The sequence below is a fragment of the Phyllobates terribilis genome, unplaced genomic scaffold (assembly GCF_046119375.1).
Source record: "Phyllobates terribilis strain yellow unplaced genomic scaffold, ASM4611937v1 Scaffold_3__8_contigs__length_932513732, whole genome shotgun sequence".
Classification (NCBI taxonomy): Eukaryota; Metazoa; Chordata; class Amphibia; order Anura; family Dendrobatidae; genus Phyllobates; species Phyllobates terribilis.
In genome coordinates, this window is record NW_027362763.1 from 447,455,373 (window position 1) to 447,527,461 (window position 72,089).

Here is a 72,089-nt window from a genome sequence, read left to right on the forward strand (position 1 = left end):
GAAGGCACCATATAGGACAGCGGAGGACGGGGCCCACGTTTAACCGCACGAGTCCGCGGCAGCTGGACAAAAGTGGGTCACTGGTGAGGCAGGCCAGAGAAAGGATTAAAGGGGGTCCTGTGCCATGCTCCTGAACTGCCTGGGAGTTGACCGAGCCCCTCACCTGGTGGACGCAGCACGGCTCGGGCGGTCACTGCCGACGGAAGTGACCCGGAACAAACGAACTGTGAGTAAAGACCCTGGACTGTAACTTGTTGTCCGTGTGCTCCTTCGCTCCTCCGGCACTACCGGTACTGGGACCTTCACCACCATCACTCCCACCATCCACTACACTGCCCTGGGGCCGCATTCTTCCCGTGGGGAGTCACACTACCCTAGCTGCACACTTCATCAGCCCCAGCGGTCTGCATGCAGCGGCGGTTCCTAATAACCACAATCCACGGGTGGCATAGTCAGACATTATCTGAAGCACGTAGCAGACTACCATTGGCCTGACCACCCTGAGCCGCGGGACCGGGCCGCCACTACTACTACCCCCATCGTTCCCCTATCGTCCGGATCCGCGTGCCCCACGGCCCAGGGGGCGAGTCACTTGCTTGCTTGCACTTTAAATTGGGCCTTTTAGGCATGTGGAGGCGGAATCTGGCCACCACGCCATGGCTGTGTCGGCGGCCTGGTATCCATACTCAGTCCCCAGCCGCCTGGTGGCCGGGTGTCCCCGCTTGCTCCCCAGCCTCCAGGGGGTGGCCGGGTGTCCATACTCGGTCCCCAGCCACCCTTATTTGTCCCGGTAACCTTTCCCACACTTTTCTTAGCCTGGCCTGCTTTAGGGCAGCATTGGCCGAGCCCATCGGACTATCAGACTCCTCCTGTGGGCCCTGGCTTCTCCATCAGGGGAGTTGAGAGTGCCAAGGTGAGGAGCATGATGAGGATGATAGAAGTTAGCATCTGCTTTGTTTTGTTGTAATGCAAGCACATGTATGTAGTAGCGGCTAGGCCTGAGGTGGTCAGCGTTTTGGCGCATATCCTACCTCCTCCGAGGATTGCTGGATGTTTTCCTGCTACTATCCAAGTTCTATGACTCCCGTTAAAACAAAGCTTCAGGTCATAAATGATGGATGAGGTAGTGGCAAAGGAGAAAGAGCAGGAGGAACAGGGACCATTCACATCAATATCAGGCCAGTCAACCAGATATGTCTTGTAGGATATGTTTCTGTAACAAAAGGAGCGGTTCGGCTACACAGTTATAGGGCATACAGTGAGTGCAATGCCTACCAAAAATTTCGAGCCACTCCAATGCCCCTTGGAAATGACATGGAGGTCAGAGGGCGTTAACTAAACCTTTTTCTCTATTTATAGCAGCTGGGTCTCCCGTGCACTGTTGGCCTAAGCAGTGAATGGAAGGCTTTCCAAAAATGATGAAGAACTGCAATGCCCCTTACAAGAGCCATGTGTGGCACCCCAGGGGTCTGGTCACCACAGTAATAGAGATATTACGTCGGAGAGCAAGTGGGAGGTTTCCTGGTCAGGATCCCTTAAACATGCAACATCCTCCTGCCCCAATCCTGGGAGGGGAGAATTCTGCCCTTATAAACTGGATCTGGGGCGGGGTTTAGTGAGTCAGAGAACAGTCAGAGTCAGAGTGAGAGCAAGGGAAAGTAACAGCAAGGAGCTCTGTAGGAGCTAGGAGCTAAAGACCAGGGGCTGGAATCTGAGCAGAGCTCGCCCTGGCAGAAAACAATAGGAACCGGACACAGGAGTCCGAAGCTGTGAGGACTTATATATCCAGCAGCAGAAACCAGCCGGCAGGGGATTTCAGGTCCTCTGGCCACAGAAGCCCGGAGGCTCAGTCACAAGCAAGGGACCAGCACCGCCGTCGTGAAGCGGAGGCTAACAGAAGGCCCCAAGTCACCAGCCATATGGGTGAGCACTACACGGTACACTCAGGGACGTGGGCTACTTCTACCCGCTTACAGCAAGGTAGCCAGGAAGAGTGCAGACAGGCGGGGAGGCCTACAACTCCACCTGGCCAGGGGAACTCCTGCTTGCTCACAGACTGACCAGGCCTCTTATGCTAGCCAGTACTCCCGGGAGGGTCTACCTTATAATCATCAGTAAAGACCCTGAACTGCACTGCAAAGACTCTGAGTCATTCCTGCTGCGCTCGTGCACCATCACCCCCATCATCTACACTGAGTGCCCTGAGGCTATACTCCTCCCGAGGGGAGTTATCCCATTCTATGCTGCGCACACAACACCAGCCTCAGCGGTCTGCCTCGCAGCAGTGGTACTCCCTGACCGCAATCCACGGGTGGCGCAGTCGGACAATTAACCTCAAAACCTAAGAAAAGACTGCCACTGGTTTGACCAGCCTGAGCCACGGGACCGGGTCACGCCACGGAGACTACAGACCCCAGAGACCCGGCACTGGGCGCGTCACATGCAGTACAGCATATTACAAACATAAGTCCCATTATTGGGGAGTGGGTGTCCCATGGTATTTGCTTATGCTTTCCAAGCAAAAGCTGCCAAAAATTAGGACGGAGCAACTTGCAATGCCCCTTACAAGAGCCATGCAGTACAGCATATTACAAACATAAGTCCCATTATTGGGGAGAGGGTGTCCCATAGTATTTCCTTATGCTTTCCCAGCAAAAGCTGCCAAAAATTAGGACGGAGCAACTTGCAATGCCCCTTACAAGAGCCATGCAGTACAGCATATTACAAACATAAGTCCCATTATTGGGGAGAGGGTGTCCCATAGTATTTGCTTATGCTTTCCCAGCAAAAGCTGCCAAAAATTAGGACGCAGCAACTTGCAATGCCCCTTACAAGAGCCATGCAGTACAGCATATTACAAACATAAGTCCCATTATTGGGGAGTGGGTGTCCCATAGTATTTGCTTATGCTTTCCCAGCAAAAGCTGCCAAAAATTAGGACGGAGCAACTTGCAATGCCCCTTACAAGAGCCATGCAGTACAGCATATTACAAACATAAGTTCCATTATTGGGGAGTGGGTGTCCCATAGTATTTGCTTATGCTTTCCCAGCAAAAGCTGCCAAAAATTAGGACGGAGCAACTTGCAATGCCCCTTACAAGAGCCATGCAGTACAGCATATTACAAACATAAGTTCCATTATTGGGGAGTGGGTGTCCCATAGTATTTGCTTATGCTTTCCCAGCAAAAGCTGCCAAAAATTAGGACGGAGCAACTTGCGATGCCCCTTACAAGAGCCATGCAGTACAGCATATTACAAACATAAGTCCCATTATTGGGGAGTGGGTGTCCCATGGTATTTGCTTATGCTTTCCCAGCAAAAGCTGCCAAAAATTAGGACGGAGCAACTTGCAATGCCCCTTACAAGAGCCATGCAGTACAGCATATTACAAACATAAGTCCCATTATTGGGGAGTGGGTGTCCCATAGTATTTGCTTATGCTTTCCCAGCAAAAGCTGCCAAAAATTCAAAAATTAGGACGGAACAACTTGCAATGCCCCTTACAAGAGCCATGCAGTACAGCATATTACAAACATAAGTCCCATTATTGGGGAGTGGGTGTCCCATAGTATTTGCTTATGCTTTCCAAGCAAAAGCTGCCAAAAATTAGGACGGAGCAACTTGCAATGCCCCTTACAAGAGCCATGCAGTGCAGCATATTACAAACATAAGTCCCATTATTGGGGAGTGGGTGTCCCATAGCATTTGCTTATGCTTTCCCAGCAAAAGCTGCCAAAAATTAGGACGGAGCAACTTGCAATGCCCCTTACAAGAGCCATGCAGTACAGCATATTACAAACATAAGTCCCATTATTGGGGAGTGGGTGTCCCATAGTATTTGCTTATACTTTCCCAGCAAAAGCTGCCAAAAATTAGGACAGAGCAACTTGCAATGCCCCTTACAAGAGCCATGCAGTACAGCATGTTACAAACATAAGTCCCATTATTGGGGAGTGGGTGTCCCATAGTATTTGCTTATGCTTTCCAAGCAAAAGCTGCCAAAAATTAGGACGGAGCAACTTGCAATGCCCCTTACAAGAGCCATGCAGTACAGCATATTACAAACATAAGTCCCATTATTGGGGAGTGGGTGTCCCATAGTATTTGCTTATGCTTTCCCAGCAAAAGCTGCCAAAAATTAGGACGGAGCAACTTGCAATACCCCTTACAAGAGCCATGCAGTACAGCATATTACAAACATAAGTCCCATTATTGGGGAGTGGGTGTCCCATAGTATTTGCTTATGCTTTCCCAGCAAAAGCTGCCAAAAATTAGGACGGAGCAACTTGCAATGCCCCTTACAAGAGCCATGCAGTACAGCATATTACAAACATAAGTCCCATTATTGGGTAGTGGGTGTCCCATAGTATTTGCTTATGCCTTGCAAGCAAAAGCTGCCAAAAATAAGGACGGAGGAACTTGCAATGCTGGCACCGTGGTTGTATAGTGGTGGTGGAGGCTGAGGATAAGGAGAAGAAGATTAAACAGCCGAAATGAGGAAGCGTATACCCATGTGTGGGTGTGAAGTGGTGCATGTGAATACACCTCCCGAAATAACACAGTGGATTTGACTTTATGTTACTCTGCTGTCATTTGGTGGTGATGAGAAGTCTGGCCCAATCCAGCCCTTGTTCATTTTGATAAGGGTCAGCTTGTCAGCATTGTCAGTTGACAGGCGAGTGCGCTTATCAGTTATAATTCCCCCAGCGGCACTAAAAACACGCTCCGATAACACGCTAGCGGCAGGGCAGGCCAGGACCTCCAAGGCGTACAGAGCGAGTTCATTCCAAGTGTCCAGCTTGGATACCCAATAATTAAAAGGCACAGAGGAATCACGGAGGACGCTGGTATGATCGGCAAGGTACTCCCTCACCATCTTTTGAAACTTTCCACTCCTTGTGAGAGTACCCCGCGCCTCAGGGCCTGTAAGCTGGGCGGGTGTCAGAAAACTGTCCCAGAACATTGACAGTGTTCCCCTGCCTCTGCTGGATTGGAGTTGCATCTCTCTCGCCTGTACGCCTTGGTTGGGCAACGAACTGTGACCTCTGCCGCTAGCGTGTTCAGATGGGAATTTTTTTAAGAGTTCTGCAGCAAGGGCCTTCTGGTATTGCCCCATTTTTGTAGACCTCTCCACCTCAGGAATAAGAGAGTGAAAGTTCTCCTTGTAGCGGGGGTCTACAAGTGTCACCAACCAGTAATGACTGTCACCCAACATTTTGACAACGCGAGGGTCACGGTTAAGGCAGCGTAACATAAAGTCAGCCATGCGTGCCAGACTGGTAACGGGCGAGATTTCCGTGTCCTCACCAAGATGACGACTGACCATGCTCTCCTCCTCCTCCTCCTCTTCCTCCTCCCCCCTGTCCTCAGGCCACCCACGCTGAACCGACTGTATGACACTTGTACAGGTACTACCGTCTACAACGCATGATAGCAACTCCTGTTCTTCCTCCTCCTCCTCCTCCTCCTCCTCTCCCTCATTGTCCCTCAATGCACGTTGGGATGAGATGAGGCTGGGCTGTGTGTAATCGCCCGCTACGGCTTCTTGATCCATCTCATCATACTCTGGCTGCAATGCCTCCTCTTTAATTCTCTGCAGAGAGCATTGCAAAAGACAGACAAGTGGGATGTTGACACTAAGACACTAATGATGGCGTCATCGCCACTCACCATCTTGGTGGCCTCCTCAAAGTTTGTCAGGATGGTACATATGTCAGACATCCTGGTCCACTCCTGAGGTCTTATGTGTGGAGTCTGACCTGAATATCGACGGCCTTGTTGCAGCTGGTACTCCACAACTGCTCTCTTCTGCTCACAAATCCTTTGCAACATGTGGAGGGTAGAGTTCCAATGTGTGGGGACATCACACACCAGTCGGTGTGCCGGAAGCTGCAAACGCTGCTGCAACACAGCAAGGGCGGCGGAAGCTGTAGCCGACTTGCGAAAATGAGCTGACAGGCGGCGTACTTTCACGAGCAGATCTGGCAACTCGGGGTACGATTTACGAAACCGCTGAACCGCGAGGTTAAGCACATGAGCCAGGCATGGTACGTGTGTGATCTCACCTTGCCTCAGAGCCGCCACCAGGTTACGGCCATTGTCACACACGACCATGCCGGGATGTAGGTTCAACAGTCTCAGCCACAGATCTGCCTGCTCTTTCACAGCTGTCCACAACTCACAAGCAGTGATAGGTTTATCACCTAAGCTTATGAGTTTCAGCGCAGCCTGTTGCCACTTGGCGGAGGCAGTACTGCAATACTTACAGCTTGTAACTGATGTGGTGATATCTGAGATGGAGGCTGAACATGAGGAGGAGGATGCGCAGGAGCTGTACACTGTGGGGGCAACTCTGACTGACATAGGGCCCGCAATCCTCGGTGTGGGGAGGATGTGTTCCGTCCCAAGGTCCGACTGGGTCCCCGCTTCCACTATGTTTACCCAGTGTGCCGTCAGAGAGATGTACCGTCCCTGGCCACAAGCACTTGTCCACGTGTCAGTTGTCAGGTGGACTCTCCCAGTAACTGCGTTGTTGAGGGCACGGCAGATGCTTTGGGACACGTGCTTGTGTAGTGCGGGGATGGCACACCGGGCAAAATAGTGTCGGCTGGGGACCGAGTACCGAGGGACGGCCACCGCCATAAGATTGCGGAAGGATTCCGTCTCCACCAGCCTAAAAGGCAGCATTTCCAATGCAAGCAGTCGTGAAATGTGCGAATTTAGGACTGTGGCCTGTGGGGCGTTAGCTGCGAATTTCTGCTTTCGTTCAAAGGTCTGGGATATGGACAATTGAACGCTGCGGTGGGACGTGGACGTGGACGTTGATGCTGTTTCTTGAGAAACTGCCATAACAAGTGAAGACTGAGAGGAGGGGGCATCTTTACATGCAGTATGGACAGGGGATTGCCTTGCACACACAACAGGGGGTTCTATTGCACGCACAACAGTGGAAGAAGCAGTGGTGACACCCGCTGACACTGGTCGTGGACCCTGGGTTTCGCCCCACAAAGTCGGGTGCTTTGCTACCATGTGCCTGATCATGCTGGTGGTGGTCAGGCTGGTAGTTTTGTCACCCCTGCTGATGCTGGCATGGCAGGTGGAACATATGGCCTTTTTGGGGTTATCAGCAGAGTCTTTAAAAAAATTCCAGACTCTGGAAGACCTACCGCTTGTACTGGCAACGTCCCTCATGTTGGTGTTACGGGGAACGGTTGCCTGCCTTCGGTCTGCGGCCACCACATTGCTTCTTCCTGCCTGTTGGGGTACTCTGCCTCCCTTCCCCTGTGTGCTGCTGGCCTCACTCTGCATGCCCTCCTTCTACGTTGGGTCAGTTACTAGATCATCCACCACCTCCTCCTCTTCCACTTGCGCACCACGATCCTCCTCCTCACTTCCTGGCAATTGTGTCTCGTCATCGTCCACCTCTTGTGACAGATTGCCAACGTCGACTTCCTGATCTCCTCTTCCACCACTTCAAGCGTATCAGGCGAGGGGCCAAAATATGGAAATGGACCAGTGAACAGCTCTTCAGAGTGTCCAAGTGTGGGATCACTTGCTGTCTGACGACACTCGGCATGGTGGGAGGAAGGAGCATCAGGGTGAGGAGGAGTATGCGGTCGAGACTCATGGCTACTAAGAGTTGACCGTGTGGAAGACAGACCGGAGGTGGTGGTGCCCAGGTAACTGGAAGTATTATCTGCTATCCAATTAATAACCTGTTCACACTGATCAGTTCTCAATACTGGTGTTGTTCTGTGCTTCCCTAGTAATTCGGTCAAGAAGTGGGAGCGAGAAGATGTGGCTGTTGGTTGTGGCACATTTTCACCTTGGCCACGGCCCCGTCCTCTGCACGAACCATCACCAGAACGTCCACTTCCACGTCCCTGGCCACGCGCCTTGCCCATTGTAAATGAAGTAAAATAGCTTACACTTGCACTATCAATGGAAAAAGGGTAATAAAGAGTAGATTAGAACCGTGGAAGAGGAAAACCACAGCTATTGTTTACTGGGGTATACCACACTTTTTTAAATAGAGATATTTGCGGCTGAACAGTGAGCGACACACCCAAACTGCTTTTTTTTTAGATACCAAAGGCCCAAAACTGGATAGTACAGCGATTTGACCCGTGGAACTGCGAAACCACACTGGAATGTCGGGCCTACACAAGACTATTTTCAACAGATATATTTTTGTGTCACAACAGTCAGGAGACACTACTGTTTTTCTTTACGGAAAAAAACTACCAAAAGCTGAATAATAGAGATTTTTTACCGTGGGATGGCAAAACCACAGTTATTGTTTACTGGGGTATACCACACTTTTTTAAATAGAGATATTTGTGGCTGAACAGTGAGCGACACACTCAAACTGCTTTTTTTTTAGATACCAAAGGCCCAAAACTGGATAGTACAGCGATTTAACCCGTGGAACTGCGAAACCACACTGGAATGTCGGGCCTACACAAGACTATTTTCAACAGATATATTTTTGTGTCACAACAGTCAGGAGACACTACTGTTTTTCTTTACGGAAAAAAACTACCAAAAGCTGAATAATAGAGATTTTTTACCGTGGGATGGCAAAACCACAGTTATTGTTTACTGGGGTATACCACACTTTTTTAAATAGAGATATTTGCGGCTGAACAGTGAGCGACACACTCAAACTGCTTTTTTTTTAGATACGAAAGGCCCAAAACTGGATAGTACAGCGATTTGACCCGTGGAACTGCGAAACCACACTGGGATGTCGGGCCTACACAAGACTATTTTCAACAGATATATTTTTGTGTCACAATAGTCAGGAGACACTACTGTTTTTCTTTACGGAAAAAACTACCAAAACCTGAATAATAGAGATTTTTTACCGTGGGATGGCAAAACCACAGTTATTGTTTACTGGGGTATACCACACTTTTTTAAATAGAGATATTTGTGGCTGAACAGTGAGCGACACACTAAAACAGTTTTTTTTTTAGATACAAATGGCCCAAAATGGATAATACAGAGGTTTGAACCGTGGAAGTGCAAAACAACACTTCTGTTTCTGTAGCCTACACCAGACTATTTTCAACAGTTATATTTGTGTCTGAAAAATCAGAGACACGCTTTTTTTTTGGGGGGGGGGGGCACCAAAAGGTTAATAAGACGGGTATTTGTACAGTGTGAAGGAGGAAAAAAAAGGAGGATTTAGATGAAAAAAAAAGGATTTTTCCTGGCCCCCGACACCTGGTGCTAAGTCCAGCAATTTCAGCAATAGGAGCACACAGGACTGTAATGCAGCGTTTGCTGGTATAACCACTGTGTCTCCTATACAGCCTGCCTGCCTGGTATCTGGGATGGATATTAGTCCTGAAAAGGACTGTTTGTTTGTTCTGGCAGCCTTTACAGACCCTACACTAACTATTTCGCAGTTTATATCTCTCCCTAAATCAGCAGCGCTGTCCCTACACTGTCTAATCCAGAGCAACTGTGTCCAAGATGGCGGCGCCCCGTTTTAAATACTCAAGGTGACACTGTGCGGCCAGCCAATCACTGTAATGCCCACAACCAACATGGCTGCAGCATTACAGTGACTGGCTGGCAATCCCTGCATGTTTATTGGCTCTGTAAAGAGCGCCAAACATGCAGGGCGGAGACCCGAGCTCCCGCCCGAGTATCCCGGAAATGCTCGGTGCTCGCCGAACATCCCGAGTAGCGTGATGCTCGGGCAAGTACCGAGCAGCGTCGAGCATGTTCGCTCAACACTAGTCTGTAGCCTATCTACTTTCTTAATTCTGGTATTTATTCTCTACTATAGTATGTATGACTGATACTCTGCAAGTCTATTTGAGACCTATGTAAATATGCACTGATCACTTTATTTTAATGAGATCATTCCACTTGGTACAAAATATGGACTCAGTAATCAGCACTGTTCACTTACTCCTATGACATCATACTATTTGGTATAGCCTATGAATAAGCAACTATGTATTGAGTTTTATTATTTAGTTTTTTATTTACTTATCGTTACTACTCAGTCCAGTTTAAAAACAGTCTAAAAAAACTTTAGAGACCAACTATTCATTAATCATGGTATTATTGTATTGATTAAGTGGATTCATACATACATATATCCCTCCTTTCTATATAGGTTGCACTCCCATAGCTATCACCACCTTGATTGAGGATTTTTTTTGCCATGTTTTCAGTTATTGTCTATATGTAAATTTTAATATAAATAATAAAATATTTTTATACAAGTTAATATGTTGTATGTGCTTCACATCTATAGGTTTAATATAATGTAGCGGGCATACATTCTATGAAATATTTGTCTATCTTGTTACTAAAGCATGTATTTCTATGAAACTGTCACTCTCATGACAGGAGAACAGACGGCCAGTCCAAGGATTGCGATGCGATCCTCAGGCATACCGCAGTCTGACTGAATCAGTGACACAAGTGCAGAGGGGAGGATGGGATTATGGGCAGGGAAATATGAGGGTGAATATTCATTTTTCATTTACATATGCTTGACTTGCCAGCGCACGACAATAAATTTGTCTGGGGCTTACAGGAACACAACGGGCCCACGCAGAGAAATAAAAGTTGCATATCCTGAAAGGGCTGCCCAAGCCCTATTTCAGGATACTATTAGTATACTACACAAAAATCACCTGACAGATTCCCTTTAACACATGCCGGCCAGAAGCGTGTCATTCATGTCGCCTATTGGCGCCCCTATGACGTGATCGCAGGGCGCCAATGGGTTGGTATAACAGCTGGGGGTCTGCAGATGACCCCTGTGCCTGTCATTGTGATCCTATTATTAAACAGCGTAAAAAATGAGAAAAAAATGTTTTTAAAAATATGAAAAAAAAATTTAAAAAAACACTAAAGTTTTGCCCCATTAAAAATAAAACGATTAAGAAAAAATATAGTTGCTTTCGCAGAAGTCTGATTGATCAAAATAAAAATGAATGAATCCAATCGGTAAGCAGAGTAACGAGAAAAAGAATCAAAAAGCCAGAATTACGTTTTTTTGGCCACCGCATTATTGCAATAAAATACAATAAGAGCCAATCAAAACAGTGAATCTACCCCAAAATGATATAAATTAAAACATCAGCTCAGGGTGCATAAAATAAGACCCCACAGGGCCCCATATCCCAAAAAATGAAACCGCTACAGGTCTCGTATAATAGCAACATAAGCAAAAAAAAATTCTTACAAACTTCTGAATTTTTTTCACCACTTGAATAAAAAAACCTATACATGTTTGTTATCTGTGTAATTTTACTGACCTGAAGAAATATATTACCAGGTCAGTTTTACCATATAGTGAATATGAAAAAACACAAAAATTGAGCTGGAGTTTGAATTGGTATACATGCAACACATAAACGCATGTTCACATTGGTTATTGAATAGATAAACCCTACAATAAACAAAATGAGCATATACCCTGCTGTAACTAAATAAGTAAAAGGCAAAAGTGCATTTAAATAGCATAGGGTTTTAAGTAAACACTGTTTTGATGAAAAAAAGCATAAAAGCCATCTCACCAGCGGCAAGGTGACCCTATTCAGGATGGTCCTACAATGTCTAATATTGAAACCTTAACATGTGTCAGATGTCACCTCCATGTGAATAAGGGCAGACAATGGACTGAGTCCTGAATTCTGGGCACCTCAGCCTTGGGAAGCTTTTTTAAATAAAATATTCAGCTAAAGGAATGGAGGCCATGCCCTAACTCAGTTCAGGACCCAATCCATTGTCTGCCCTTATTCACACTGAGGTCACATCTGACACATGGTAAGGTTTTACAACATAAAAAGATAATAAGGCCTCAGTCAGACATCCGATATTCTCGTACAAGTGCGATCCATGGTTTTCAAGGATCGCACTCATACTGTGAATGTCTATGAAATCATTCATGTTTGTGATCTTGATGCACGGAGACATATCTGTTTTTGATCTGAGGATCGGATCAAAATCAGCAATGCAAGTCTATGGGTCCGTGAACAAAAATCGGACCGCTCTCAGATAATCCGATTTTCATGGACTATCAGAGAGGAGAAGTTGGGGAAAAATTTTTTTTCTCAACGGATGAGAAAAACTGATGACAGTCGGACCACACTCTGATCAAACTGTGATCAAAATAATCAGTCCATTTTTCATAACGTACGTGAGAAAAACAGGCGTCTGAATGAAGCCCAAGGAAGATACACTGCTCAAAAAAATAAAGGGAACACTCAAATAACACATCCTAGATCTGAATGAATGAAATATTCTCATTGAATACTTTGTTCTGTACAAAGTTGAATGTACTGACAACAAAATCACTCAAAAATAATCAATAGAAATCAAATTTATTAACCAATGGAGGCCTGGATTTGGAGTCACCCCCAAAATTAAAGTGGAAAAACACACTACAGGCTGATCTAACTTTGATGTAATGTCCTTAAAACAAGTCAAAATGAGGCTCAGTATTGTGTGTGGCCTCCACGTGCATGTATGACATCCCTACAACGCCTGGGCATGCTCCTGATGTGGTTGCGGATGGTCTCCTGTGGGATCTCCTCCCAGACCTGGACTAAAGCATCCGCCAACTCCTGAACAGTCTGTGGTGCAACGTGACGTTGGTGGATGGAGCGAGACATGATGTCCCAGATGTGCTCAATCGGATTCAGGTCTGGGGAACGGGTGGGCCAGTCCATAGCTTCAATGCCTTCATCTTGCAGGAACTGCTGACACACTCCAGTCATATGAGGTCTGGCATTGTTCTGCATTAGGAGGAACCCAGGGCCAACCGCACCAGCATAAGGTCTAACAAGGGGTCTGAGGATCTCATCTCGGTACCTAATGGCAGTAAGGCTACCTCTGGTGAGCACATGGAGGGCTGTGTGGCCCTCCAAAGAAATGCCACCCCACACCATTACTGACCTACTGCCAAACCGGTCATGCTGAAAGATGTTGCAGGCAGCAGATCGCTCTCCACGGTGTTTCCAGACTCTGTCACGTCTGTCACATGTGCTCAATGTGGACCTGCTTTCATTTGTGAAGAGCACAGGGTGCCAGTGGCGACTTTGCCAATCCTAGTGTTCTGTAGCAAATGCCAAGCATCCTGCACAGTGTTGGGCTGTGAGCACTACCTCCATCTGTGGACGTTGGGCCCTCATACCACCCTCATGGAGTCGGTTTCTAACCGTTTGTGCAGACACATGCACATTTGTGGCCTGCTGGAGGTCATTTTGCAGGGCTCTGGCAGAGCTCCTCCTGTTCCTCCTTGAACAAAGGCGGAGGTAGCAGTCCTGCTGCTGGGTTGTTGCCCTCCTACGGCCCCCTCCACATCTCCTGGTGTACTGGCCTGTCTCATGGTAGCGCCTCCAGCCTCTGGACACTACGCTGACAGACACAGCAAACCTTCTTGCCACAGCTTGCATTGATGTGCCATCCTGGATGAGCTGCACTACCTGAGCAAATTCTGTGGGTTGTAGAGTCCGTCTCATGCTACCACGAGTGTGAAAGCACAACCAACATTCAAAAGTGACCAAAACATCAGCCAGAAAGCATTGGTACTGAGATGTGGTCTGTGGTCCCCAACTGCAGAACTGCTCCTTTATTGAGTGTGTCTTGATAATTGCCAATAATTTCCATCTATTGTCTATTCCATTTGCACAACAGCATGTGAAATTGTCAATCAGTGTTGCTTCCTAAGTGGACAATTTGATTTCACAGAAGTTTGATTTACTTGGAGTTATATTCTGTTGTTTAAGTGTTCCCTTTATTTTTTTGAGCAGTGTATATGCACTAGTTCTCATAAAGCTACATAAATAGAAGTCTATATATATAAAAGATTCCCAAAAACATGTTATGCTTGGGCGCATCAACACACATAAGCGAGAGTGTGCCCATACAACTCTAAGAACCATATGAAAGACTGGAGAAACTGTCCCACACCCCCCCAGACCGGTGAATATTGCACAAAACATCCCTATTCACCGGTCTGGGAAGGTGCGGTACACCTACTTGAGGGTAAGTGGATCTGGATTTTCAGCTTGCTATTATGATATGGATTGGCCCTTGGTTGTTTGCCCTACTGTCTTGCACTATGCTTGCACTTTTTGTGCCTACACTATAATCACAGGGCTCACATAACATTTCAAGTCCAACCACCTGTTACTAGCTGAATGTACCCTGACGTTCCAGTCCACATAACGCACAGGCTACTCCATTACCTCCGGCTATGGCACTTACCTTCTGGCACTTACTTCTGCTTCTTTTCTCCATATATGTATATGTATCAATAAAGATTTTGTTGTATTTTTGCATAAAAACTCCTAGTTTCTCCAGTCTTTCATAAATAGAAATATAATATGGCTTTCTAAATGGAACAGACAAATGAAATTTCCAAACAAACACATGACCAAAACCTTAAATTTATCCCAGTGGCTCACTCTTTGTGATAAATTACCGCATTTTTCAGACTATAAGACGCACAGAACCATAAGATGCACCTAGGTTTTAGAGGAGGAAAATAGCAAAAAATGTAAGCAAAAAATCTGGTCATGATGCCCTGTTAAGGGGGAGGGGGTCTGCTGCTGACACTGTTATAGGGGTAATGTCCCCCAATTCTGTTAATATCCCCCATCCTGGTGTATATGGCCCCCTCCTTCCTGTTATACATGGCCCTCATCCCCATCCTGATATGCATGGCACCCCAATCGCCCATCGTGGTATGCAGGGCCCCCTCATCTCTCTTCCTGGTATGTATGGCACCCTTCATCCTGTTATGTATGGCCCCCCTCATACCCATCCTGGTATGTATGGCACCTTCATCCCTCTTCCTGGTATGTATGGCACTCTTCATCCCTGTATGTATGGCCCCCTCATCCTGGTATCTTTGGCCCCCTTCATCCCTATATGTATGGCCCCCTTCATCCCTGTATCTATGGCCCCCCACTTTAGCTGCAGCACGGCTCCTGCTGGGAGTGGTGAATATTCATGGCCTTTAATAGTGGGCACGCTGACAGCCGAGCACAGCAGGAGTCGCGCTGCGGCTACAGCATGCACGCTATTGGGGAGAATGAATGGTCACTGCTCCCCACGCATGCAGTCCCAGCATGGGGGGCAGTGACTATTTTGATAGAACCTGTACTTGGCCTCTGTATTTGATGGGCTTACATGATGCTAATACTGGACTATTAGAACAAGAAAGGTTTTTTTATAACACACACACTTTGCGAGGTAAACAATTGTTTGTACATATATGGAATGTGGAGATTTTCCTTTTGTCTTGAAAAAAAATTTTCAAAAGGCAAAAGAAATATAAAAAAAGTATAGATTACGTCTTGTTCATCTCACAAGCTAGGAAGCATACTTTCTCGTACACATAAGCCTTGGTTTCAGAATTTTTCTTCAGTGGTAAAATTAGGACAGAGGATTATCAAACAGCCCTACTTGTTTGCAGTGTGTTTTGAATAAAAAAAGTGCTACAAAACATGTTACTGCAGTATATTACAGATCAATCAACTCAAAGACACTCTGCATGTGCACCTATCATTTAAATCCTTGTGTTATTATCCACAGACTGCAAATACCACTCCCATTTTTACTGTGTTTTAGCACTGCAGCATTACATGACAGTCTGATTTGGGCCTTTATATGCTCTATCTGCAATGATGAGCAGTGCGCACTGTCTTTCTACCACTAGACTGAAAAATCCTCAAATGTCCTTTGCTTTCTCTAGCCTCACTCATCTTGTATAGTCCCTGTGATAGTCTCCCCTGACTGGCTGCACTTGACCATGTGATGTGACGTGATAGCTGCAAGGCATTATGTGGAAGTCCCCAAGGCTTGATGTCATTAGCCCACTCTCACATGCAATTTTTGGCAATGTGTAAAATGACGTTGGCCTTTTTTTCAATCCTCACAAATTGAATTTCAAATTGTTTGAATTCACAGGGACCATAGAATTTCAGAAAATTCAACTGATTTGTAGAAAATTGATCTGCTCATCTCAAATATACGGCTGCTCCACATGTGACAATTTTTAAATTGTCATTTCTTACTTCAGAGAAAATATATTTAAGTCTGGCCTATAAATCCAGTTTTAATAAATCTCCACCTTTGTGTGCTTTGACATTTCATTGACAGTTGTGACCTAGTGTGAGTTCTATTGTGGATCCCAATGATTTTTTTTGTGTATCAGAATGTGTGCAATTACCTAAAATTTGACCTAAGTTCTATTGACTACAATTTAACATTTTGCAAAAAAAAGTTAGGATAGTACACTAAGTTACAAGGTGATGATCCTTTGCCACTAACAGATTGTTGTGCAACACAACATGATAAATTTAAAAGTACATATCACATATACATAATCTGTGAACATATTGTATAAAGAAATCAAGATCAGAGGTTAAAATGTAGAACACTGTTTTTTGCACAGACAAATAATCTCTGTAGGTCTGAAAAATGTTTAAAAGTTAGTCCTAATAAAAGTGATGGTATATTTTGCTGATGTGTTTCAGTACAGAACTACCTTAGAGATTCTAGATTTTATGACTGTACTGAATTAGCTTGTCAAGTTGTTGACATGGAATAGAAACTGATGAGTGATGTTAACTTGCAGCAACAGAAAAGCAGATTGTTGCCTTCCAGTACAAGGATATGAAAGTCAGATGCTTCTGGTAACAATTTTGACAACAGCTTCTGACGCGCCCCTGGGCCTGTGTCGCGCTGCGTTGCGCACGCGGGAGCTTACCCGGAGCCGGATCTCTTGAGGGTTGTAGTCTCGTGGCGGTGATCCGGTCCGTGCCCAGGGAGTCAGACTAAGTGGCGCTGTATTAGCGGTAGATGTTGGACGACTACGCCACCCGTTGAGTACAGCTAAGGAGCTGCCGCTGCAGGGCAGACCGCTGAGGCCGGTGGTAGGATTGTGCAGCGTGATAGTATAACCCCCAACGGGAGGGGTATGGCCTCAGGGCAGCCGACGTGGATGATGGGGGTAGCAGGAACCACTCGGAGACGGTACAGTGTAGTTCAGGGTCTTTACTGGTGACAAAGATAGACCCTCCCGGAGTACTGGCTAGCGATTGGGGCCTGGTCAGTCCTTGAGCAGATGGGATCTCCCCTGGCCAGGCGGAGTTGTAGGCCTCCCAAACTAACGATACTCTTCCGGCTACCTTGCTAGAGGCGGGTATAAGTAGCCCACGTCCCTGAGTGTACCGTGTGGTGCTCACCCGTATGGCCGGTGACTCGGGGCCTTCTAGTAGCTTCCGCTCCACGACGGCGGTGCTGGTCCCACGCGTGTGACCGTGCCTTTGGGTTTCTGGGCCAGAGGACCAGCAATCCCCTGCCGGTCGGTTTCTGCTGCTGGATAGGAGTTAGTCCCCACAGCCTCGGACTCCGGGTCCGGTGATAACTTTCCAGTCAGGGCGAGCTCTGCAGCTGCCAGCCCCTGACTCCTTGTAGTACTGCTCCCACAGAGCTCCTGATGTTCTTTTCCTATATCTGCTTCTCTGTCTCTACTTCTTCTCTACTCACTAACCCTGCCTCAGCCCTTGGTTTATATAGGGGAAGTTCTTCCCCTCCCAGGACTGGGCAGGAGGTGTGGCATGCACAGGATCCCTGACCAAGAGACCTCCCACCTGCTCTCAGACATAACATTGCTTGTTACTGTGGAAACCAGACCCCTGGGGTGCCACATTCCCCCCTAGTGAAATTTAGTACTCCAGGACTAAACATATTTTTAGAAAAACATAACAAGGTATAAACAATAATAATACAATAAGAAAAACACATAAAGATGGTTACGGCGTGTCCACAACCGGGTGCAGTCTTTGAAGAAAACAAAGGTGTCCATTTCACCAAAACAGGGAGACGTAACCAGGTAGGGGTCTGTCCTGCCCCGAGTCCTTAACAGTCTTTTAGTCCATTCCTGGGTTACGCTCCAACCAATTGTACAAGGATTCCCGGTAAATCCACCAAGGACTCCTAAAAATAACTAGAAACACATAATTATTTACAAGTAACAGACAGGTGACCACAAATAAAACAATTTAAACACTTCAAATCCTCCAACGTGCGGGTAACTGGCCTCTAGTGGCCCTAGTGGACCTACGGAGCTGACTGTCTGGCCCTGAACTACAGGGTGTAGGAGCTATCAAGGATAAACTGGGCAGCTGTCTACGGGCTCTTTGGCTCACTAGGGGTATGGCAGGCTCACTATGAGCAGAGGGTTGATCCTCCTGTTCTGCTTGTGTGGAGTCTGCTGCCTCCTGGACCGGCTGCTCTTCCAGCTCTACCTGTTGCTCCGTAGGCACTTGGGATGCTGGTTGGAGGAACGTGAGGACGGGTACCACAACTGCACCATTGACTTGAGTCCAGGATCGAGGGAAGTCTCCGAGCACAGTACTAACCATATCTTCCCTTTCCTCTACGGGTCGAGGGTCTTCTTGCTCTCCTTCTGGGTTCCGTAGCTGTTCGAGACACTTCTTCAGGTTATCCCGGGAGACAATGGCTGTGGTTTCCCCTCCGTCTTTACTGATGGTACAAACCTTTGGGTTGTCGTGGCTTGAGGGCAGTACGGTGTACGGGTCCTTCTCCCACTGGTCGTCCAACTTGTGGAGCCGTCTCTTCCTCTTCAAGACCTGCTCTCCGGGTACCAGGGGAACAGCAAGAGCATACTGGTTGTAATTTTTCTCTTGTCTTTCCCTAGCGAGACAGAGACTTCGCTCCACGCTCTCTTGTACTTTCCGGTACTGCTGCTGCCTCTCTGTGTCCCAGTCTGTTTCCGGTGAAGTGTCCTCGGGTGTCAGGACTCCCATTTCCAGGTCAACAGGTAACTTACCAGGTCTCGCCCTCATTAGGTAAGCCGGGGTACAGTTGGTGGAACCTACCGGGATGTGGTTGTATAGGTCCACCAGATCGGGCAGCTTCTCAGGCCACAGACTGCGTTCTTCCAGGGGCAACGTTTTCAGGAGATCCATTACCACCTGGTTCATTTTCTCACAAAGTCCATTAGTTTGCGGATGATAGGGTGTCGTCCTTATCTTCCGGCAGCCATACAGATTGCAGAATTCTTGGAAGATCTCCGCTTCAAAGGCAGGTCCCTGGTCCGTCAGCACTTGGTCCGGGTATCCGTGTGGACGGCAGAAGTGCTGCTGGAAGGCTCTAGCTGCTGTTTGAGCCGTTAAGTCCTTAACGGGGGCGACAACCAAGAACCGGGAGTAATGATCCACAATGGTTAACGCGTAGACGTAGCCACTTCTGCTTGGGGTCAGTTTTACATGATCCAAGGCTACCAGTTCCAACGGCTGCCGGGTGACGATGGACTGCAGGGGAGTCTTCTGGCTGGCACGGTCCTTCCTTCTTAGGTTGCACGGGCCACAGTCTCTGCACCACCTCTCGATGGTTCCCCTCATGCCTACCCAGTGGAACCGCCCACGCAGCAGGAACTCCAGCTTCTTCCATCCGAAGTGTCCAGCCCCGTCGTGGTATGCTTCCATCACCATGGCTGCGTCTCTCCGTGGCACCACTACTTGCCAGATTAGTTCATGCGTCCGGGAGTTAACCATTCTGCGGCACAACTTCCCCTTGTAAAGGAACAGTCGACTCTTCTCAGCCCACAGTTGCTTGGCTTCCTCCGGAGCGTCTGGGTCAAGGCGAGCCTCTGGCCGAGTCAGCATCTCCTTCACCAGCCGGACGGCAGGGTCACTGTCATGCGTTTCCTCCCAGTTGTAGTGAGGCAAGGGGTTAAACGTAGCGGCTTGCTTACTACTTACCCGATGGGAATACGGGATAGTCCCATGACGGTGGAACGCGGGGAGTTCGACTTCTTCCAGTCCCTCTGGATCTTCTCCTTCGTCCGGTAGGTTTGGCATCCTGGACAGGGCGTCCGCGTTGGTATTGGAGCGTCCTGCCCGGTATTTGATTGTGAACTCGTAGTTGGACAGACGGGCCATCCATCTCTGCTCTAGGGCACCGAGTCTTGCCGTGTCCAGGTGTGTCAACGGGTTGTTATCCGTGTACACGGTGAACCGGGAAGAAGCGAGGTAGTGCTTAAAGCGTTCGGTGACTGCCCACACCACTGCCAGGAACTCTAGCTTAAATGAGCTGTAATTCTCAGGGTTTCTTTCGGTGGGTCGCAGTTTTCGGCTAGCGTAAGCGATTACTCGTTCTTTCCCCTGCTGGATCTGGGACAGTACGGCTCCTAGCCCGATGTTACTTGCGTCGGTGTAGAGGATAAAGGGCTGGCTGTAATCAGGGTACGCCAGGATTTCATCCCCCGTGAGGGCCATCTTCAGCTGGCGGAAGGACTCTTCTTCTAACTTCTCCCATTTGAAGTGCGGCTTCTGGTTCTTGGCCTTCCGGGACTGGCCTATCAGGAGGTCCTGCATAGGAGCTGCCTTTTTGGTGAAACCGGGGATGAATCTGCGGTAATAGCCTACCAACCCGAGGAACTGCCGCACTTCCTTTACACTGGAGGGACTTGGCCATTCCTTAATTGCGGTGATCTTATCAGGGTCGGGAGCCACTCCATCAGCGCTCACCACGTGTCCCAGGTACTGCACCTTTGGTTTCAGGAGGTGACACTTGGAGGGTTTCACCTTTAGGCCGTAGCTTGCCAGAGCTTCGAACACTTCCGCCAGGTGTTTCAGGTGGTCCTCATATGTCTTGGAATATACGATGACATCGTCCAGGTACAGCAGGACCGTCTCGAAGTTTCTGTGGCCCAGACAGCACTCCATTAATCGTTGGAAGGTTCCTGGTGCGTTGCAGAGTCCGAACGGCATGCAGGTAAACTCGCTAAGTCCCATCGGGGTGGTGAATGCGGTCTTCTCCCGGTCCGCCTCTGCTACAGGAACCTGCCAGTACCCACTAGTGAGATCCAAGGTAGAGAAGAAGTTAGCAGATCTTAAAGCAGCCAAAGACTCCTCTATCCTTGGTAAGGGGTACGCATCCTTGTGTGTGATACGGTTGATTCTCCGGTAATCTACACACATCCTCATGGTGTTGTCTTTCTTTTTGACTAAGACTAGTGGAGCTGCCCAGGGGCTACAGCTATCCCTGATCACCCCAGCCTCCTTCATGTCTCTAAGCATCCCCTTGGCGTGTTGGTAGTGTGCAGGGGGTACGGGTCGATACCTCTCTTTTATGGGAGGATGGTCTCCCGTGGGGATGTGGTGTTCTACCCCCTTGACTCGCCCGAAGTCTAACGGGTGTTTACTAAACACTCTCTCGTACTCTTGAACCACCCGATAGACTCCCTGTTTCTGGTGTGAGGGAGTGGAGTCAGTACCCAAATGTAGTTGCTGACACCAGTCCTCCATTGTTTTCTGAGGCAAGGGTTCTACGGACTGTATGGAATCTTGATTGATGGTATACAATTTGGCTAGCGTGGCATACCGGGGCAGGTACACTTCCCTCTTCCCGATATTTATTATGCGAACGGGCACCCTCCCATGGCGTACATTGACCACCCCCCGTGCTGTCAAAATGGTGGGCCTACTGTCTGAGTAAACTGGTTCTACCATTGCCTGGTAATCTCTACCTCTCAGACCAATAGCTGCCCGGCACCAAATCATCATTTCACTTTTCGGGGGCATGGCAATAGGGAAAGGGTCACACATTCGCACGCTACCAATCTCACCACCGGAGAGTTCTAGCTGTTGCCGTCGCATCAGTGCCCGGATCTCTTTCTGGAGCACTCGCTGCTGGCCGGAGCTGGCGTTCTTGGCAACCTGCTGTAAAAGGAAAATCACCTCTGCAAGACAATTTTCAATTACATTAGTTCCTAGAGTTATCTTTGGGTGACTCTCGTGTTTGTCAATGTCTACAATGATCAGTCCCTGTGCTGCCAGTTCGACTCTACCGATTTTAATGGTCACCTCTTTAAATCCAATCTGTGGCACGGGCTGACCATTGCTGGCGATGATACTCAAGTCGTCATCAGGGTAGCGGGTGATATCCGAGTCATTCCAGTACTGCTTGAAGAGCACGTACGGGATGGTGGTGACCTGTGACCCGGTGTCCAGTAGGGCACTCATAGGAATGCCATCCAGTACCACGGGTAAGACTGGACGTCCTCCCACATATTTGTCGCGCCAGTTCGATGGGCCTGGTGATCTTTTTCCTGGGGGTTGGCCCTCTACCCCAGGTTGTGCCAGTTTAAAGGACAGTACCTTGCCATATGTCCGGGTTGATTGCAGCGGCGGCAGATGGGTCGTCCGTCCTCGTTGTATCGGTCGCTGGGTCTTCCTCTGGCCGGTGGGGTCCTCCTTGGTCGACGCCACGGGATGTCCTCCGGTCCGGATGCCAGCTGGATCTTCCCTGGAGTGGAAACCTGTAAAGACTGCACAGTTCGGGTTAGCGCAGCAACGCTTTTAGCTAGCTCTTGGACCTGATGGTGCAGGTCTGGAGCCGGGTCATTGTTCAAAGCCTGCGCATCAGCCCCCACAGGCCCTGCCGACAAGGGCGCCACCTCCTGGTGGTAAGTGGCAGTGGGGCGTCTGGGGGTCACAACGCCACCTGGTGCCGGTTCTCGAAGCACCCGGATGGCTCTGTCCTTGAACTGTGCAAATCCCAGATGAGGGTCCTGTAAGGCCATTGCCCGCAACTGGGTTCGGTGGGCATTGCAATATAAACCCTCTATAAATTGTTCAGTCAACAGCCTGTCCTCGTCTCCCACGCCGTCAGGGTCGGTCTGCTTAATGGCTCTCAGGGCCTCTTGTAGGTTCAGGGCATAGTCCCTTATACTCTCATGTGCCCGCTGTTTGCACTCGTAGAATCTAAGCTTGATCTCGGCTGAGGTGCGGGTATCAAAGGTGTCCCTCAGCCGGGTTAGTATCCCTGCGACAGTCCTCCCCCCAGGTGGCCAGGACTTTACCTCCCTTTGGGCTGCCCCGGTTAATTGGGCCACCAGGATGCTCACTTTTTGCTCCTCTGTGAGGGGGTACACCTGGAAGAGGCTATCCAGCTTTTCTCTAAAGTCATGCAGGGTATGTGACTCCCCTGAGTACTGGGGTAGCCAGGCTGCCCCCGGGATATAGGGCATGGTGAAAGGCATGACCGCAACAGCGGTGGCGCTGGCGGGGGTTGAAGCGGTGAAGCTCTCCTCCGTATCCGACATCCTTCTCCCCCCTAGTGGACCGTGGCCTACTTTGCGATGATCCTCTTCCGTAGGCCGCGGCTCCGCAGTGGATCGTCAGGGTTGAGGACCTTCCGTCGCGCTCCTGTGACGTCGGCGTCTGCTGGGCTTCTTCCAGGACCTTACGCAACGTCCGGACGTGAGGCGGGGCTTCAGTTCTCGCGCGCTTTCGGAGTCCACGCCCCTCTTCTTCCCGCGCGGCGTCTTCAAGATGGCGTCCAACGGCGGGAAAACTCCACGGAAGGCGGGAAGAAGGCTGAAAATGGCGCCGGATGGCGGGAATCTTTACCGATGGCGGGAAGAAGGCTGAAGATGGCGCCGGATGGCGGGAATCTTCACCGATGGTAAGTTTAAAAGTCTCTTCTTTTTTTTTTCCAGGCACGCAGTACCCGGTGGTTGCGGGCACGGAATCCTGCCGACTACGCCAAAAGTTGACGCGCCCCTGGGCCTGTGTCGCGCTGCATTGCGCACGCGGGAGCTTACCCGGAGCCGGATCTCTTGAGGGTTGTAGTCTCGTGGCGGTGATCCGGTCCGTGCCCAGGGAGTCAGACTAAGTGGCGCTGTATTAGCGGTAGATGTTTGACGACTACGCCACCCGTTGAGTACAGCTAAGGAGCTGCCGCTGCAGGGCAGACCGCTGAGGCCGGTGGTAGGATTGTGCAGCGTGATAGTATAACCCCCAACGGGAGGGGTATGGCCTCAGGGCAGCCGACGTGGATGATGGGGGTAGCAGGAACCACTCGGAGATGGTACGGTGTAGTTCAGGGTCTTTACTGGTGACAAAAATAGACCCTCCCAGAGTACTGGCTAGCGATTGGGGCCTGGTCAGTCCTTGAGCAGATGGGATCTCCCCTGGCCAGGCGGAGTTGTAGGCCTCCCAAACTAACGATACTCTTCCGGCTACCTTGCTAGAGGCGGGTATAAGTAGCCCACGTCCCTGAGTGTACCGTGTGGTGCTCACCCGTATGGCCGGTGACTCGGGGCCTTCTAGTAGCTTCCGCTCCACGACGGCGGTGCTGGTCCCACGCGTGTGACCGTGCCTTCGGGTTTCTGGGCCAGAGGACCTGCAATCCCCTGCCGGTCGGTTTCTGCTGCTGGATAGGAGTTAGTCCCCACAGCCTCGGACTCCGGGTCCGGTGATAACTTTCCAGTCAGGGCGAGCTCTGCAGCTGCCAGCCCCTGACTCCTTGTAGTACTGCTCCCACAGAGCTCCTGATGTTCTTTTCCTATATCTGCTTCTCTGTCTCTACTTCTTCTCTACTCACTAACCCTGCCTCAGCCCTAGGTTTATATAGGGGAAGTTCTTCCCCTCCCAGGACTGGGCAGGAGGTGTGGCATGCACAGGATCCCTGACCAAGAGACCTCCCACCTGCTCTCAGACATAACATTGCTTGTTACTGTGGAAACCAGACCCCTGGGGTGCCACACTTCAATCTAGTTCGGGAAAGATTTTTTTTTTATAGCAATTATACTGAACCAGGTCCATTGAAGCATCAAGAAACCAATGTATCATATCACTGAGGCTTCAACAAACACTATACACTTTACTCACTGTTTCCTCACATCTGCACGGTCTGCACAATGGAAGTAATGTCACATGCTGATTACACCTGTATAATAAATAGTTGAATGTTTTACAGCCGATCACAGTATTTACTTGAAATCCGAAACATGAATGTTTGGGACACAAGAGACAAGATGATACAAAATTTGAGAACGTGGGGAACAATGATCCAACTTTTTTCTGCCAAGACAAGATTTCAATTGAGATCAAACTCCCTCATGTCTGCTAAGCTCCCCCACACTTAAAGGGAATCTGTCAACAGTTTTTTTCTACCTCATCTGAGAGCAGTCTGATGTACGCAAAGAGAAGCTGAAACTAACGATGTATCACTTAGATTACTGGGTCTAGCCGTTCTGACACAATCAGAGTTTTTAGATTTAGCACTGAAGCAGAGCAGAGAAAGCTAATGATGCCCACACCCACTAGGCTCTGTATGTACAATGGCTAGAGACCCTGAGCTGTTTATCACATAAGGTGGCGGACCTGTGTGGGAACTTTTTTTCTAATAAAGTGGTGAACGAGGGACAGTGTCTTATTTTTATTTTTCTCTGTATATATTTTTCATGTTTCTATTTGTGTACTACGTCCGATTCCCTGGACTATGACAGACCTGTATGGGAACTTTTTTTTTTTTTAATTAAATGGAGAACCAGGTAAAATGTGGGGAGTGTTTATTTAAATAAAGATTTTTTGTGTGTGCGTTTTCTTTTTACTTAATGGGTTACTAATAGGGGTGTCTGATAGAAAGTTCTCCATTACTAGCATTAGGGTTTGAAGTTTGCTGTGTTTTTGGACAGTTCACAGCTGACATCAACCCCAAGCACCATTACCTCGATTGTCAACACACCAGGGTAATTGGGAAGAGCCAAGGCGAAGCGCCAGAATTGGTGCATCTAATGTGATGCGGCACTTCTGGGGTGTCTGCGGACTAGTATTTTTAGGCTGGTGTGACGACATAGCTTTTCTTCTTAATTATGCCAGACAAATTCAGTAAGCCAGGAGCTTTATGCTTTTTTCTTCATGTTGACTTTTGCATTGGTGTTCTACTTTGGTTGATTAACACAGACTATTGTTTGAATAATCCTGAATGTTGACACTTGAGTTGAGATGTACTGTGACATATTGTCTGCAAATCTTGTAAGATAGAGACATGGAGCAATACTGTGATAATATGCTGATTACTTATTATTCCAAACCATGCAAGTTGATTAAATGCTCAAACAATGAGTAATGAGCCCTTTCCACCTTGATCCCTGACCCTTGACCTGTGAATGATGGCTGCAAGGACAACTGTGATCTATAAAAAAGGGGTCTCTGCATCTATTCTGTGTCATTCTACAGCATATCAGCTTAGGGGACTTCGGCCCCAACTGGAGAAATACAGATCGGCTCCATTGACCATTGCTGAACCCTCAGAGACATCTTGAAGAATCCAGGTTAGGACAATCAGGTCACCTGGCCCCAGACTTCACTGCTTTCAGCTAGTTTCCTAAGCTTGTCGTTACTTTGTCTCTTTGGGGTCCTGCCAAAAGCTGTCTGCCGCTTGTGGGGGTAGTCAGCCCTGGAAACCCCAAAATCGCAGCTACTCTATTCTCGGCGGGCTAGCGGAAGGGTAAGGACTGTGTAATGTTGCATCATCTTGGGTACTTGCTGGGACTGTTATATGTGTTTATTATCCGCTTTGTGGTTCAATAAAGTATTGCCACACTGTTTTACCTACACCCTGTGTTGTATGAGTAGTGTTACACCCACGGAAGACCCCGTGTCTTCACAGCTGGGAAGGGCCCAATAACCATGGACCTTCCTAGCTTGATAATATCAGCTCACAGCTTTCTGCTTTCCCTTTGCTGGTTAAAAAAATGGAGGGGACCCCACATTGTTTTTATCATTTATTTATTTAATCATAAAAAGCGGTCCAATAAGCTCCACATTGTGCAGTTTTATAATATGTCGAGGTGTTGTGCAATTACAGGTGCATCTCACTAAATTAGAATATCATCAAAAAGTTAATTTATTTCAGTTGATCAATACAAAAAGTGAAACGCATATATTATGTAGAGTCATTACAAACAGAGTGCTCTATTTCAAGTGTTTATTTCTGTTAATGTTGATGATTATGGCTTACAGTCAATGAAAACACAGAAGTCATTATCTCAGTAAATTACAATATTTAACAAAAAGCACCTGCAAAGGCTTCCTACGCATTTAAAAAGGTCGCAAAGTCTGTTTTAGTAGGCTCCACAATCATGGGGAAGACTGCTGACTTGACAGATGTCCAGAAGGCAGTCATTGACACATACAGTCATTCCAATTTTCATTTGGAAATCAAGGTCCCAGAGTCCGGAGGAAGAGTGGAGAGGCACACAATCCAAGCTGCTTGAGGTCTAGTGTGAAGTTTCCACAATCAGTGATGGTTTGGGGAGCCATGTCATCTACTGGTGTAAGTCCACTGTGTTTTATGAAGACCAAAGTCAGCGCAGCCGTCTACCAGGAAATTTTAGAGCACTTCATGCTTCCCTCTGCCGATAAGCTTTTTGGAGATGGAAATGTCATTCTCCAGCAGGACTTGGCATCTGTCCACACTGCCAAAAGTACCAATACCTGGTATACAAACAACAGTATCACTGTGCTTGATTGGCCAGCAAACTCACCTGACCTTAACCCCATAGAGAATCTATGGGTATTGTCAAGAGGAAGATGAGAGACACCAGACCCAACAATGCAGACGAGCTGAAGGCTGCTATCAAAGCAACCTGGACTTCCATAACACCTCAGCAGTGCCACCGGCTGATTGCCTCCATGCATAGGCGGATTATAATGAGGACGATCTGGGCTACCGCACGGGGCCCGAAGCTCTGGCAGGGCCCATGGCCAGATCGCCCTCATTATAATGTTTTCTGGAGAGGCAGGGGCAGGGGGACCGCACATTACCATTAGACGCCGGCCGCATCAGGGAGACAGACACGCCCCCTGCACGCTGTGGCTGTGTCTCCAGGACTGACGTCACACAGCAGCGCCTGGAGCTTCTTCACTTCATCCTGCCGGAGAGGAGCTCGTGCATCAGTGGATGGCGGTAAATACGAGGTCAAGGTCGGGCCCTGGGCAGGATGTCTGGAGTGAGGAGGGGGCTGCAGGACGCTGCTCCCCTTCTCATGAGTTCACACGGATCCCTTAGTGTTAGGTCGGAGGCCGCTCTGCTGGGGCCCTGTATGACTTAAGGCCGGAGTCTGACCTTTGCTGCAGATCAGGTCACTCTGGGTCATCGGCTCCAGAGTCACCAGATCTGCAGGAAATTTCAGAGTCCTGCAATAAATCACACTGAGCCCCTGCAGAGCAACCACAGACATCAGCAGAGCGGATCTTGCACTGACTGATCAATCCTGAACCTACAGGACGTCACATACTATACTGTTCCATATATAATATGTGAGGTCCTGTAGGCAGGTCCAAGTGTGATCAGTACAGTGTATACCCATGTACAAAAAATGTCATCCAGTATATCAATTACTGTATGGTATACTGTGGTACAGACATCAGATGGGATATAACAATGTGTATAGCATATAACATCTAATGTCTGTATCACAGTATATCATACTAGCTATTGAACTTGTTCTACGCCCGGGTGGTGAGCTTTTTTATTGGTATATGCTCTCCCATCCTGGCCCCGTATCCTGGTATATGCTCCCCCATCCTGGTATATGCTCCCCGATCCTGGTCCCCCATCCTGGTATATGCTTCGCCATCCTGCTCCCCCATCCTGGTATATGCTCCCCCATCCTGGTATATGCTTACCCATCCTGGTCCCCCATCCTGGTATATGCTCCCCCATCCTGGTATATGCTCCCCCATCCTGGTATATGCTTCCCCATCCTGGTCCCCCATCTTGGTATATTCTCCCCCATCCTGGTATATGCTCCCCCATCCTGGTCTGCCATCCTGGTGTATGCTTCCCCATCCTGGTCTCCCATCCTGGTATATGCTCCCCCATCCTGGTATATGCTCCCCCATCCTGGTATATGCTCCCCCATCCTGGTGTATGCTTCCCCATCCTGGTATATGCTCCCCCATCCTGGTCCCCCATCCTGGTGTATGCTTCCCCATCCTGGTCCCCCATCCTTGTATTTGCTCCCCCATCCTGGTGTATGCTCCCCCATCCTGGTGTATGCTTCCCCATCCTGGTGTATGCTCCTTCATCCTGGTCCATGCTTCCCCCCCATTATGGTATATGCTCCCCCATCCTGGTCCCCCATCCTGGTATATGCTCCCCCATCCTGGTGTATGCTTCCCCATCCTGGTATATGCTCCCCCATCCTGGTCCCCCATCCTGGTGTATGCTTCCCCATCCTGGTCCCCCATCCTGGTATATGCTCCCCCATCCTGGTGTATGCTTCCCCATCCTGGTGTATGCTCCTTCATCCTGGTCCATGCTTCCCCCCCCATTATGGTATATGCTCCCCCATCCTGGTCCATGCTTCTCCCCATCTTGGTATATGCTCCCCCATCCTGGTATATGCTCCCCCACCCTGACCTCAACCCCATTGAGAACCTCTGGAGCATCATCAAAAGGAGTGTCTATGATGGCGGGAGGCAGTTCACATCTAAGCAACAGCTCTGGGAGGGTATTCTGTCCTCATGCAAAACAATTGAAGCAGAAACCATCCAAAACCTGACAAATTCAATGGACGAGAGAGTTCAGAAGCGCCTTTCGAACAAACGGTCCTATGTGCAAATGTAACATCACCTAGAATAAAGTTTTGAGTTGAAAACTGTTTGATTTCAGTTTGTAATAACCTGCTAATGCTTATAATTTCAAAAATGACCATTTTTTTGTTATTTATTAAAATGAAAAGGTTGAAAACTCTGCTGTGCATAATAATTTGGAACATGCATTTTGAGTGCAGTTTGAGTTTTTTATTTTTTTTAAAATATACTTTTATCATAGGCAGTTTGTACAAAAACCTTTAAATTGTACTCTAATAGTTATTTGACTGGAAAATTACAATGACTGCAATTCATATAGGTAATTTGGGAAAATCTGAGAAAATATTATTTGCATAATAATTTGGAACACAGTGTATAGATACCAGTCATGTATTGTCATATAAACTATACAGGGCCATACCTAGGGGAATCAGGGGGGGCATGTGACCTCGGTACAGCCGTCAGGGGGGTGCTTTCGGGTCACCTCATGCGGTGGTCAAAGGTGTCTTCCAGGTAGCTGCATTTTGCATTCGACCATTCTCTGAGCTGGCTGTGGAACCGACAATCGATCAGAGAAGGGAGCTATGTACGGGCTCATATTGTATGTAGGGAGCTATGTGGGTGCTCATACTGTATATAGGGAGCTATTTGGGGCTCATACTGTATATAGGGAGCTATGTACAGGCTCATACTGTATATAGGGAGCTATGTGGGGACTCATACTATATATAGGAGGCTATGTGCGGGCTCATATTGTATATAGGGGCTATGCGGGATCTCATACTGTATCTAGGGAGCTATGTGGGGGTTCATACTGTATCTAGGGAGCTATGTTCGGGCTCATACTGTATCTAGGGAGCTATGTTCTGGCTCATACTGTATCTAGGGAGCTATGTACGGGCTCATACTGTATCTAGGGAGCTATGTGGGGGCTCATACTGTATCTAGGGAGCTATGTGGGGGCTCATACTGTATCTAGGGAGCTATGTGAGGGCTCATATTGTATCTAGAGAGCTATGTGCGGACTCATACTGTATCTAGGGAGTTATGTGGGGGCTCAAACTGTATATAGGGGGATGTCAGCATACTTAATTCTGCTCAATATTAAGGCTGTGTACCCATGATGCGTTTAAGCGTTTCTGCAGCGGCAAAAATGCTGCAGAAACGCTTAAAAAAACGCTTGGTAGAAGGTCAGCCATGTTCCCCAATGATAATCCGCATGTGCTGTGCACATGCTGCGGAAATTTCAGCTGCAGATTATCATTGCGGAAAAAAACGCAGCACTACCAATTATTTTGCAGAAGTGCTGTGTTTTCGCCGCCATTGACTTGCATTGGAACGCATGGAATCCGCATCACTGCATATGTAGATGCGGAATCCATGCGTTTCAATGTGCGGATGGTACCCATGTCTAGAGGACAGGAGACTCTCCTCCGGACCAGGGTACCATAGAAACTGTGAAAAAAAGAATAAAATAAAAAATAAATGTTATATTTACCTTCTGGCGGCCCCCGGTGCGCTTTTCCTCTCATGCCGGCAAATCGCGATGGACTGAAGGACCTGCGCTGACGTCATAGTCATGTGACGGGTCACGCAACTCTGACGTCGGCAGGTCCTTCAGTGTACCACGATCTCCCGACAAGGGAGAATGGAGAGAAACAAGACTCCAGGGGCCATCAGAAGGTAAGTATAGATTTATTTTTTATTTTTAAACATTCTTTTTGTCGCAGTATATAAATCCATGCCGTTTGCATGGATTTATGTAGTGTGACCTAGTTGATAAGCACTTTCCAAGTGATGCTAATCACTTGGAAAGCGCTTGTCAACCCGCATGCGGAAATGCATGTGAAGAACGCTTCACTTTCACTTGTCCCTGGCAGGAAAAACGCATGTACAATCCGCATGTACAATCCGCATGTACAATCCGCCTGCACAATCCGCATGTACAATCCGCATGTACAATCCGCATGTACAATCCGCATGCGTTTTTTCTGCCAGGGAGATGCAGAAATGCTCAGAAAAGAATCCGGAGCATTTGTGCATCGTGGGCACATAGTCTGAGTCATACAATTAATATATTTTTTTTATTATTTTGTTAATATTATTAATATTGAGCAGAATTAATTTCAGCCTATTGATTCACCTTCCACAACAGTCATGGTCTCTCATGTGGCCCCTCAAGGAAATTAATCTCCCACTGCTGCTCTACTATATATAGCGCTATGTTATGTATAGGGCTGTGTACATAATGGAAAAAAATTCCATAATTTTCCGTCTACAGATGTCACCAAAGCATCTGTGTTAGTCACATGACCTATCACATGATCTATCAAAGGGGATCATGTGACATGTCACGTGATACATCGGGTACCTGTGGGGGGGGCCCACACCTTCTAAACTGCCCGGGGCTCTGGCTACTCTTAATCCACCCCTGCCTCCATGCCATGCTGCATTGATGCAGTAATTGATGCAAAAGGAGCCCCGACCAAGTATTGATTGCATTTACTGAACATACATTTCAGTAGGCCAACATTTCGGATTTTAAAATCATTTTTCAAGCTGTTGTTATACAATATTCTAATTTACTGAATTAATGACTTTTGTGTTTTCATTGGCTGTAAGCCATAATCATCAACATTAACAGAAATAAACACTTGGAATAGATCGCTCTGTTTGTAATGACTCTATATAATATGAGTTTCACTTTTTGTATTGAAGAACTGAAATAAATTAACTTTTTGATGATATTCTAATTTAGTGAGATGCACCTGTGTATGTCTTTATTAGTGATGATCTAACATGCTCGTCACTACTCATTACTCAGTGCTCGAGATGCTCAGTACTCAGCGAGTGTTTTTTTTAATGTTCGGGCGGGGGCTCGAGTCCACGCCCCGCCTGTTTGACACTTTTTAGACAGCCAATTAACATGCTGGGATTGCCTGGCAGTCACTGTAATGCTGTAGTCATGTTGGTAGTGGCATTACAGTGATTGGCTGGCCGCTTAGTATTATTGGGTCTAAATGAGACCCGGTACCCTATGCTCGTCACAGTCTAAAACGGAAATAGGCAGAGTAGGGAGAGCTGCAGCTGAACGAGGGAGGTAATTTGTGCTTATTTTAGGCAAGGATTCCACACCAGTTGTATTTACTTCATCTGCACCAACAGCCCTTGTAAGGGCTCGTTCTGATGAATGTTAATACTGCTGTTGGCAGTAATTAGGCAGAGTTTGTGGAGAGATAGTGTAGCACAGGATAGGGTTCATTGCACATTCTTTCTACAGCAAGAAATTAGATCAATAGCCCTAGATATCAGGGATAATAATATTCTTTCTGCTCTGAATCCTGATAATTTTCTTGAAAAGCAATATAATACACCATTTATAATGGTCCATTTGTTTGTTAACAGCATACAGCCAGACTTGATTGATTTGAATAGCATTGCTATATAGTGCAAGCAGAGAAACATGTCCATCTAAGGTGGTCAAATATTATTGCAGCAATTTTTTGGAAGCTGCGAAATATTATTCTCTATTTACAGTGTGCCAGTTGTGTGTTCAAAACATATATCCAGACTTGGCTGCTAACGAATAGCATCGCTACACTGCTATTGCAGAAACACTTGTCCATCTGAGGTGGTCATATATTACTGAGGTAATAATCGTAATATTTTGTGAAGCTGCAAAATACTCCACTTAAAGTGAACCAGTTGTGCCTTCAAAATATATATCCAGACTTGGCCGCTAACCAATAGCATTGCCATACTGCTATTGCAAAGAAACTTGTCTATTTGAGGTGGTCAAATATTACTGCGGTAATATTCGTGAAATTTTGTTGAAGTTGTAAAATATTATTCTCCATTTAAAGTGTGTCAGTTGAGCGTTCAAAACTTATATCCAGACATGGCCGCTAACCAATAACATCACTATACTGCTATTGCATAGAAACTTGTCTACCTGAGGTGGTCAAATATTACTTTGGTAATAATTGGGAAATTTTGTTGAAGCTGCAAAATATTAAACTCCATTTAAAATTAGCAAGGCGCGTGGCAAGGGATGGGGCAGTGGACATGATGCTGATGGTGCACACAAAGGCCGAGGCCGTGGGCAAGGTGAAACTGTGCCTGCTGCAGAAGCACAACAAACACCCACATCATGTCGACCAAGCTTTCTGTCCCACTTTCTAGGGAGGTGCGGAACACCACTCTTGAAACCAGAGCAGTGTGAAAAGGTTGTTGGTTGAATAGCAGATAATGCTTCCAGGCAGTTTGCCACCACCACCCTTTCTTCCACACGGTCTAGTCTTAGTAGCCATGAGTCTGGACCACATAATCCTCACCCTGATCCTCCTTCCTCCTACCATGCCAAGTGCACAGAGACAAATGATCACATACTTGGGCACTCCGAAGAGCTGTCGACATTTCCATTTATAGATTCTAGCCTCTCGCCCTGCCCACTTCAAGTGAGACATGAGGTGATCGCATGTAGCAATGCCCAAATATTTGAGCTGTCACAGTCACAAGATGGCGACGGTGGGAAAGTGCAATTACTGTCGCAAGAGATGGATGATGATGAGACACAGATGCCAGAAAGTCAGGAGGAGGACCAGGGTGCAGACGTGGAAGATGAAGTGGTAGACGATGAAGTTACTGACCCAACCTGGGAAGGTGAAATGCAGAGCAAGGTCAACAGCCCAGAGGGGCAGGGATCCGTAGCACCATAACAGGCAGGAAGAGGCAGTGGGGTGGCCACAGACACAAGGCTGGCAACTGTTCCCCAGTACACCAACACAAGGAAAGTTGCTAGTCCAACTGTTAGGTCTTCCCGAGTCTGGCACTTTTTTAAAGATTGTCCAATTAACCCAAAAAAGGCCATTTGCAACAGTTGCCATGCCAGCATCAGCAGGGGCAGCAAAACTACCAGCCTAACCACCAAAAGCATGCTCAGGCATATGACAGCAAAGCACCCGATTAGTTGGGTCAAACGGCAGGGTTCAGAAACAGTGTCTGTGGGTGACACCACTGCCTCATCCACTGTTGTGTTATGTTGTTATATGCATGCCAATCCTCTGTCCATGACGCAGGTGAAGATGCCTCCCACCCTGCACCTGCCATTGCACACTTGCAACCACCATCAGCAACCACGTCCACGTCCTTGTACCAGCACAACATTCAGTTGTCCCTACCCTAGTCCTTAGAATGCAAGCGCAAATATGCAGCCTCCCACCAACAGACCACAATACCAAACTGCCACATTTCCAGACTGCTTGCACTGGAAATGTTGCCTTTTAGGCTTGTGGAGACGGAAGCTTTCCGCAACCTCATGGCGGTGGTCGTCCCTTGATACTTGGTCCCAAGCCACTAGTATCTCTCCTGGTGTAGCTTTCCTGCCTTACACAACCACTTGTCCCATAACATTACACATGCCCTCACCAATGCAGTTACTTCGAAGGTCCACCTAACCACAAACACGTGGACAAGTGCTTGTGGCCAGGTCAGAGATGCTACATTTCCCCGACGACGTGCTGGGTGAATGTTGTGGATGCCGGAACCCAGTTGGACCCAATCATCGAGGATTGCAGTCTCTGGTTTAATCAGGGTTGCCCCACCTTCCACGGCAGTTCCTGCACCTTCTCCTCCTCCTCACCCTCTATCTCTGGAACGTCAATATCAGTCGCAAGCTGGAAGAATTGCAGCACTGCCTCGGCCAAGCGGCAACAGGCTCTGCTGAAGCTAATCTGCTTAGGTGACAAACCGCACACCACTGCAGAGTTGTTGAAAGCTGTGGTTCTCACCCCTGAACCTATAACCAGGCATGGTCGTGTGTGACAATGACCGTAACCTGGTGGCGACTCTGAAGCTTGGCAACCTCACACACGTACCATGCCTGGCCCATGTGCTCAACTTAGTGGTTCAGCGTGAAAGTACGCCACGTGTGTGCCTATTTCTGCAAGTCAGCTACTGCTTCCGACGAACTGGCAGTGCTTCAGCAGCATTTGCAGCTTCTAGCTCATCGACTGGTTGTGATGTCACCACGCATTGGAACTCAATGTTGCAGATGTTGGCAAGGCTTTGTGAGCAGCAGAGGGCAGTTGTTGAGTACCAGCTCCAACATGCCGGTCTGTATTCCAGTCAGCCTCCGCACATAAGAGTTGATGAGTGGGCATGGGTGTCTGACATCTGTGTGGTTCTCCAAAACTTTGAGGACTCCACTGATCGGCGATGACACCATAATCAGCTTCACCATCCCACTTCTCCCTCTACTGAAATGCTCACTGCTCACAATCAAAGAGGAGGCTTTGCAGGCGGAATGCCCATGCACAAAGTGGATGGCCTGAAAAACATTTACCCCAGAGGGTATACATATATATTCTATAGAATATTAGAGGTAGGCCTCTAAAAACTGTTCATACAGGCATCATAAAAACCCTTAAAAAAATTAATGGGGGGTTGCATAATGATCACCCTGTTGATATGGTGGTGAAGGATGAGGAGAAGGACAAAGAGGAGGACGACATAAAAAAGACAAAATCCTAAAGCATATACCCATGTCTGGGTGTGAAGGGATGTATGGCAATAGACCAGAAAAAAAAAAGCACTGGATTTGAGTTTATGTTCCGCTGTTGTCATCTGGTGATGTTGAGAAGTCTAGGCCAATCCAGCCCTTGTTCATTTTGATAAGAGTCGGCCTGTCAGCATTTTCAGTTGATAGGCAGATGCACCTATCAGTTATAATACCCCCGGCGGCACTAAAAACCCGCTCTGACAAAACGCTAGCGGCAGGGCAGGCCAGGACCTCCAAGGCATAGAGAGACAGTTCATGCCATGTGTCCAGCTTGGATACCTGATAGTTGTAAGGCACAGAGGAATCATGGAGGACGCTGGCACGATCACCAAGGTACTCCTTCAGCAGCTTCCATAACTTTTCCCTCCTTGTCAGAGTACCCCATGCATCAGGGTCTGGGCACTAGGAAGGTCTGAGAAAACTGTCCCAGGCCTTTGACAGTGTTCCCCTGACTCTGCTGCATCTGGTTTGTGTCTCCCCCTCCTGTACGCCTTGATTGTCCAAGAAACTGTGACCTCTGCCGCCAGTGTTGTCATACGGGAATTTTTTAAAAAATTCTTCAACAAGGGCCTTCTGATACTGCAAAATTTTATTAGACCTCTGGAAAAGAGAGATAGAAAGTTCTCTTTGTAGAGTGGGTCTAAAAGGGTAAACAACCAATAATTACTGTTGCCCAAGATGTGTACAAAGCGAGGGTCACGGGAAAGGCAGTGGAACATAAACTCAGCCATGTGTGCCAGACTGTACACATTCCAACAGTCAATCTCTGCATGTGTCACAGCTGTCTAACAGCCGTGACACTTGCAGCCGCGGGAACAGTAAAAGAAATGCCGAGCACGCCAAATACTCGGTGAGCACCCGAGCGTGCTCGCCAAAAGGGTTAATGAAACCTACTCGCTCAACACTAATAAATAATATTGCAGTAGCAATATACAGCTATGCATAGTCGACTGCTGACCTCTAACAATAGTAAGGGCTGCCTGATGGCCCTCTACAAATAGTGAGGGCCACCTGATGGCCTAGTAAAAATAGGTTTTGTGACTTTCAAAGTCCCTGCTTCATAAATTAAACAGGATGTGTCTGATCATGTCTCACATCACATGGCCAGATGAGGTAGTAAAATGTTAAAATTACATTTACTGGTGAATGCATTTTTCACCTTTGAAAGCAATGCAAATGTGCAAAAACGCAGCAAAACACTACATGTGAACATAGCCCAAGGTGTGAAGGAGCATTTTTTTTCTGTTATTTATTTTGCCTTATATACAAGTCATTATCCTGAAAAGAATGTTTCTTAACATTTTTTCCAGGAAAATCCATTTTGTCTTCATTGCTGTATGTTTTATTGTCAGTTCATAAAAGTTGCGTAATACTCTGACAACATTGTTCACAGCAGCAAACTGGGATTCAGAGATGCTTTCAGGGGTCTTCCTCATGCTGTTCCCATGCCATTTCAGCACTGTTTCCATTGTTTTGACCAATTTTTAGACCTCCTCCACACCTCCGGGGGGGCCATCGGAAAAATGCTCGACTTTCCCATTGACTTTCATTATACTCGTCACTCGGGTCAAGCACCCGAGCATTACGATTTGCTCGACCCGAGCATTTTAGTGCTCGCTCATCATTAGTCTTTATGTCTGTTGCTCTGTCTATATGTCTGTCTATCTTTCTGTCTATATCTATATCTATTATCTACCTCTATTATCTATCTCTGTAGATCTGACAGAAAAAAAGAAACTCTCTTCGCCAATGATTAATGTAAAAATCCTTTATTGGTACATCAATTCAAGGGGATATACATATTAAAACCATTTGAACACAGAAAATACAGGAATGTGAAGGATGCAAAAAACAGACCAAGGGTACAATATAAAAACATTGGCGTCAATGGTAACTAAAATTTACAGCAAAATACCATCCATATATACAGGTGTTTCTCACAATATTAGAATATCATAAAAAAAAGTAAATTTATCTCAGTTCTTCAATACAAAAAAAGTGAAACTCATATTATATAGAGTCATTACAGAGTGATCTATTCCAAGTGTTTATTTCTGTTACTGTTGATGATTATGGCTTACAACCAATGAAAACACAAAAGTCATTATCTCAGTAAATTAGAATACTTTATAACAACAGCTTGAAAAATGATTTTAAAATCCGAAATGTTGGCCTACTGAAATGTATGTTCAGTAAATGCACTCAATACTTGGTCGGGGCTCCTTTTGCATCAATTACTGCATAAATGCAGTGTGGCATGGAGGTGATCAGCCGGTGGCACTGCTGAGGTGTTATGGAAGCCCAGGTTGCTTTGATAGCAGCCTTCAGCTCGTCTGCATTGTTGGGTCTGGTGTCTCTCATCTTCCTCTTGACAACACCCCATAGATTCTCTATGGGGTTAAGGTCAGGCGAGTTTGCTGGCCAATCAAGCACAGTGATACTGTTGTTTGTAAACCAGGTATTGGTACTTTTGGCAGTGTGGACAGGTGCCAAGTCCTGCTGGAGAATGACATTTCCATCTCCAAAAAGCTTGTTGGCAGAGGGAAGCATGAAGTACTCTAAAATTTCCTGGTAGATGGCTGCGCTGACTTTGGTCTTGATAAAACACAGTGGACCTACACCAGTAGATGACATGGCTCCCCAAACCATCACTGATTGTGGAAACTTCACACTAGACCTCAAGCAGCTTGGATTGTGTGCCTCTCCACTCTTCCTCCAGACTCTGGGACCTTCATTTCCAAATGAAATGCTAAATTTACTTTCATCTGAAAACAACACCTTGGACCACTGAGCAACAGTCCAGGTCTTTTTCTCCTTGGCCCAGGTAAGACTCTTCTGGCGTTGTCTATTGGTCATGAGTGGCTTGACACAAGGAATGCAACACTTGTAGCCCATGTCCTGAATACGTCTGTGTGTGGTGGCTCTTGAAGCAATGACTCCAGCAGCAGTCCACTCCTTGTGAATCTCCCCCAAATTTTTGAACGGCCTTTTTTTAACAATCCTTTCAAGGCTGCGGTTATACTGGTTGCTTGTGCAACTTTTTCTACCACACTTTTTCCTTCCACTCAACTTTCCATTAATATGCTTGGATACAGCACTCTGTGAACAGCCAGCTTCTTTAGCAATGATCTTTTGTGGCTTACCCTCCTTGTGGAGTGTGTCAATGACTGCCTTCTGGACATCTATCAAGTCAGCAGTGTTCCCCATGAGTATGGAGCCTACTGAAACAAACTAAGGGACCTTTTTAAAAATGTAGGAAGCCTTTGCAGGTGTTTTTTGTTAATTATTGTAATTTACTGAGATAATGACTTTTGTGTTCTCATTGGCTGTAAGCCATAGTCATCAACATTAACAGAAAGAAACACTTGAAATAGATCACTCTGGTTGTAATGACTCTATATAATATATGAGTTTCACTTTTTGTATTGAAGAACTGAAATAAATTAACCTTTTGATGATATTCTAATTTTGTGAGAAGCACCTGTACCTGAAGACGTCTGAATCAAACCACCACTTTGGTTGTAAATATAAGATGGAAAGGTATATACACACATACAATTGGCTCATTTAAATGGTCATTACTCCTCTGGCTAATATAAGATTGTCTAAAACGGGACCCTCCTCTGATATTTATACGACCTTAAAAGGGCTTTTGGATAGGTGTTCCCAAGTGTAACAATCAAGTTGGTATTTATTTTGATGTGTTCTTTGTGTTTATATTCTACCACTGTATCTACAATGATTATTTATTTGATTTTTTTTTTATTTTAGAGGACTTTTTGTTATGTGTAAATTAGTTCTTTTGGATTTCAGAAGAAGCAATGACATTTCACTGTATAAATACTTTTTTTGAGGATAGGCTCCTGCTGTGTCCTTCAGTGTTGTTCTGATAGAAAGTTATTTCTTCTAAGATAATGGCATATTAACAATTCTTAACATGAATACCTCCTGTCAGATTAAACATCAAGTCAATTCTTATTTTCTGACACAATGCTGAACTAGAAAATTAAAATGACAAATTCACAAAATATTGTTGACCAATATTTAGTATAGGTCAGGGCTGGACAGGCCATCAGGCAAATCTGGCAAATGGGCTGATCCGTCCATGGCCTGCATCAATTGACGCCGGTACTGTTAACAGCTGTGCTGTAGCACAGCCACCAGGAAAGTGCTCTATCACTTGCTTCAGCAGGCTGCAGGACACTACCAGCCTGCCATCTGCTGGAGACTGGCGCCACGCATGGGACGCTCATGTCCTCTGCAAGACAGGATAGAAGAGGAGATGGAAGCTGAGGCTGGATTTGTGAGTATAAGTTTTATTTTTCTGTGGACTATTGGGGTCTGATAATAATTTATCATACTATACTGATGCTGTGGGAGACCATCATATTTTATAGTGGGGACCATCATGCTATATTAGAGCTGTGGAGTCACTATAATAATATATAGAGGGCCCATGATGCTGTATTGGGACTATGGGAGACCAACATACTTAATTGGGTTGGACTATCATACTATTTTGAATCTATGAAGGCATCGCCTTTTCTACTGTATTGGGGTTGTGGTGGACCACCATACTGTATTGGGTGAACCATTATACTATATTGGGGCTTTGGGGAGAGCATAATAATATATGGGAGACCCATTATACTGTGCTGGGGCTATAGGAGACCATCATACTTTATTGAGGGGACAATTATACTATGTTGGAGCTGTGGAGGGATCGCCCATAATACTGAATTGCGGCTATGGTGGACCATCATACTGTATTGGTGGAACCATCACACTGTATTGAGGGGGACCATAATATATGGGAGGCCAATAATATATGGGTGGGGCTCATTATACTGTACTAGGGAGACCATCATATTGGGGCTGTGAAGGGACCAGCATATTCTGTGGGGTATTGTGGAGGGACTATCATACTTCATGGAGAGCTGTGTGGGGGGACTTTCATACTGTATTGGAGCTGTGGGCGACCATCATATTGTGTGGGAAGACCATCATACTGTATTGGGATTTTTCAGGGGATCATCATACTGTGTGTGGAATCATCATACTGTGTGGTTGAATGTGGGAGGACCATTATACTATGTGGGGGGCTGTAGATACCATCATGCTGTGGGGGAACCATCATACTCTATGGGGGGTATGTTTTGGACATCATATTGTGTAGGGGGCAGTGGTGACCATCATACTGTGGTGGAGGGGCATTGGTGACCATTATACAGTGGGGAAGGGGGTGGAGGTGATGGTGACCATCATACTGTGGTGTGGAGGGACAGTGGTGACCATCATACTGTGTGGGCTTCGTGGGGCCATCATTCTGTGTAAGTATCCCACAACTATCCCATTCACACAGAAAGCAGCAGTACTTTGTGTATCCACCCTGGAGACCAAGTAAGACGGCAACCACCTTAAAGTCACCACAGAGGTTCTACAAATGTTGGTTATAATTCAGGCACCTCAACAGCTGTTTTGTGTTGTCATAAGTTTCTTTCATGTGAACTGCATAACCAACTGGAATTGAAGCCTTGCTTTGGACGAATCGATGAAGAGCCTCTATTCATCTGAATTATGACTTATCTTCAGAGCTTCCATTAAACTTTTGATTTTGTTGCATGCCATAAGATTGCCCTCCATGAAGAAGCATTGGACAACATCTTTATCACGGTTGCGGAACAAACAAATCCAAACATCGCCCATTAGGAGATTTCACTGCTGTAGCCTAGAACTTAAGAGCTCAGCCTTACTCTTCGGCAGATACAAATCTCTAACAAGATCATTTAGTTCACTTTGTGTTATAAGGTGTTTTTCAGTTGAGATTGCTGACAGAAAGTCTGGGTCACGAGAGGAAGATGCTTCATGACACCAAGCTCCCTATTCTTCCTCACTTGACTGTATATGGTACTGGGCATGTTGCAGATCGAATGTTTGAATACTGTAAAGTCAACTTTTTCTTCCTTGAAACTTCTTTCCTAATGGGGGGCACCAAGCAGAAATAGCAATTGGTAGTGTGATTGATTGGCTCTCTCCAGATCATTGGGACTGCAAGAGGCATAGATTGACTCTTCCCATGCAACCACTAGGTAAGATGTGATGCACATCTATTGCAGCATATTTGTGGAGCCCAACTCTTGTCCAGATCTCCTATTCTTCAGCAAAAATACAGATTGTAGACTTTCCTTATCATGGTAGTCAGGTTTCGCCTTTGTGATGCAAATGTAACTCCTCCACATTTTTAGCAAAAACAATCCACTTTGTTAATGCAAGAATGACGCATGTCTGAAAAAAACATAGAAAAATGTTAATATGCTAAGAAACTAAGCTAAGAAATCCTAAAATTGTACTCTTTACACCGAGAGCATTTATAAAAGTAGGTGATGCAACTGTAATTAGGATTACATAATTGGAGCTGAGTTGGTGTTTTTTGATTGGTCACCCTAAGATGATAGAATACTGAAGGCTCAATAGACTAAATAGATGATGTGATAGACTAGCTACTAACAATAAAGAAAAAACCTGAAGATGTGAACTGGAACATAAATTGATGTGCATGCAAAATGTAAATGCATGTTCACACAAGGCCATTAGACAAAGAGAAACCAAAGACAAGAAAAATACCCAAATGATTAAAAGTAAATGTATAAATCGCACAGTGCAAAAATAATAATAAATAATAAAGGGTATTTAGTTAACATAATTTTGATCAAAATAATGAAAAAGCTGTCCTGCCACGTCACGGCATCCCTTGTGGGACAGTCCTAACTCTAATATTAAAAACCTTACCATTTGTCAAGTGACATACATATGGACAAGGACAGAGAGACTGGATCCCTGGTGCAAGCATAAAACCGAGGCAGGATCAGCGTCCCAGCCCAGACAAAGGGCGGCCACACCCTTTTATATGCACTCAAGCATACTAACTGCAAAGAAAAAACCTGAAGGTATGAACTGGAACATAAATTGATGTGCATGCAAAATGTAAATGCATGTTCACACAAGGCCATTAGACAAAGAGAAACCAAAGACATGAAAAATACCCAAATGATTAACAGTAAATGTATAAATCGCACAGTGCAAAAATAATTATAAATAATAAAGGGTATTTAGTTAACATAATTTTGATCAAAATAATGTAAAAGCTGTCCCGCCACGTCACGGCATCCCTTGTGGGACAGTCCTAACTCTAATATTAAAAACCTTACCATTTGTCAAGTGACATACATATGGACAAGGACAGAGAGACTGGATCCCTGGTGCAAGCATAAAACCGAGGCAGGATCAGCGTCCCAGCCCAGACAAAGGGCGGCCACACCCTTTTATATGCACTCAAGCATACTAACTGCAAAGAAAAAACCTGAAGGTGTGAACTGGAACATAAATTGATGTGCATGCAAAATGTAAATGCATGTTCACACAAGGCCATTAGACAAAGAGAAACCAAAGACAAGAAAAATACCCAAATGATTAAAAGTAAATGTATAAATCGCACAGTGCAAAAATAATTATAAATAATAAAGGGTATTTAGTTAACATAATTTTGATCAAAATAATGTAAAAGCTGTCCTGCCACGTCACGGCATCCCTTGTGGGACAGTCCTAACTCTAATATTAAAAACCTTACCATTTGTCAAGTGACATACATATGGACAAGGACAGAGAGACTGGATCCCTGGTGCAAGCATAAAACCGAGGCAGGATCAGCGTCCCAGCCCAGACAAAGGGCGGCCACACCCTTTTATATGCACTCAAGCATACTAACTGCAAAGAAAAAACCTGAAGGTGTGAACTGGAACATAAATTGATGTGCATGCAAAATGTAAATGCATGTTCACACAAGGCCATTAGACAAAGAGAAACCAAAGACAAGAAAAATACCCAAATGATTAAAAGTAAATGTATAAATCGCACAGTGCAAAAATAATAATAAATAATAAAGGGTATTTAGTTAACATAATTTTGATCAAAATAATGTAAAAGCTGTCCCGCCACGTCACGGCATCCCTTGTGGGACAGTCCTAACTCTAATATTAAAAACCTTACCATTTGTCAAGAGACATACATATGGACAAGGACAGAGAGACTGGATCCCTGGTGCAAGCATAAAACCGAGGCAGGATCAGCGTCCCAGCCCAGACAAAGGGCGGCCACACCCTTTTATATGCACTCAAGCATACTTACTGCAAAGAAAAAACCTGAAGGTGTGAACTGGAACATAAATTGATGTGCATGCAAAATGTAAATGCATGTTCACACAAGGACATTAGACAAAGAGAAACCAAAGACAAGAAAAATACCCAAATGATTAAAAGTAAATGTATAAATCGCACAGTGCAAAAATAATAATAAATAATAAAGGGTATTTAGTTAACATAATTTTGATCAAAATAATGTAAAAGCTGTCGCGCCACGTCACGGCATCCCTTGTGGGACAGTCCTAACTCTAATATTAAAAACCTTACCATTTGTCAAGTGACATACATATGGACAAGGACAGAGAGACTGGGTATTTTTCTTGTCTTTGGTTTCTCTTTAGCTACTAACAATGCAATAATTATTATGATGTAAAGATGTAGTTTTTCAATAAGTCTGTATGAAAGGTGTCATAAGTAGTGTTGAGCGAATTTGTTCGGCATTTCAAATTCGTGTTCGTGTTCGGGTTCCGGCTTGTTCGCGCCAAAAAATCGGCTCTGCCCACGAACATCTCTGATTTGCCACGCTGTCACGCAGATAACATGAAATGTCGAACATATTCGCTCAACACTAGTCATAAGAAAGTACAACCTCCTCTGGATCTTGAAAATTAGAGCCAATCAGCAAATTAAGAATCATATTCGTTTTCAGCACCACAAAATTAGTTGAGTTCAACTGTTTCAGTCTTTGTACCAATTTGGCTGTAGAACAGTGTAATATGCAAATGAGTATATATAATAATTTTTAGTAATTTTACTCTCTAACAAAGCACCCAAACCTCCACAGACCTTTACAGACATCATCATGACTGTCCCACTGGGCTCACAGTCTAAATTCTCTATCAGTATGTCATTGTAGTGTGGGAGGAAACCAGAGTACCCAGAAGAAACCCACAAAAACACAGGGAGAGCATACAAACACTTTGCATATGTTATGCCTGGTGGAGTTCAGGACGCAAGCGCTGAAATAGTGCAAACCACTGAGTCCCCATGCTGCCCTAGAAAAATACTTGTTCCCGATTATCGGCCTATCTAAACATGCCAGAAATCACCCGATGAACAAGCAAAACGCTCATTCATAGTGTGCTATGATTTTTAGGCATCCATAAAAATTATTATCAGCAGCACATAGCCCCATGTCAACAGGGAATATAAACTGCTGATAACATGATAATATAAGAGGGTAAAACTATCCTTGTATTAGAGATCTATCTGTCTCCATCACTGTTTTGTCAGCGTGTATAAATAGTAAAAATGGTAAATCACTGCCAAACGTCTTGTTTAAATTTCACCCTGCCTAAATGGGCACACTAAAAGCAGCTTCCATTCTGGTGAACTTATCTGAAGCATTAAAATATTAACATTAGAAATGAGTGAATCAATTTGATGCAAACTGAATTGGAGTCGGTTTTCGAATTTTATGAAATTCGCAGATTCCAATGAGTTCGAACATTTTGGTTTCGAGTCACACGAATTGCAAAAGAAATGCCTGATGACTTTTTGCACATTTCAGAAGAATTCAGAAGGCTGTCATTACCTCAGGTGCAATTGTAGCACAGTGAGGGGCAGTAGCCATGGGCGAGGCACGCATCTCATTTTACGGCCCACACAAATGTGTGGACTTGTGCTGTGAAGGCTTTATGCCCGTGCAGTCCACCGGCAGCGGGTGTTGTGGGGTGGCCAGTACCAGGTGTTTTACAGTTCAATGAGAGAGACTTCCATTCCAAATTAAACTCTTTACTGAATGGTAACGGTTATATACAATGGATAGAGGTTACAAGGTTTTATTGTCGTTTCCTTTATAGTATAAAGCGTCTTCCACTTTCAGCATCCTTCCCCTGTAGTTTTCTCCAGGACTAGTGAGGCACACTGTTTCTCTCTACTCCACCACAACCCAGCTTTAATGCTACAGTCATAGAATCATAGAATCATAGAATCATAGAATGGTAGAGTTGGAAGGGACCTCCTGGGTCATCTGGTCCAACCCCCTGCTCAAAGCAGGATTCACTAGATCATCTCAGACAGATGTCTGTCCAGCCTCTGTTTGAAGACGTCCATTGAAGGGGAACTCACCACCTCTCGTGGCAGCCTGTTCCACTCATTAATCACCCTAACTGTCAAAAAGTTTTTTCTAATATCTAATCTGTGTCTCCTCCCATTTAGTTTCATCCCATTGCTTCTAGTCTTTCCTTGTGCAAATGAGAATAAAGATGATCCTTCTACAATGTGACAGCCCTTGACATATTTGTAGACAGCTATTAAGTCTCCTCTCAGTCTTCTCTTTTGCAAGCTAAACATTCCCAAATCCTGCAACCGTTCCTCATAGGACATGGTTTGCAGACCAGTCACCATTCTGGTCGCTCTTCTCTGAACTTGCTCCAGTTTGTCTATGTCTTTTTTAAAATGTGGTGCCCAAAACTGTACACAGTATTCCAGATGAGGTCTGACCAAAGAGGAGTAAAGACCGATAATGACTTCACGTGATCTAGACTGTATGCTTCTGTTAATACATCCCAGAATTGTATTTGCCTTTTTTGCTGCTGCATCACACTGTTGACTCATGTTCAGTCTATGATCTATTAGTATACCTAAGTCTTTTTCACATGTACTGTTGCTTAGCTCTATTCCTCCCATTCTGTATATGCTTTTTTCATTTTTATTGCCCAGATGTAGTACTTTGCATTTTTCCCTGTTAAAAACCATTCTGTTGGTTGCTGCCCACTGCTCCAGTTTATTTAGGTCTTTTTGAATCCTCTCTCTCTCTTCTCTAGTATTAGCTATCCCTCCTAGCTTTGTGTCATCAGCAAATTTAATCAGTTTACCCTCAATTCCTTCATCTAAATCATTGATAAAGATGTTGAACAATACAGGTCCCAGGACGGAGCCCTGTGGTACCCCACTTGAGACATTCATCCAGCTGGATGTGAAGCCATTTACAACCACCCTTTGAGTCCGATCACTAAGCCAGTTATGAATCCACCTAACAGTTGCCTGGTCCATTGCATACTTGGTCATTTTTTCAATAAGGATGGTGTGAGATACTTTGTCAAATGCTTTGCTGAAGTCAAGATATACTATATCTACAGCATTTCCCTGATCCACCCAGTCAGTGATTCTGTCATAGAAGGAAATTAAGTTAGTCTGACATGACTTGTTAGTTACAAACCCATGCTGACTCTGGTTAATCACTTCATTCTTATCCATGTACTTACATACATGTTGTTTAATAATTTGTTCAAAGATCTTTCCTGGTATAGAAGTCAGACTCACCGGCCTATAGTTCCCTGGGTCCACCTTCTTCCCCTTTTTGAAGATAGGAACAACATTTGCTCTTCTCCAGTCTTCTGGGACTTCTCCTGTTCTCCAAGAATTTTCAAAGATTATGGAGAGTGGTTCTAAAATTTCTTCTACGATCTCCTTCAGCATTCTGGGGTGTAATTCATCTGGAATTACACCCCAGAGTACTGATCAGCAAGCCTCCACATCCTATTTCTTCCTCTACTGGCACCCTGGAACCCTTGCACTCGGAACCCCCTGTAGTTCCTCCTACTCAGAAATGCTTAGGTCAGTTATCTTCTGCGTTTCAAGCTTGGGGTTCATGACTCGGCATGAATTCCAAGGACCCTTCTCCGGAAAGCCACTCTGTCTCACCAGTCACTTTTCTTCAGAATCACACTATCCCTCACCTTAGACTCCTCTGTCTATCAATCACCCATTAGGCAGCACTGCTCACTTCGCTCTTCAAATTCAAATTCCCTTAACTCCCAGGAAGCAGTCACTTTCCCTAACACTAACCCTGCTCCTGTGGGCTGGTTCCCAACAATAACTCTATCCTAACTTACTGTCATGCGTCTGGGTTCGAACCCTTGATTCTGTGCTTTGTGGTCGGTTTCTCTAGCCGCTAAGCCACAGCTGTTACACCTTTTCTCCAGGTGTTTATTGTCTGTTATCCTTGCTTTAGTCTTTTTATGTTAACAGGTGTTTTCATTTATTCATTTGTCTGCCCAATCACCTTTCAGGTGCAGCTATATATATTTTCCCCCTGCTGGTATTTCCTGCTGGTGAAATTCTAATTTGGATGTCCAGCAGTACTGTCGTTGTGTATGCCAGTCAGTGAAAGACCAGTTAGGGTTTATCTCCCTGTTGATTATGCTTTTCACCCTATCTTCTGTTTCTTGTTGAGGAAGTAGGCAGCATACTCTCTAACATTACGAGCCTTATCTTATCCTTTTGTATTTTGTGGTTTGTTTTAACTCACTCGATGTTCTCTTTCTATCTCAGCACTCCTTCCCTTCTGTAGGTAAATTACACTCTGCTCTGCCCCCGGTTCCTTAGGATAAACATGAAGTGCTTGATGGCCTTTCAGGCAGCATAGGTCCGAGCTGCCATCGCTTAGTCTGTAGTTAGGACTGTTTCAGTCCACGTAGGAATCACTAGGGACTGAGGGGTCAGAATCTCTAGTCTGTGCAGGAACCGGCTGGGTCAGTTACAGTTAGTGTTTTACCTATTTTCCCATGTGAGTTGTTACACAATGATAACACTTACCCTATCATCACTACTATTACAGTCAACTATCTAAATCCCTATACTACCTGTTCTATAACACTATACCTTACACTAGACATCCTATACTATACATTACTTATCTTACATCACTATGTGGCGCCCCTGAGGGTTCGACCGCCACAGGGAGGCTGCACTTCTCTAATGGAGTGTAGTGTTCCTCCTCTGAGGTAAGAACAGCGTGATGGTCGGGACCCAACCTTTGCATCCAACACCACATTTCTCCACCAGAGGGGGCTAGAATGCACTAGGTGCTGCCTTCTGGTTACAGGGAGACTGGGGAACCAAGAGCTAGGGGAACCAGTTAGTGGGTGAGGGTGGAGGACTCACAATTTAGTGACACTTTAGATTTCATACTTAATTAAAAGCCATCTTTGGTTTTAGGTCTTTGTGCTGTCAATTACTGAGAGGTACTGTGATCTCCCACCCTGAACGCGGATCCTGTGTGGGCCTGCATTGGATGGGGACACAGCCCTCATAACCCGGCCTTGGGACGAGGGGCAGGTTGCAGACGGGGAATGTCTCAACCTGGTCAAAGACCATGACCAAGAAGGCCCGGAGCTTAGGAGTGTAGCTCCACAGCAAATGGATCCTGGGGAGGATGCAGACGGAGCGGCGTATGCCACCTTTCACTTAAACTGACAGTGACGCTGTCAGAGGTACCATCCTATGACTGAGATGAATGATGTGCCATATGCTCCATAATTCTCTCTTCTGCCTCTCCACTAATATTCTTTCCAGAGGAAAAGAAGGATAATTGTGACCTGTGTTCGATAATAATATAGCCTGGATGGCTGGTGCCAGTGGTTGTGGTGCTTTTGCTGCTTCTAGAAGCTCCCACATTTTTACCCGTTTTATAGGTTTTTATTTTCTATTACACAGACTCATCCATTGCCATATTTTCTTTTACCATGCACTTTGAAGCTCATTTACATAAACATTCACCAATGGATTGCTAGAAAATGGACTTATAATATAAAGCATAAACTTATAATGCAAAGATATGGACGCAATCAACATTTCAGATGCTTTACGTAGATGATGTTACTTTAGGGTCTTACAACCTGGTGACAGGTTACCTTCAAGAATAAAGAAAAACATGTGGAACTGTAATTTAAATGCAGCAGGGAAAATACCATCTACACCATATCACTGATCAATAACTCTATGTTTACACACTATTGAATCATTGTATTATTCATAGAGTAAATAGAGTAATGCCCTCATCTTCTTCCCTGCTACAGTTGTACACCATATTACTGTCTGGAGTGTTTGTGCCTATGCCTTAGGGATTTTATTTCCTTTCTCTATTGCTTGTCTGTGAGCTGTGATGTTCACTCATTATTCCAAATTACACTGAAATGGCTGCTGCATTCCCTGCCTAGGCTATTACATAGACTTTGATAGCCCCCCGATTGACTGCACTACACCATGTGATGTGATTGCTGCATGGAATTATGATGAAGCCCTTGTGGTTGTGTAAGGGTAGCGGACTTTTCTACAGCATTCCTACCCCTGAAGACACCAATCGCATCAATGTGATTAGTGTATTTTACCCTTGTATATATAGTGTCATTTGAATTGTAATGTATAGGGTGATAGGGTGTAGTTGTGACGCCTCTTCTCGGAAGCCCTTTTCTTTACCCTGGGAGATGGGGGACTCAGAGTCGGGTCCTGTGATGGAGAGATGGGGTGTAGCCATGGCCCGGACCCGACCCGTGCTCAGGGCCGTCACATTAAAAAAGGATGATGTGGGCTTATCCGGGTTGAGTGGCTGATTACGACTATGCCACCTGTGGCACCTGGTGAAGGTCACCAGCGCCGCTGCAGTCCGCTGAGGCATGGTGTTCTGGCGGCCGTCGTTATTACTATTCCCCACAGGGAGCAAGGCCTCAGGGCAGAGGGACAGGATGGAGGGGGTAGTAGTAGAGAAGGACGGGTGCCACGTCATGCGTGTGTAGCGCTGAATAAACAGTCCGGGAGGCCATAGGGGTGAACTTCCAAGGCTTTACTCACATTAGAGATGGCAGTAGGAAGGCGACTCCCTGCTCCCCGCGGAGTCCTGCGGTCACCAGGGACAGGGATCCGACAACCTCCGAGCAAGTCCAGCATTCAATCGGGACCCCGCACCAGAGTGTTCCTGAACTACAGACCGTATCCTCTCCTGTCTGTGTGTGTGAATAGACTGGGTCTCCCTCTGAGCTCCTCTCAGAACAAGGGCACGGTTGTCAGCTCTTCTCTTTCCATTACCCGGTGGGATCCTCAGGGCCTACCGGGCTTTCCCGACCAGGACATGGAGTAGCAAGATCGGGTGTCGGGGGCCGGTACCCCTCTTGCAGCCGGACTCCCTCTGAATATATCAGGTGGTGAGGACAGGTGGCATACGCCGCTCCGTCTGCATCCTCCCCAGGATCCATTTGCTGTGGAGCTACACTCCTAAGCTCCGGGCCTTCTTGGTCATGGTCTTTGACCAGGTTGAGACATTCCCCGTCTGCAACCTGCCCCTCGTCCCAAGGCCGGGTTATGAGGGCTGTGTCCCCATCCAATGCAGGCCCACACAGGATCCGCGTTCAGGGTGGGAGATCACAGTACCTCTCAGTAATTGACAGCACAAAGACCTAAAACCAAAGATGGCTTTTAATTAAGTATGAAATCTAAAGTGTCACTAAATTGTGAGTCCTCCACCCTCACCCACTAACTGGTTCCCCTAGCTCTTGGTTCCCCAGTCTCCCTGTAACCAGAAGGCAGCACCTAGTGCATTCTAGCCCCCTCTGGTGGAGAAATGTGGTGTTGGATGCAAAGGTTGGGTCCCGACCATCACGCTGTTCTTACCTCAGAGGAGGAACACTACACTCCATTAGAGAAGTTTTGCAAAGAAAAGTCTGCCTTATCACAAATTACTAACAAAGATAACTTTTGGACCATCTTTTAATCTTAAAAATCATGAAAAGTCTGTCAGTGTACTGTGCTATTTAATGGGCTGTTGGTCACTACTGGGTTACCATCCCTCTCTATGGTGAGATCACTTAGACATTTGTGATTGTGTTAAATAGCTTGAAAGGGGTTGGTCAAAGTCCTAAAAGACCTCAAAGCAGTACACACTTCAGGGCAATTGAAGTCTTTGCGGTGTTAAATTCGATGTGAATCTATTCCCTGCAAATCAATTTTTTTTTTACAATTCAGTAAACCTGGCAAATTTGAAATTTCAAAAGAAAAACAGTACACCTCTCTGAACAGTGTCTAGGGAGCTTTTGTCAGTGCTGCATGAAAAGTTGATCATCAACAGATTAAGAAACTGTCAGACTCCATCGATGGAAGACTTATGACTGTTATTGAAAAGAAGGGCGGCAATATTGGTCTTTCATATTTTTTTTTTTGAAATGTCAAAATTGTATGTTTGTACATTTTCAGTTGTTTGGGTATTATTCTTACTTTAGCAGATGAAAATATACAATACAGATGGAGAAATTAACATTTTTAATTTAGTTGTATAATAATTCTGCACACTAACAGTTGCGCAATAATCATGCACACATAGATATTCTCCTAAGTAAGACAAAACCTCACTTTTATATTCTTAAATATTCCGGTTTATTAACCTTTTGGCATTACTGACAGCATTGTAGTTGTTCAAAAATAAAATGAATAATCAAAAATACAAATTGCCTAATAATTGTGCACATAGGGTATAGTGTTTTTTTTTTGTTTTTTTTTTTTAAATACCGCTACTTTTTAGAATGCAAATCACTGCAGCAATTTCTGTTAAAAAAATTAAGTCAGTAGACAATGCTGGGACATGCGACCTCAGAAAACTGCAGAATAGTGAGTGCAGCTCTGAATGATGAAACTCTAAACCTCTCAATCCAATCTGCCTTACTAAACCTGAGGCATTCAGGAATACTATATTTTAGTACAGTGCTAAACATAAGCCCTGGTTAAATTAGCAGTTTCAGTGAGAAAAACGACTTCCAAAATCACCCTTTCATATGAAGCTGCGACATAGAGGGATGTCAATCATATCTGAGTGGTTGTGCTAGAAGCGAGGAAACATTGACTAGTCCTTATAGCTACCCATTTGACTCGGTAGTCACACAGAAATGTTGAAAACCCATGTTTTATTTATAATGAGGCAGCTACAGGTGCATCTCACTAAATTAGAATATCATCAAAAAGTTAATTTATTTCAGTTCTTCAATACAAAAAGTAAAACTCATATATTATATAGAGTCATTACAGAGTGATCTATTTCAAGTGTTTATTTCTGTTACTGTTGATGATTATGGCTTACAGCCAATGAAAACACAAAAGTCATTGTCTCAGTAAATTAGAATACTTTATAACAACAGCTTTAAAATCTGAAATGTTGGCCTACTGAAATGTATGTTCAGTAAATGCCCTCAATACTTGGTCGGGGCTCTTTTTGCATCAATTACTGAATCAATGTGGCGTGGCATGGAGGCGATCAGCCTGTGACACTGCTGAGGTGTTATGGAAGCCCATTTTGCTTTGATAGCAGCCTTCAGCTCGTCTGCATTGTTGGGTCTGGTGTCTCTCATCTTCCTCTTGACAATACCCCATAGATTCTCTGTGAGGTTAAGGTCAGGCGAGTTTGCTGGCCAATCAAGCACAGTGATACTGTTGTTTTTAAACCAGGTATTGGTACTTTTGGCAGTGTGAACAGGTGCCAAGTCCTGCTGGAGAATGACATTTACAGCTCCAAAAAGCTTGTCAGCAGAGGGAAGCATGAAGTGCTCTAAAATTTCCTGGTAGACGGCTGCGCTGACTTTGGTCTTGATAAAACACAGTGTACCTACACCAGCAGATGGCATGGCTCCCAAAACCATCACTGATTGCTGCTTCCAATAGGAGGCACTATAGATTTTAAAGGGGTATTCCCATCTCCAAGATCCTATCCCAATATGTAGTAGGTGTAATAATAATAATATTAGCAAAAACCTTCAATTAGAAATGTAGTATAGTATTTTTGATTCGCTCTGTCTCTTTCCTCATGTGCAGGCAATACAGGACCTTCTGCTGTCATGCAGATAACATCATAGATAATAGATCACTCTGTACTTAGTGACTCTACATAATATATGAGTTTCACACTTTGTATTGAAGAGCTGAAATAAATTCACTTTTTGATGATATTCTAATTTAGTGAGAAGCACCTGTATCTTCAATAGGGGCATGTTTAACACTTTTGGATTAGGTAGCTCTGACTAGTTCTCTTTAATGGAGAAATCGTGCTCATTGTTCTAAATGTCTATTTAAACTATGTATGAAGGTCTATACTAAACTTTCATATTTTGATGTAGTGTTTCTCTCATTAATGGATGACTGGCCTTATGATACTCTGTATCTCTCAAAGTTTGAATTCAGTAACTTGTTTTAATTTTGGCCAGGAAATTACAGTTGTAGGTTAGGCTACAATTTATTTTGTCAGTGTGTATATATGAAAGCTTGCCTTTTGCTTCATTAGCTGCAGTTTGGTACTTATTGGGGGTAATGGTAAAGCATAGAATTCTCCAGCTGGTTCAGATTAAAATAATTCCATAATCTTTATTTCAGCATATAAAAAATGTTCCAGGTACAGTCCAAACAACAATAATAACAATAATCTGCTGGAATAAGGATTCTAGAATTATTTTAATCTGAACCATCTGGAGAATATTATGCTTTGCCATTATAATAATAATAATCTTTATTTTTATACAGTGCTTTACATACATTACCATCGCTGTCCCCATGGGGGCTCACAATCTACTGTATATTCCCTATCAGTATGTCTTTGGAGTGTTGGAGGAAACCGGAGAACCCGGAGGAAACCCACACAAACACGAGGAGAACATGTAAACTCCTTGCAGATGTTGTCCTTGGTGGGATTTGGACCCAGGACCCCAGTGCTGCAAGGCTGCAGTGCTAACCACTGAGCCACCGTGCTGCCCACATCTATTATTATACACATCTACCATCAAGCAGGAGTGGTGTTTTCTTGCCTAGGATTTGAAACAGCAAGAATAAGGGTGAGCTGGTTATTCTTATTAATTCTACTATTTTACTATTCTACTATATTTTTATGCCTGTTTGAACCAACAGACACATTCATTAAAAAAAAAATGAGTTAATTTGAATTCCATGTGTCATTGCAGTTTACGGTGCTTTGGGGATTCAGACAGGATCACTCAGACACACCCCTGAAACGCAGGGTTAATATAGTCCATGGAAGAAAGAAATTTACGATGAAAAAACTGGTACCCAGTTCACAGTTCTTCTTTGCTTCTCATTGGTGGCTGACTGGTTGACCCATCAGTTTATCCCTCAGCTGGTTTTGTCACCTCTCTCACATAAAACTGTGAGCTCCCTGGACCACACAAATATTGGTGGGCGCTATATGACTCTCATCCTGCAAAATCATAGGAGTGGAGGTGATTGCTTCTACTGCTGTCGCTTGTGTGGATTGATATCTAGGGGCCAACTTGTGCTGAGGCAGGATACCATATTAATACCTTTTACCGGTCCAGTAAAGTCTTTGTGCCTGGCCAGCCATTTATGGGTTTAGCCACTGCAGGATCATATCTTCAGCAGCATTTCGACTTGAATGACCTCTGCTGCTCACTAATCATGGGTCACCCAAGTCTACAACTTCCTTCCTTGATTCGGAACTTGTTGCGGCCTGTTCCATGTTCCATGTTTGCAGCAGCTATGTACTCTTTATCCAGCCCCTCCGATTTCCTTGGGAGTGACGCACACCCACATATGTGTTTGAGGACCTCCAGCTCATCCTTGAACCTACATTGCCTAGAAGAAAGATGCCAATTCTCTGACATCCTTTAATCATCTGTGATGTACTACTCTATGTTCAAATAGTCCTAGTACTCTTCCACTTTTCACAGTGGAATGATACTGACTTCCTTGTCACGCTTGCAAATTTGTCTCCTACCCTTCAGAGACCATCTCTTCGGTAGCATAAGTTGACATTCCAATATCCACCTAGAGCAGCACTTTTTTCTGTCTTCCTCTACCTCCTGCTGGGTATGAAGTTTTCTTTCTTTGTGCCACTTACAGGCAAACACCTCCAATGATGGGCCAGACTTCTCCATTACTGCACTATCACTGTTGTCAGTCTTCTTAGTCTGCTGAACTGCTCTATGCACCATTCTGCATAGTAATCACCTTCAATGGGCCAGCTTTCTCGTTCCAACTAAAACACACTTCTCCTGTCATGCGGGAGGTTCGCGTGCCTCTCTTGCGCTGCCCTTTTCACAATGATCGCCGTGCATCTTCTCACATTAAGCTGGCTCTTTGAGTTTTGCCTCTTGCAGCACTCCTCAGCACTGCTGCATCTGAGTGTGCTTTCTGTTTGGCTTTAGGGAGGGGTGGCCAGAATTTATCCCTGCTGTGTCCTGCAGAAATTAGGTTCCCCAGCCTATCCCGTGCAAGCAAGTTCTATATTAAGCAGTTCCTCCCACCACTCTTTGTCCAAACATTGGTTCCTAGCTTGCTAGCACCTAGTCTATGCATTCCATCATATTCTGTTTCCCATTAATGACCCAGCTTGTTCACCGTTCATGTCTGACCACTCTGCTCCTGAATTCAGCTATGTGTATCAAACCTGTGCTGCATGTGTTAGAACCGTGCTGTTTGTTTTTCCATCTTGTGTTTTGCGGTCACTTGACCACCTGCCTTTATACTCCTGGCTGTGCTGGACTTCAGTGTTTGACTGTTTCTCTAGCCAGGTGCTTCTGTTCCTTTCTCTGTCAGTTCGTTTGGTCCTTCTGGGGCCTCTGGTACCTTTTAGTCTGTTTGTCTTTTTGTGTTCTGCAACAACTTCTCTGTTTAGGAGGTGTCCCATTTTTGTCCCAGTCCTTAGTTCTATTAGGGACCCCTCCCCTTATGCTATAGGTCTTCATTCAGACTAGCCGAGGACTAAGGCGGGTCTGTTCGCTAGGAACAGGCAGCCCGCTACATCGTAGGGATTCAGCTTAGTCTTACTGTAGGGACAGCTTTCCCCTATCTTTCCTTAGTACTTGTTGCAGATCTTAACAGTAAGTCCAGCCCAAAAAAAACTAAAAGGAACGAAATTCGGGAATCAGTATGGTTTCCATCCAGAATTTGGCTCAATGCCTGCAGGGATTGTCTCTGGAGGTAGTCAAGTTCCAGCAACACGTGAGTAGCTGTTCTGAAGCGCATTTTGTGGAACCCAAGGTAGGACTGCCTGATGTTTTTTATGGTAAGCAGCAAGATTTTTTTTCCTTTAAAAATGCATGTATGTTATATTTTTGTCCCCTGGGAATGAATCACAGCGCATTGGTTTTATTATGTCCCTTTTGCACAAAGAACCACGGGGGGGGCCTTTTCTCTCCAACCTAATGATCCATGTTTAAGGTCTGTAGAAGAATTTTTTTCTGCTATGGGGCTATTATATGATGATTATGATTGAGTCTCATCTGCTGAGGCAGAACTCAGGCGTTTGCATCAGGGGTCAGGTGATGTTGAAAATTATTGCACACACTTCAGAAGATGGGTCTCGGGAGTTATATGGAATGATCCTGCTCTGAAATGTCTATTTCTTGCTGGTCTGAGTGAAAGGGTTAAGGATTTGCTAATTGCATTCCCCGCACCTGAGACTCTGCAGGATGTCATGCAATTAGCTGTTCCTGTGGATAGGAGACTGAGATTTAGACAGAATTAGGTAAAGACTCCTGAAATTTTGGACTTGGTTGTATTAGATAATTTACCCTCTTGGATCGTTTTAGGTTTGCCTTGGTTAAAACTGCACAGTCCTTTGCTGGACTGGTCTACTAATGTGATTAAGTCTTGGAGTCCGAAGTGCTATGATAAATGTTGTAATGGTCGCATTGCGGCTGTGGAAAAAGGGGAATTACCGGTACCTATTCAAGATTTTTGGAGGTTTTTTTCAGAGGAGGAGTCGCAAGTTTTACCTCCTCATAGGGATTATGATTGCGCCATTGAGTTTGTTCCTGGAGCTACTCTTCCCAAGAGTCGCTTGTTTAATCTGACTATCCCTGAAAGAAAGGCCTTGGAGGAGTACATACAGGCTAGCCTGGCTGCTGGTCAAATTAGACCTTCTAAGTCGCCTGTGGCAGTTGGATTTTTCTTTGTTAAAAAAAACGACGGGGGATTACATCCATGTCTGGATTTTCGTGAAATTAATAAGATTACCGTACGCAATTCCTACCCATTGCCGTTAATTCCTGACTTGTTTAACCAGTTGGTGGGGGCCAAGTGGTTCTCTAAAATTGATCTCCGGGGGGCATACAATTTGTTACGAGTGAAGGAGGGTGATGAATGGAAAACTGCTTTTAACACTCCAGTAGGTCATTTTGAGAATCTGGTGATGCCTTTTCGTCTTACCAATGTACCTGCATTTTTTCAGAACCTTATTAATGACATCCTGAGACCTTTGATTGGTAAGAATGTGGTTGTGTATTTGGATGACATTTTGATTTATTCACCAGATCTAGAGTCCCATTGGCAGAGTGTATGTGAAGTTTTGCAGTTATTGAGTGATAATTGACTCTTTGCTATGCTGGAGAAATGTGAGCTCGCTGTGCAGAAAATTAGTTTTTTGGGCTACATTATCTCCAGCGAGGGCTTTGAGATGGACCCGGTGAAGGTTCAGGCTGTGCAGGTATGGCCTAGGCCTATTGGTTTGAAATCTATACAGAGATTTTTGGGTTTTGCCAATTATTACAGGAAATTTATTAAGAATTTTTCTGTAATTGTTAAGCCTCTGACCTATCTCACCAGGAAAAGTGCGAATATGGTCCAGTGGACTACTGAGGCCATTGAATCATTTGAGTATCTCAAAGAGAGGTTCAGTTCTGCCTCTATCCTTATGCAGCCTGATGAGACCAAGCCTTTTTTGGTCGAGGTCGATGCTTTATCGGTGGGGGTCTGAGCAGTTTTGTCTCAGGAGAACAGGGATGGGGTACATCCTTGTGCCTTCTTTTCGAAAAAATCTTCGGAAACCAAACAGAATTATGATGTTGGAAATCGGGAGTTGCTGGCTATCAAACTCGCGTTTGAACTTTGGCGTCATTTTTTGGAAGGCGCTAGATTTCCTATTCAGGTGTTCACAGATCATAAGAATTTGATCTATCTGGATGCTGCCAAGCGCTTGAATGCCCGTCAAGCTAGGTGGGCACTTTTTTTTCTCACTTTCATTTTTCTGTTACCTATATCCCTGGTAATAAGAATGTTAAAGCCGATGCTTTATCTCGCAGCTTCTCTCCTACGGTTGGTGCCGAGGAGGAGGAGAGCATTTTACAGAAAGGAGTTGTGGTGGCGGCATTGGACTCCTTTTGGGAGAATAGGATTCTGAAAGCTCAAGATGATGCTCCATCTAACAATCCCCATGGGAGGTTGTTCATTCCTAGAGCCTTTAGAAGAGATTTGTTTGTGGAGTGTCATGAGTCTCGGTTGGCAGGTCATCCAGGAATTTCGGAGACTAAGAGACTTATCAGTCGCAGTTTTTGGTGGCCTGGATGGCAGAAGGAAGTCATCAAGTGGGTGCGTCAATGTACTGGGTGTGCTAGGTCAAAGGCTTCATATACTCCTGCTGCGGGTGGCTTTGCCCTCTGGAGGTTCCTAGTGCGCTTTGAACGCATCTCACAATGGATTTTATTACTGATCTTCCTGTGTCCGAGGGTTTTACTGTCATCTGGGTGGTCGTGGACCGTTTTAGATGTGTCATTTGGTTCCATTCGTTAAGTTGCCCTGCGCCAAGACACTCGCTAAGGCGTTTGTTAAGGAGATTGGCCAGCTTCATGGCTTTCCCACGGATATTGTTTCTGATAGAGGACCTCAGTTTGTGGCTCGCTTTTGGCGTGCTTTTTGTGACAGGTTGGGAGTTCATTTGTCATTTTCGTTTGGGTATCATCCTGAGTCTAATGGACAGACTGAAAGAAAGAACCAGGATGTTGAACAGTTTTTGCGTTGTTTTGTGGCGGACAATCAAGAGGTGTGGTCTGAGTTTCTGCCTCTCGCAGAATTTGCTCTTAACAATCATACATCCTCCTCTGCTGGGTGTTCTCCTTTTTTTTGTTGTACTAGGAGACATCCGTCTTTTGATTCGCTCTCCAAATTGGGGTCGGCGGTGCCGGAGGAGGAGAATTTTTCCAGTGATTTGGAGAGAGTTTGGACTAATGTGCATTGCAACCTTCAAGAGGCTAGCAAGAAGTCCAAGAAGTATTTTGACAGGAAACGTAAGGAGGTTTTGTTTACTGTGGGTGACATGGTTTGGTTGTCCTCAAAGAACCTGCGGTTGAGGATTCCCTCTAAAAAACTGGGTCCTAAGTTTGTGGGTCCATTTAAAGTGCTTCAGGTTGTTAACCCGTCTGCGGTTAGGTTGGATATCCCTACTTCCTGGAAGATTAATCCTGTGTTTCATGTTTGTTGAAAAAGGCTGATGTATCAAATAGGGATTCCACTGTCACAGTTCCTCCTATGGTGGAATATGGCGAATATGAAATTTCTCGTATCCTGAATTCTAGATGGAATAGAGGGAGATTACAGTATCTTGTCTCCTGGAAGGGTTACGGTCCCTAAGATAACTCCTTGGTTAGGGCGGATGATGTCTCTGCTCCTAGGCTTGTTAGAGCTTTCCACAGGAGATTTCCAGATAGGCCTGGGCCTGGAGGATCCAGAGGATCCTCATAAAAGAGGGGGTACTGTTAGAACCCTCCTGTTTGTTTTTCCATCTTGTATTTTGCGGTCACGTGACCACCTGCCTTTATATTCCAGCTCCGCCCTCCTGGCTGTGCTGGACTTCAGTGTTTGAATGTTTCTCTAGCCAGGTGCTTATTTGCCTTTCTCTATCAGTTCGATTGGTCCTTCTGGGACCTCTAGTACCTTTTTGTCTGTTTGTCTTTTTGTGTTCTGCAACAACTTCTCTGTTTAGGGGGTGTCCCATTTTTGTCCCAGCCCTTAGTTCTTTTAGGGACCCCTCCCCTTATGCTATAGGTCTTCGTTCAGACTAGCCGAGGTCTAAGGCGGGTCTGTTCACTAGGAACAGGCAGCCCGCTACATTGTAGCGATTCAGCTTAGTCTTACTGTAGGGCCAGCTTTCCCCTATCTTTCCTTAGTACGTGTTGCAAATAGCATGCCCTGACCTCGGATTGTCTGACCACATCATTGTCTTCTCCTTCTTCCCTCCTGTAGCTCGTACCCGTGCCTCTGACCCTCCTGTCAGCTACTGAAGTCCCGGAGACTGCCTTGGAGTGGTAGCTGTTGTCTACCAGCAGGCCAGCCTATCTTCTCGATCAGAGGCCCTAGTGAAGACCCAGTAGACACCTAGTCACACCCCTCCAGGGTAAGCCTGGCCCATAGCACAGTGGGTCCACACCTACCACCGTTACATTATGTTTGAGCCATGGACCCCGCTGACAAATTGGGAACCATGGATCCCAAGTCAAGTGTACAAGTACTGTATGAGGTGGTCTGCTCTCAGCGTGAGCATCCGGACCAGCTAATACTAGCCATCAATGTGGCGGCTACCCAGTTGCGGGATCTGTCCACAGCAATGTCCACGCTGCCTTTCGCCTCTTCTACATCTGGCCAACCCTCCTCTGGTCAGTCAACCTCTCCAAAGGAACCACCGAATGAACCAGGTTCTGGTGGAACTGCTAAGCTCCAGCTTCCACTTCTGTCCCGCTACAACGGACACCCCAAGGAGAGCCGTGGCTCCATCAATCAATGTCTGATCCATTTCACACTCCACACTCACCTCTTTCCTTTGGACCAGACCAAGATAGCATTTATGGCCTTTCTGCTGTCTGGACAAGCCCTGGCCTCCTGGGCCTTCCATTGCTGTGTCTACACATGCCAGTTATTGACTGGTCCTCTGGCGATTGCACTGTGCTTCTAAGGTCATTCTCAAGACATATCCTCCTGTGCCTTCGAACTTTGCTTCACTGCCCATCCATTATTGTGCCTTTGTAGACGTCTTCGGTGAAAAGAAAGTTGAGGTCCTGACTCCCCACAGACCTTATAACTGTCCCATCGATCTTCTTCCTGGCACTTCAAATAATAAAAAAAAATGTAAAAAAAAAAGAAAGAAAAGACTTCACCACCCCGGGGGTGGGTGTATCCCCTATCTCTACCAGAGACTCAAGCCATGCCTGAACACATCCAAAAGAATTTAGCCAAGGGATAAACCCGTAGCAATAGTGCATGAAAATAACATAGGATACTCAGTTAACATAATTTTGATCAAGCAAACATAAGCTGGACATTACGTTTATTTCGCTCGCTATGGCTGGGTGTCCATTAGTCAGAGTCTCGGTCCTGCTCAGCCCTTATTCACATTTATGTCATTTGATATATGGCAAGGTTTTAATGCTAGAGGTTAGGACCGTCCCAAATATGGTCATCTTGATCTTTTATGCTTTTTTGATCAAAATGATGTTAACTAAATACCCTATGCTATTTTCTTCCACTATTTATTTATTTTCTGCAGGGTATTTTCTCATTTTGTTTTTATCTTAGGTTTTGTCTGTTTAATGGCCAGTGTGAACATGCATCTACATATTGCATGCATACCAACTTATATTCCAGTTTATTTCTTTGGGTGTTTGTTTCAGGTTTTTGCATCCTGTGCAAATAAGAGAGTGGCCTACCTTTTCTTTAAGCTGGACATTACATTTATTTTGCTCCCTATAGCTGGGTGTCCATCAGTCGGGGTCTCGATCCTACTCAGCCCTTATTCACATTTGCGTCATTTGACTTAAGGTAAGGTTTTAATACTACAGATTACGACTGTCCCGAATAAGGTCACCTTGACGAAGTGGCATAGCCTTCACGTTTTTTTTAATTAAAATTATGTTACCTAAGTACCATATGTTATTTTCATACACTATTTCTATTTATTTACTGCAGGGCATTTGCTCATTTTGTTTTTATCTTAGGTTTTGTTTGTTTAGAGGCCAGTGTGAGCACGTGCCTGCACGTTTTAGGCATACCAACTTATATTCCAGTTCATCTCTTTAGGTTTTTCTTTCATGCTTTTGCACTCTGTGAAAATAAGGGCGTGGCCTCTTTTTCTTTGAGCTGGACATTATGTTTATATAGCTCCCAAAGGCTGCGTGTCAATTAGTTGGGGTCTTGATCCTGCCGGGCCCTTATTCACATTTACATTATTTGACATATGGTAAGGCTTGAATACTAGAGGTTAGGATTGTCCTGAATAGGGTCACCTTGACATGGTGGAATGACTTTTTTTTATCAAAATGATGTTAACTAATTACCCTATGTTATTTTCATGCACTATTGCAATTTATTTACTGCAGGGTATTTGCTCATTTTGTTTCTATCATAGGTTTTGTCTATTTAGTGGTCAGTGTGAACATGCGCCTACACATTGCATGCATACCAACTTATATATCAGTTAATCTCTTTAGATTTAAGTAAGGAAGAAGGCAGTCCACATTGCAAAAATGTGGTTTTACTGATGAACTTTGTGAAACTATTAAACAAAGTCTCAGAGGTGTAGCTTGTGGTTCAGTTCAGGGGGGTGGGTGAAACATCTGAGTAGGCCCCAAACCGGTAACCTTGATTACAACTATGGTGGCACATCCTAATATTAGGTATAGAGGAACTTCAGCCAATGACCCCGCTGCACCTGAAAGTAAATCTCTATACAAATACCAACACTGATATTACCGCCATATGATGACCATATAATGGTAGATACCAGTGCTGCAGAACACATAAGAGATTACAGTACAGTTACAGATAGTGACTTACAGCTTATGTTCTTTCTGATGGAGTCGTTCACTTTTCCCGTCTTTTCCATCTGGCCCAGACCGACATGACGACTTCTCCAGCCACGACTCGTCTGCAGAGATTACAACAAAGACACATTTGACTTCTCACATTTTCAGCCTCATCCGCATCTATTCCCAACCTGCACAAACTCCTCAACCTACTGATACCCCAATACTGAGCCGCTGCTGCCATATGTGTCTCTATTACTGCACCTGCTGTATGGTACAATAATAGCGCTCCTCTTACTGCCCCACATAATAATGACCACCACAGTGCCCATAACATAATAATAATGCCTCTTTTGTGCCTTCTAGATGGTAAAACAGACCTCTAGAATATATTAATGCCCTGTGCAAGTGCCCTAGAAAACAGTGCCCACATTTTGCACCCTAGAAAGTAATAATGTCCCTTGTGTGCCACTTTGACAGTCACAATACCCTAAGTGCCTCTATAACAATAAGTGCCCACTTAACATTAATAATGTACCCTGAAACTTCCCCTGTACAGCTCCCCTCTGCACAGCATGTCACAACTCCCTTATACAAAGTATGTTGTCCCTACAGCTCCATTCTGTACAGTATGATGACCCTACAGCTCCACTATAGACCGCATAATGCCTCTAAAACTATATGATGCCTCCACAGTAGTGGAAAGAGGGCCCCCTTATTAGCCCCCACTCTGTAGGAGGGTCCCCTTAGTAGGCCCACTCTGTATCCTGGCCACTTTAGTAGCCTCCAAGCTGTATGATGGTCCCCCTTAGTAGCCCCCACACTTTACCTTGGCCCCCATAGTAACCACCACTACATAGCAGAACTCTTTAGTAACCCCAACACTGTATCATGGTGGTGCCATTTGGTAGTCCCCACACTGTATGATGGTCACCCTTAGTAGTTCATAAAATGTATCATGGCTCCCTTAGTAACCCACACTATGTGTGAGGGCCCCCATAGTAGTAGCCCCCAGTCTATTATGGTCTCCTTAGTAGTATCCCACAGGCTATTATGGCCCCCTGAGTAGTAGTCCCCAGTCTATTATGACCCCCTTTGTAGTAGTCCCTAGCCTATCATGGCCCCTTTAATAGTAACCATCAGTCTATTTTGGTCCCCTTAGTAGTAGCCCCCACTCTATTATGACCCCCTTAGTAGTATTTCTCAGTCTATTATAGCCCCCTGAGTAGTAGCCCCCAGTCTATTATGGCCCCCTTAGTAGTAGCCCCCAGTCTATTATGGCCCCCCTAGAAGTATCCCCCTTACATAAAGACACAATCACACAATCTTAAAATAAAAAACATAATATACTCACCTAAACTTGGAGAATCCAGCAGACAGCTGCAGGTCCCGGGCAGTCCAACACGATTACGTCCAGTGCGTGGCACAGAGCGATGACGTCATTGCGACGCTCCGCCCTGGACCTAGAATTCTGTAGGTCTCAGGCCTAATGCGACTTGCGGCCTATAGAGCGGAGAGCGGCAGTGCAGAGAGGCCATTTCTCCCTGCTCTGTCACAGAGTTTAACTGTATGGGTGCGTTGTGCACACCGATACAGTTAAATGTAGTGTAGCTCCGGGTGGGCCCCTTTAAACAGCTGAAGAGGGTTACAGTACAGGCAATCACATGCTGATGGTAACACAGTTCTATATTACAGACAACATCTGGCAGTGGAGGCAGAGTAATGGGAAGCAAATGAAAAGCGATTTCAATAAGTCCCTCCAGGGGACACTTGCAACAGCAATACACAGGTGTGTGCTCTGTAGAACCGGGCGATCACTGACCCCAATTGGTGCTCCCTCATGTTTTTTCTCCTCAAGTTAGCCGCTCCATTTGCAGACTGATAGGAACAAGGGAGAGGTTCCCTCACATACTTGACCGTGGCTGTTTCGTGGTGCTCACTGAGCTTCTATTCTTAAGTCCCATTGTGGACTCTCTTTTCCTCCTCTCTTTCTCATGTTCTCTACTCTACATCTTCTTTACTCTCAGACCACTCAAACCAACTGCTAACTAAACTATATTGTATTAGCTATTGAACCCGTTCTACGCCCGGGTGGCGAGCATTTTTATTGAAATATGGTCCCCCATCCTGTTATGTGCTGCCCTCATCATGTTATGTGCTGTCCCCATCCTGCGCCCCCATCCTGTTATGTGCTGTCCCCATCCTGGTATCTGTGCTGCCCCCATCCTGGTATTTGTGCTGTCCCCATCTTGTTATGTGCTGCCCCCATCCTATCCTGGTAGGCATGGCACCCCTCATCTCTATCTTGGTATGCATAGCACCCCTCATCCCTATCCTGGTATGCATGGTACCTCTCATCCCTATCCTGGTATGCATGGTACCCCTCATCCCCAATGTTGGTATGCATGGCAGCCCTTATCACAATCCTGGTATGCATGGCACCCCATCGCTCATCCTGGTATGCATGGCTCCCTCATCCCCAATACTGGTATGTATGGCCCCCTCAGCCTTATCCTGGTATGCATGGCACTCCTCACCCCCCAATCCTGATATGCATGGCACCCTATCCCTCATTCTGGTATGTATGGTATCCCTTAGCCTTATCCTGGTATGCATAGTACCCCATCCCTCATCCCTATCCTGGTATGTATGGTACCTCTCATCCTGGTATGCATGGCAACCCATCCCTCTTCCTGGTATGTATGGTATCCCATCCCTCATCCCTATCTTGGTATGTATGGTACCCCCTCATCCCTATCCTGGTATGCATTGCTCCTCATCCATATCCTGGTATGCATGGCCCTCATCCATATCATGCTATGCATGGTACCCCCTCATCCCTATCCTGGTATGCATGGTACCTCCTCATCCACAATCCTGGAAGGTATGGCACCCCTCATCCCCAATCCTGGTATGCATGGCACACCTCATCCCCAATCCTGGTATGTTTGGCACCCCTCATCCCCAATCCTGGTATGCATGGCCCCCTCATCCCCAATTCTGGTGTGCATGGCACCGCTCATCACCAGTCCTGGTATGCATGGCACCCCTCATCCAAAATCTGGTATGCATGGCACCCTTCATATCCTAGTATGCATGGCTCCCTCATCCCCAATCCTGGTATGTATGGCCCCCTCAGCCTTATTCTGGTATGCATGGTACCCCTCATCCCCATACTGGTATGCATGGCACCCCTCATCCCCCAATCCTGGTATGCATGGCACCCCATTCCTCATCCTGGTATGTATGGTACCCCTTATCCCCAATCCTGGTATGCATGACACCACTCATCCCCAATCCTGATATGTATGGTACCCCTCATCCCTATTCTGGTATGTATGGTACCCCTCATCCATATCCTGGTATGTATGGTACCCCGTCATCCCTATTCTGGTATGCATGGCCCCCCTCATCTCCAATCCTGGTATGTATGGTACCCTTCATCCCTATCCTGGTATGTATGGTACCCCTCATCCCCAATCCTGGTATGCATGGCACCCCTCACCCCCAATCCTGGTATGTATGGTACTCCTCATCCCGATCCTGGTATGTATGGTACCCCTCATGCCTATTCTGGTATGCATGGCACCCCTCATCCCTATCCTACTATGCATGGCACCCCTTATCCCTATCCCGGTATGCATGGTAACCCCTTATCAGTATCCTGGTATGCATGGCCCCTCATCCGTATCCTGGTATGCATGGTACCCCCTCATCCCTATCCTGGTTTGCATGGTACCCCTCATCCCTATCCTGTTATGCATGGTACCCTTCACCCCCAATCCTGGTATGCATGGTATCCCTCATCCCCAATCCAGGTATGCATGGTACTCCTCATCCCTATCCTGGTATGTATGGTACCCCATCCCTCATCCTGGTATGCATGGTACCCCATCCCTCATCCTGGTATGCATGGTACCCCCTCATCCCTATCCTGGCATGCATGATACCCCATCCCTCATCCTGGTATGCATGGCACCCCCTCATCCCTATCCTGGTATGTATGGTACCCCATCCCTCATCCTGGTATGCATGGTACCCCATCCCTCATCCTGGTATGCATGGTACCCCCTCATCCCTATCCTGGCATGCATGATACCCCATCCCTCATCCTGGTATGCATGGCACCCCCTCATCCCTAGCCTGATATGTATGGTACCCCTCATATCCCTATCATGCTGCACACACACAAAAAAATAAACACTTATACTCACCTTTCTTCCCTGTGCTCCTGCGCTATGTCCCGTTCTGCCGGAGGCCGGGGGAGGAGTGTGGTGCCAGAGTACGCTGTCCGCTGTCCAGTGCCACTTTGTTGAAGAAACACTGCAAACGTGTCTTCAGTAAAATTGCGCCGGATAGAGCGCTATGCGCATGTGCCGATGCTGACGCCGCACTTCTGCCCCGGTCTCCGGCCAGAACAGAGGCGCCGCGGCAACGCTCCTCCCAGTCAGGTAAGTATGTAAGTATGGCGCGATATGCGTTCAGTGCCTACGCATACCCTGATCTCCGGCGCCACACTCCTCTTACCTGTAACTGCTCGATGCGTTCTTCTGTCTGGAGCCAGACTGCGCAGGCGTGTCATGTTTACGCAGTCTATAAAGGCTTCAAACAGAGGGACACATCTACGATTATATTATAGATGTTACTTTTATATGCAAAACTCCACCCACTAACTGTTCACTTGGCAACCTGCCTTGGTGAGGATGTTAACTGTTTCTGTACAAACTAGTATGAAAAGTACTGAGTCATAATAACATTAATATACATTTAACCTATACAGAGTTCTTTTAGGAATACCCAACTCTGGGGTATTGCAGATTCACAGCCCCATAACAGGTTTCAATATTCACTTGCTATTCCCATTTTCCCTTAAGACACTCTTGTGCAACCTTGTCTTCCCACCTAGAAGCAAATCTAGAGAAATCTGCTCATCTCTATAACTCCTCCCTGCTGCAGTGCCTGGCTAGCTAGTTCTATGTCAGCAGTGTGCTCTCTAGAACTGCTACAGACAATATACCGTATTCTTTGGACCATAAGACGCACCACAAATTTCCAGGGGGAAAATAGGGAAAAAATGTAATGCATCAAATGAGGGTCCGTCTTACAGTCTGAATTCAGCTTACCGACAGGGGGACAGCAGCGGTGGTAGAGCAGGTCACAGGAAGTGCGACGCTTGTGAGTCCCATCCCAGGTTGGGAAAAGAGTAGACATCGGTGCTCAGCGGTGCTCAGTGGTGCGAGGGCTCTATTGAAATTTTGTGAAAGCCCGAAGCCCCCGAACTTACATGGCTTCAATGCGGTGGTCTGCAGGAAAATGACCACTGCAGGCGGCGCATGTGCAGATTGAGATCTCGTGTTGACCCTCATTTTCAAGACTTCTGCAATTCACCCTGGCAACTGGATATCAGCTTCTAGGCCAAACCCTAACTGATGGCATTCCATTTTGTCTAATCAGTGTTTGGAGTTTATCACAATTTTTGTATTTTTATTTAATTATTATTGAAATCTACCAAGATTCCTGGCCATAGACCCACAATCTCAATATTTTGTTCACCTTAGTTATCATTTTTGCCTTGTGACACTGTGCTCCATCACCAAATTGCTCATGGATCATTGAGAGAAGTAGCTCATGGAGGATGTTTGGATACCATTTTCTTCTCATGACAGTGTTCTTAGGCAAAATTATGAGTGAGCCTATTCCCTTGAATGAAAAACAACCCCACACATAAATAGTCTCACAATGCTTTAATGCTTTACTGTTAGTAAGACACATGACTTATTGTACGCTCACCTTTTATTCTTCAGACATAGAGGTATGAATAATTATATCCAGTTTATATAGTTATGTTATGTTTTACTACTTTTGCACTAGAAAATCTGTGGAGGCTTGTGTTTGTGCACCAAGTAGTATTGGTATTATCTTGGGATACATACAACTATTTCTACACTTTTTATTAATTTTTTTTTTATAAGGCAAGATGAAAAATAACACCAGTAATGATGTAATGAGGTAGTTGGTTAGCTTGGCAAAAGCCCCTGTCACTGCCATCTTGGTACTTCTGTGAAGCCCAGCCACAGGCTAGGCTCCATAGGGGACCTCCATTTTCATAATAAACGGCAATACTATTGTATTGCAGTATATAGTATAAGTGATCAGATGAGCACAGATTCCAGTTTCCTACAAGGAGTAAAAAATTAAAAACAAAAGTTTTAAAAAATGTATAAAATTTCAAATGATTCCTTTTGTCTTTCATTAAAACTGAAGAAATAAAAAAAATAAACATATTTAGTATCGCTATATCTGTTAAAGTTCACTCTGTAAAAATATAACATTAATTAACCAACACTTTAAACACCATAAAAAGAAAACAGAATTGTGATCACCACATCTCCCAAAAAATAGAAAAAAACATTAGCACACCACACAAAAGACAAACTTTATCACACCACACAAAAGACAAACATTAGCACACCACATCTCAATTGAAAGAAAAATAAAAGTGTTACAGGTCTTGGAAAATAGCAACAAAAAAGCAAATCTTTTTTTTACAAACTTCTGATTTTCTTTTTTCGCCATTTAAATGAAAAAAAAAATCGGAAATTTTGGTTTCATTTAATATGATAAAAATCCTTTGTGGAATTGCATTTTTTCCTAATTTCATCTCATTTTGATTTTTTTCCCATTTTCTAGTACATTGTATGCTAAATTAGATCATATCAATAAAAAACTAAAACTGGTCCCACAAAAAATAGGCACATACAGCTTTGTTGATAGAAAAATATGAAAGTTATGGCTCTTGGAAGAAAGGAAGAGAAAATTAAAACATAAAAATGAAAATTGGCTGTGGATGCAAGAGGTTAAGCTCAATCACACCCCTTCTCACAACAATAACTTGAAGCTCCTGGGCCCCAATGTAAAATCTGCAGCATGGCTCCCTGCCTATGCAATTTACAACACTAGTGTTTCCTTATGTAGGAGAGGGACACCAAGGCAAGGGTGCCGCTGCTGAACCAACTACAGTTATCCATGCCTTTACCTTCACGACGCATATTACACATTTATATTTGTATATAATGTTATGAACATAATCTGTGCAGTAAATTTTCAGTGTTTCTTTAAATGTAGCACAAAGGTAAATAGTTCTGTTAATATGTGCATTAACATTGCTGCCATTGTCCTTTAATTCTGCACATATTTCTTGGATCACTCTAGATGCACCTTGGAAATTGATGCCAAGAAACCCTACAATTCAGTGTCCTTGTAATAAATGTGTGTCATTCCTAAGCTTCCTCAACCTTGCTGATAATCTTTATTGGCTGCGACCCATCCTGCTTCATAAATTATACTATCCTTTACTTTCCCTAATAAGGTTATTTTTATGTCAGGCTTAAGTGTAGTATATTTCAACAAATGTCGTTTTTGATCATTTAGATTTTAACATAATCTATATAATAGTTATTTTTGTCATTTTTAATGCTGTGAAAAGTTGATTTAAAATATCATCGGAAGCACAGAGGGCTCAATTAATGTAATGTGCTGAAGACTTTCCATTAGGATCAATTTTAATAAACTTTAAATGAAATTTAAACACTTAGTGACAGCCAGATTTAATATCGGGGTAATACACCACACTATGCGGGACGGACAGTGGTATAGGAATCAAAAAGATGAAAATATGCAACTGGTCTTTATAGGTGACACATCAATTAAGCTTTATTATAATAGATTTCACGTACACCTGGACACAAAAAACACACACACATATATATATATATATATATATAGATATATACATATATCTATATATATCTAGATATCTAGATATATATATATACACACACAGATATATATATATTATGCATTACAAAGTAAAGTAATGTACTAGTGATAATCTTGTCCTTTAATATGCATAAAATCACCACTCTTGTATAAATATACAATAGGCTAATATGCAATGTAAAGGAGCAGTTACACTGCGAGATTATCATGAATGAGCATTCGTAGTGATGCTTGTTTCACAATAACTTGCAGTCTAAACAGGCTGCCAGTCACTTGAACAAACAAAAGGCTCATTAATTGGGTGTTATGATCTTTTGGTTATTACAAAACATCATAGTTCTTTGCAGCACATCTTCCTATCTAAATGGGACTCATGCTGTCGAAAACAATAGCAGCTTATGCACAATGAACAAACTATAATAGATCGCTGAGCGCCCATGCAGTCTGCTTGTGTAAACAGGCTATTTAACGTCTGATGATCTATAAATATTTACTGATTGGTTTTGGTTTAACACTGCAAAATCAGGTAATGTAAACCCACCTTAACCCCTTAGTGATGGAGCCAATTACGTCCTTAATGACCAAGCCAAATTTTACAATTCTGACCAGTGTCACTTTATGAGGTAATAACTGTGGAACGCTTCAACGGATCCCGCTGATTCTGAACCTGTTTTTCGTGACATATTGTACTTCATGATAGTAGTAAAATTTCTTCAATTTGATTTGCATTCATTTGTGAAAAAAATTAAATTTGGCGAAAATGTAAAAAATTTTGCAATTTTCAAAGGACAAACCTCCCCAGTCTCAGATGTTCGACCTGTTACACCTGGTGCAAAAATGTCTCTA